At 52.6% G+C, this 60,948-nt stretch overlaps 2 protein-coding genes across 2 annotated transcripts; one reads left to right on the forward strand and one right to left on the reverse strand.

The window, feature by feature from the left end:
* The first annotated feature begins 32,656 nt into the window (after positions 1 to 32,656).
* GALNT5 (polypeptide N-acetylgalactosaminyltransferase 5) lies at positions 32,657 to 55,186 on the forward strand. Its single transcript, XM_076343231.1, has 10 exons — positions 32,657 to 33,912; positions 39,258 to 39,424; positions 41,578 to 41,697; positions 42,168 to 42,303; positions 42,682 to 42,801; positions 43,297 to 43,414; positions 43,617 to 43,940; positions 47,240 to 47,320; positions 48,113 to 48,274; positions 50,121 to 55,186. Exons 1-10 carry the CDS (start codon positions 32,657 to 32,659, stop codon positions 50,259 to 50,261), a joined length of 2,625 nt encoding a protein of 874 aa, XP_076199346.1. The 3' UTR covers positions 50,262 to 55,186.
* A 21-nt stretch (positions 55,187 to 55,207) lies between these two features.
* On the reverse strand, positions 55,208 to 60,548 carry ERMN (ermin). The gene is made up of 3 exons (XM_076343232.1): positions 60,100 to 60,548; positions 59,687 to 59,773; positions 55,208 to 57,333 (listed from the first exon to the last, which is right to left on the reverse strand). The coding sequence occupies exons 1-3, from the start codon at positions 60,344 to 60,346 to the stop codon at positions 56,900 to 56,902; spliced, it is 768 nt and encodes a 255-aa protein (XP_076199347.1). The 5' UTR covers positions 60,347 to 60,548; the 3' UTR covers positions 55,208 to 56,899.
* Between the last annotated feature and the right edge of the window lie 400 nt (positions 60,549 to 60,948).

The following is a 60,948-nucleotide window of genomic DNA, read 5'->3' on the forward strand; positions in this document are numbered from 1 at the left end:
GATGAAGAATTTTGCCCTGTAGTATTTCAGGCAATAGTGTGTAATCTCAAAACCTTTTCAAATGCTATTTATAATCCTGAAGCATATTGTTTTATGCTTGTTGAGTTTTATAAACAACTATTCTTCCTGCAAGGATAAAAATAAAGTCAACCAATGGCTTCTGCATTTAAGTCAGGTCACCACAAAGTGCAATAGGCAGGATTTTAAAAGGTCTGGTTTTACAATTTATTGAAGACGAAAGAAAGAAGACTCTTGAAAGCTTCCCGGTTTTGTCCATGCTACAGTATGTTATGTTTAAAATAAACTCATATATGCATTATCTTTATGCTAGACATTAGGCATGAAATGAAACAAAGCTGACAAGCAGTTTACTGCATGTTTTTTGTTAATATCACAAACTTAATTCAGCCACAAGAAGACTCTTTGCATAGAGCATGTCATTGACAAAAAGGTACTAGACAATCGTAAAGAGAATAAGGTAAGTGATCTTCATCATTATTATTATTATTTATTCCATCTCTTCCCTTTTACCCCATTAAGCATTTCATTTGGAAATTCACTGGGGAAAAAGAATGGGAGGAAATGCGTTCTGCTTTCCCATCTGAATATCCTTAAGTCACATATGTTATAATATATTTGCATTTTTAAATAAATACCCCTCACAAAAACAAATTAGAAATGGTTATTTATGTCTTACGAAGCTCTGTTACCCTGCAGTGCTGTCAAAAGGTCAACCATTGCCTCTAACTTTGCTGTGCACACAATGACCTGGAAGTACCATCGATAATGACCCTATGGCTGCGAGTCTTGAAGACTTAATCATCTGACATACAAGGAGCCCTACGGCATTCGTACTTGGCATTTGCCTTATTGAAATGTACACAGACAATATGCATTTTAAACAATTCCAAACTGCATGCCTAAAATAGTCATTGGGCCACAGATCCCTTTCTGAAACAGGCTTCTCGCTATTTCAGCTCTCTCGCCTTGATGAGCAAGTCAGCTAACGAAACAATCTGATGCATCTGGAGCTAGAAACTAGCTGCATTTATTATTGGCATTTGCTCCATATTGCAAGGGAAAGTTATCATCTGCGTCATCTGGAACTTAATTACTATCTGCCACCAGCCAAATTTGATTTTAAGCCTCTCTTAGAGAGAGTTCATAAAACACAACAACAAAAAGGGGGGGAAATTCTGCATTAAAAAAGAAACCCAAGCAAAACTGAGTGCCGCTGCAAAAGCAGCTGCACCTGGAAGCCCTGCGTAGCTTTGGTGCTTGGTCAGCAGGGTCTGCCTGCCAAGCCAATGCCCTGCTCCAGGTCTTAAAATGGTCCAAAAAAGCCAATTACTGCAAGTCTTCCTTCAGTCTGATAGAGTAAACCCAAACCTACAAAGAGGGAGATGAGAACTCCCTTGAGTACGAAAGCCAAAGTCAACATTAACTATTGCGATCACGAAGTACGTTATTTAATGATCCCCTGCTTAGGAACACTTTTGCAAGACCACCATATGTTGCAGACTGAAACGGGCCTAGCAGGAACAATTTCTGATGTATAGCCATCGGCAGGCTTTGCTGGAGCATACGCTCTCACCTTGAGCATCTGCGGACATACAGACGGAGAAGTGCCTGCTCATCTGTTGCTGTGGCTGCCACGCTCCTTCCAGTCAATTGAAAGCTTCTCTTGCAGAAGTCAAACTCCCAGAGACCCGTGACCGTCTCTGGGTAATGGTGAGCCTCTGGGTCCGTGATAAGGTGGCAGCCCTCTAGTAACATCCATACGATCTTCCTGAAACAGTGTCCTGTGCCCACAGCCCTGGCGCGGGAGGCCTGGTGTGGTGGGCAGGGATGGATGTCCCCTCTTGGGTCCGGCCGAGGGGCTGGGAATGGCCACGCACCGGCTCTGCCCGCTCTGCCGGAGAGCGGGTCTGCTCCCAGGGGGAATTTTTGAGGATTTTGAAGATCCTGGAGCACTCGCTGCCGACCGTGCAGAAGAGGCAGATGGTTTTGAGATGGCGTCCACCTGGTGATGGGTAGGTCAAACAAGGTGGGATGTCACCACATCACCCGGAGTGACCCCCGTTGATGGGAGAAGCCCATGCGAGGGCTGCGGGTGCCTGTGGACCGCCCCAATCTGCTTCAGCAGTTCTGTAGGGGTTTGCTGTGTGTTCCCGGCCAGCAGTGCACACCTACGAGTTCATATGGGCAATAAAGACCATACCAAGGGGAGAAGCTGGAGGCACCTGGGCCCCACGGTGATGCCGGGGCATTGCAGTGCCGGCAGCCAAGCCCACCCCGGGCAGCTCCTGGCCTGGACCCTCGGTCCCTCATGCTGTCGCAGGAGAGCGTGGAGACGTGGTGGCTGCTTGGGAGAAGAGGCGACATATGTTAGTGGAGTCGTAGCTGTTTTCTCTTGCGTGTTTACCCTCCTACGTATCTTCTCAGAGGCTCGAAGGAATTATGCTTGATACAGAAAAAAGAAAAAAACTCAGGAAAAAATCTTCCCTTTTCTACCCACCCTTGAAAAATATGCCCAAGTGATGTCTCTTTCTGGTATTTCACATTGCTGGGAGTGAGGAAAACTAGCCTGTGCACTTTCCATGTCTTCTGTTTTAATAAACTGCACATTAGTTTCATTCAGCAGCTCCAGCCTCTGGCTATCCGTTGTGCTGTATATTAGTTTTAAATACACATTGCTTGCAATAACACTGGAGCAGGAAGCTGTGCCTCAAGTTAAGAAATGGTTAGGATTGCTTTACATTTGCAGTCTCATTGAAAACATTTATTCAATCAAAGGGAAAAATAAATGTGGTCCCTCCGCTCTGTCAAGTATAAACTGTTATTGATCCCCTAAATGAAATTTGTCCATGCTGATCGATCAAACACATTATCTTTTTTCCCCAGTCTATTACCAGCAATTGGAAACTCTCAAGCATCAATAGCAGCTTGACCACACACAACTGTAAATTTAGCCTATCAGCTCCCAAAATCCGAATTATTCCGGTCCCCCTCCTTTCTCTCTGCAAACAGAGGGACCTCAGCATTATGACTATATTTTTCCTGAGCTGAAGGTTAGAAAAAGTTAAATTTCATAAAATGCTGGGAATCATTTGTGTCGTGTTAAACTCCATCTGCGCGGTAATGGCCGTGTGACAGCACGGGGACGTCACCGGCGCCTGCCCGGGCTCTCCGGCGGGGTCCCGGGGATGCGCCTGCACGCCAGCCCATGGCTTCCCGGCTGGCCAGGTCTACCGGAGCAAAACGGCGGATTTTAGTATTTCCTAGTACTTCATTTTTGACAAACCTGATATTTATCATGAATACTCCTGGCATATAAGCTGCCTTGCGTATTCCCCACTCTGGAGCTGGCCCGATGATGCCAAGCCGTGAGCCCGAGCGAGGCATCCCCCTGCGCGGGCACCCTCCGCTCGCCAGCACTGCTGGCACCGCACCCCACTGCTCTCCTCACTCCCGGCGTGGGGTTATCGTGCCTTCCCGTGGGCTGCCCCACTTTGGCACAACCCTGGCCCCCGCTCAGGCCCAGGCAGGATCTGGCCATTCCTCCCCATCCCTGCCCTTGCACCACTCTCTTAGAGAGACATGTCTGCAGAAAGTGCCAGGGGCAAACCCAGCGTGTCCTGGCTGAAAACACAGACAGCACAGAGTATACAGGGGGCTTTGATGGGTCGTCATGTTACCGGTCCTGTTTGTGGTGTTCCTCATCTTCACAAACTAGGGAGAGCTAGGGAAGAGGGGAAGGTTTACACATCCTTTTCCGACTATCGGGCTTTTTAGGTAAGGATGTGGAAATGCCGTGTCACAGGAACCTGGCTAATGAGAAAGCTCAGTAGATCGCTAATCACAAAATCTTCACCATCCCCAGGGCAGGCTACGCTCACGGTGCTCTCAGCAAGGGAAGATGAGGGATTCTTCACTATGAGGGTGGTGAGGCACTGGAAGAGGTTGCCCAGAGGAGCTGTGGATGCCCCATCCCTGGAAGTGTTCAAGGCCAGGTTGGGTGGGGCTTTGAGCAACCTGGTCTGGTGGAAGGTGTCCCTGCCCATGGCAGGGGGGTTGGAACTAGATGGTCTTTAAGGTCCCTTCCAACCCAAACCATTCTGTGATTCTATGAAGATGCGCCAGGGAGAGGACGGCGTACGCAGGTGCTGCGGGCAACCCAGCCCTTCCCATGGGTGTGGGAGCAGGACCGGGGTCCGGTGGGGTTTACACCTGCCCAGGGACGCAGCCTAATCACACCCTCGCAAACCCGCCTGCCTTTACGGACGCGCTGAGGTTGTCTGACGTGAACTCCCAGGGGTCAGCAGAGCACCGATCTTCAAAAAGAACTTAATTTCAGGTAGGCTGTGGGAAAAAAGGTAACGCTTGTCTCTTAATAGCTATCATGAGGGGCTTACTCTTCACTGCTGTCAATAGCTCATATGTTTGCCTTCTGTCTTGCTGATAGGTAATAATTTTCCAAGCAAGCTTAGGGAGCAGTGACTCTTTATTAAAACTAATAAGGGAGGGAGTCACGGGTTTTTAAAAATCACTCCGGAAATTATTACTGACAACTCTTTCTTGCCTCACTCCACAGAAGGAAAGCAATGAGAAGTTAAGATGCCTTGCATGATGTCAGCTCGTGGTTTTGCTGCCACATACGCTCAGGACTTACAGGCTTTATAATGCAATGTCTTGCAACAGTGGCTTACGTTGCAAATAAAAGAGTCCTGAAACTTCACCTGGAGTAATAGAAGCTTCAAGTGTAAGTTGTTACAAATGTCTAGTTTTGGCTAAATATGGCAGAAATTACATTTTAAGGAAATACCTAACTGTGAAACATTTTGGGTGCTTTTTAGCACCTGCTTAGGTACTGAAAATTCAAATCCCGAGAAAAAGTAGTGAAAGACAGCACTATGAAGAAGGAAGAGCCAAGCGCTGGCCTCGCTCACAGGCACGTCACCCGGAGGCTCCGCAGGGTCCGTCTTCTTCCCAGGTGTAAGACAAGGGCAAAGCACAGCAAAGTAAAGCCGACCCCTCTGCCCAGCTCACCTGGGGCAAACCCCTCCCAGTCCGTCCCTCTGCCTGGGGAGCGGGGAGCTGCACCGCACAGGAGAGCTACCGACGTCTGCAACCCCGAGCCGTCAGCAGGCTCATGGGTTTTAAGGGACCATGATATAACATAGCCAGAGCTTTTTTGCAACCAGCCCAAAAACTTCACCCATCTGTATCAAGATGGTATCTCCTGATCTCACATATCTTTCTTAAAAAAAACCCTTATCTTGGCATAGTGCAGAACTAACCCTTTCCCTAGACGGGTTGTTCTGGTGGTTCGTTGCCTGCACAAATCTGGGCCGTATTTCAGTCTGAACTAATCCAGCTTCCACTTCCCGCTGCTGCTCTTCATGCCGCCTTCTCTTCCCGCAGCTGGAGCCGTGGGCCTCCTCTGCCAGGCAGCCCGCGGAGCATGGTGGGTTTGCCTGGATAAATGAGACCGACTTTCTAAGCATCGTGCCTCAAGGCAGATTTGCTGCATCTCTGGTTACTCTCACAGCTGTTTTCTGGACGCTTTCTGACTTCTAAATCTCCTTCCCGAGTAGCAGACACCAGACCTGGATGCAGCATTCCCGTGACGCTCCCGCTGGTCCTGCCGGGCTCGCTTCACCTTTCCCGGCTGTTTCTCCTTCCCTCCTAGACACCCAGTAGTTTTTCCCCACCTCAGCTTTGGCACGGCGGCAGGGACCCGGGCTCAGCCGTCTGCCAGGCAGCCCCTTCGGTGCCATGCCACACGGCTGGACACGCTCTGGCCGCATAGGCACAGGCGCACTCGGAGCCTGCCAGCGTATGGCCGCCCACGAACTTGTTCCCGTCATTATTTAATATTTTCCATCATTTTACCCACAGCATTTATGGGATGTGTGTGACATCTTTCCCCTCCCAAGCCCTAGGGTGGTATTTCCCCCTGCCCCATCCCACTGGGCTGGCCAGGTCCTCGCCCCCCTCACTAAGCCGCAGCTCCCCAGGTGAGAACTGCCACACTGGGCACTCATTTTGGGCGATATTTAGCCCAAAGTTTGCTGCTTCTGTTTCAGACCTCAAGAACAGCCTGTGCGCCCAAAGCCTTGTCCGTTTTGCAACCACACAAGCGGGTCTAATAACAGCGGTGACCTCTGCCTGTGCTTCAGCTGAGAATATGATCTCAATGAAGTTACTTTTATCAATCACGTTTTTAACCTAATAAAAAAGATGACGGGGGAAATGACATAAAGACCAGTTTCTTGCCAATATTGTTGCATTTCATACTATTATAACAATCTTCTGTGAAAAAAAGAACATGACCATGTGTGGCCACATCCATTTCCGTCTTGAGAAATGTCGGCAGAAACACTGCCTTATTACCCTCCGGGATTTGTCCCTCCGCGGGGAGCAATCCTTCTCCCTTACTGGCGGGGGGTTTGCCTCGGTCGTCTGCAGAGCTCCTCCTGATTTTCCCCCTGGTGGGATTTTCCTCCTGTGCTGTTTCACAGCTGGACTATCACAAAGATAGCGATGTGATTTCTACTTCATCACCCACGAAAAGGGAAAGATAGAGCCATTTTTTCCGGAAAATTTTGAAATATTGACGGTGGTGTCAGAACAGCAGAAGAGGAGGTCAGAAACTGGCCTGGGCTAAGGCACGGTGCGGGCGTCACCAAGAAGCGGTGCCACCAGCCACGGCCCCTGCGAGGCTCCCTCCCAGCAATGCCATCACACCAGCAGAGACTCCCGCGCCCCGAGACACCCCTGCACGCCAGACACAGTGTGGGTGGCACTAAGCCTTCTTTAAAGACAAACACCAAGCGCCTTTGTGGGAAGCTCTCCCAGGCTGCCGAGGCCAGAGGGGCAGGCAGACACCTGACGGCCGACTCTTCACCCCAGCCAGGGATCTCCTGGTTCAGCTCGGTCACGCGCAGCCGTGTCTGAAGACTAGGCAGGGCCGCTGGCACCCCGCGTGAAAAGCACTTTGTCTGCACCGCGTAGTGCCAGGCACGTCGGTTACAAAACTGCACGGGCTTTCCCTGATTTTCTATTTTTTGCATAGAAAAAATAGGAAATTTTTTCTATTTGGAAAGGCAGGAGAGCACCCCTGCCATCGCATGGCCACGGCAGCCCTTCCAGAGGGCCCTGCCCCACGCCAGCTCGTTTGTGCTGGGACTGGCTGGGATATTCTCCAGCGGCGTATTTACAGGAGGGAGGAGGAAAATGGAGACGAGGAATGGGATGCCCTCCCTGCATTGCACTGGGATGTGCCTGAATGCATAAGCGACCTGCCAGTTCAATCGCAGTGTGTTAGTAGTATCAGCCCCACGAAACTATCATAGTTTTGCATTAGTATTTCACTTTTTCATTCTCTTTGTGTTTAACTTCCAGGCTACAGGAATGTAAGTCCCTGGGCCGGAGCGAGTGACAATACCAGACCCGAAGGGGAGAGGTGGAGAGCGGGGGCGAGTGCGGGGGTTTCCAGGCTGGGACCCACGCCCGGGTGCCTGCCCTGCAGGCAGGGTGAGGGGAGAGCCAGGGTGCCGCGGGGCAGAGGAGGGGGCAGCAGGAGGGCTCCCGCCGCCTGCACTGGCTGCTCAGACGGCAGTAACCCAGGCAATCCCTCTGCACTCATTTGGTACCAAAAGAAGTTACCTTTTTTGCAAAGCAATCTGAATTTTGAGGTTCAAAATTAATAGTGACTGAAAAATTTAAGTTTTTAAGTGCGAAATGATACAGGATTGGCAGGGGGTGGTTTCTGCTGCTTTTCCACGGGTCTCCAGAGGGCAAAGGAAAGCACTCTGTGGTCTGGGATGGGCATGGATGTTTGGGACAGGACCCCACGGACGGGTTTGGTTCCAGCTAGGTTTGGGGGGCACCTTGTAACAAAGTCCTCCAAGTCCTAAGGGTGGCCTGAGCTTCTGCAAACAAAATTAAAAGGAGAACAAAACTCAAAGAATAAAGTGTCACAAAGAGCCCTTGGTGTGAGACCTGCCTTTGCCCTTTGGGCTGTGCTGGAAGGAGGAAGGCTCCCCCAGCGATGGTGACCTCGGTTACACGAGGGTCCCAAGCCCCGACCTGCCTCCGGGCGCGCGGTGTCACACTGCAGTGACACGAGTTGCAGCAGGTCTCAGCCTGCCTTGGGTCCTGCCCTCCCAGCAGGGTGGCAATTGGCTGTGTTCTTAATTACCAAAGCCAAAGTGGCATCAACTAATAGAATAGAATAAGAATAAGAATAAGAATAGAGAATAAAAACTAATAATCAGAATAAAAACTAAGAAATAGAATAATAACTAAGAAATAGAATACAACTAAGGACTCTCAGTCCTGAACTTCGACTTAAAACCAAAAAGTTAACTTTTAATATGCCTCTTTTTTCTTCGAGTTTGTCCATCTAAATAAAATCAACTAATTTAATTATGCTCCGGTGCCTGTTCTCCCATGACCCCTTTGGCTCTTCAACAAATTGTATCAAAATGTGGATGTTCTTCCCCAAAACATCCCTTTTCTCCTTTACTTGCATTTTTTTGGCCACGTGCCTATTCCGTGTTCCGTGTGAGTGATAAATTCTCTTACTCCAGAAAAAGAAATCCACTTTACGCGAGGCTTTCTGGAAGGGCCGCGCAGCTTCAGCAGCCACAGATGCTTCCGCAGCCTCCTGCCTGCGCTCGGCCCCAGCAGGCCGGGGGGGCGAGGGGCCGGCGGCGCTGCTGGCACCGGCAGGCAGACGGCAAAGCACTCGCAGGGCCCTTCAGGCCCTGAAATTTTAGCAACCTGGTGGTCTTAGTTGGCAGAGGAAATAAGTTTAAACGTTTGTTTTGGGTTTTTTTTTTAATTCTAAGCGTGGAGAAATATGGAGTGCACCGTGAGCTCCCATAATGCTGCCAGTTTTATCCTCCGGAGCGTGTACCACGCGCTAACGGCGTGAAACACGCCAACTTTCCGCACGCTCCTGCCTGCCCTTCCTCTGACACCCTGGACTCAGCGAAAGCCTCAGAGTATTGAAAAATAAAACTCACCCAAAAGAGACATGGCTTTATTAGGTTCCCAGCATCTCCTAGTTCAATAAGTTGTAATTATACAAGCCGATTTTCCTCTTTAATCATGGGGTGAGCTTTTAGAAGGAAAACAGCCAAGTCAGTCAGGTTCTATATATGATATTTGCTGGTGGATAATTCAATTATTGTAGAAAATTATTTTAAACATTAAGATGCACAAAGTTCAGTTTTTCCCCGTTTCTGCTACTATCACACAAGCTATTGATAAGATGTCTAAATTTATTGCAGAATAATTCTGCAGGAAAAGAGATAAAAGGTTCCTGAATAAAATATGAGGCGAGAGCTGTAAATTGTAGCAATGCATATCATTTCATTCAAATGTAGGAAGCAATTACCATCTGCTATACTCATCAGTTCCCTCCTTTATGACTTAATTATATGTTTAATGCTATCAGATCAAGGAAAGGGCACAATAGATGAATGAGTGAAAGAAATAGAAAAGATTCAGCAACAAGACAAAAGGCAGATGAAAAGTAACCCAAGAACAGAATTGATTTCATTTGTTGGGAGAGAAGTTAATTTAAATAGTATATTCTATCATCTCCTGTGCTGTGCTGAGATAATATAAATCATGTGTTTGTGAATTTGCTTCATACAATTTTAACAAAAGCATTCAAGTTTCTGAAAACCTAGGGTCTGCAGGTTTTGATTTATTTATGAAATGAGTAACATTTACAAAGAAAGAGCAGTGACTGACAACCAAAGCATTTAAATTATTATTAACAGTACTTTGCTGTACAAGTATGAGATGACAGAAGGAAAGATGACGAGCTCTTCTCGTTCCCCTCCTATCTGGGTTTCAATATCTGCCGAGCTCACCTCCCGGCCGCCGCGGCCTCGCCAGGGCCAAAAGCGCGGGGTGGCAAAGGGACACAGTCACTGCAACCCCCTCTACCGTGCCGCCTCCGCACCGGCTGGGCCGGAGGGACAGAGAGGACACGCTGGACTGGCAGCTCCGGGACCACTTGGCATCCCTCCGCGGGATGTGAGCAGCTGCCCTCCTGCCAGCTGCCCCCGGGTTTGCCGGCTCCGGCCGCAGCCTGGCGGGGCTGCCTGTACCCTGCACTCTATAGCCTGTACCCTGCACCCTGCATCCTGCACCCTGCATCCTGCACCCCTGCATCCTGCACCCTGCATCCTGCATCCTACACCCTGCATCCTGCACCCTGCATCCTGCACCCTTGCATCCTGCACCCTGCATCCTGCACCCTGCACCCTGCACTCTGCATCCTGCACCCCTGCATCCTGCACCCTGCATCCTGCATCCTACACCCTGCATCCTACACCCTGCATCCTGCATCCTACACCCCTGCATCCTGCACCCTGCACCCTGCATCCTACACCCCTGCACCCTGCACCCTGCATCCTGCATCCTGCACCCTTGCATCCTGCACCCTGCATCCTGCACCCTGCATCCTGCACCCCTGCATCCTGCACCCCTGCATCCTGCACCCTGCATCCTGCATCCTACACCCTGCATCCTGCACCCTGTATCCTGCACCCTTGCATCCTGCATCCTGCACCCTGCATCCTGCACCCCTGCATCCTGCACCCCTGCATCCTGCACCCTGCATCCTGCATCCTACACCCTGCATCCTGCACCCTGTATCCTGCACCCTTGCATCCTGCATCCTGCACCCTGCATCCTGCACCCTGCACCCTGCACTCTGCATCCTGCACCCCTGCATCCTGCACCCTGCACTCTGCATCCTGCACCCCTGCATCCTGCACCCTGCATCCTGCATCCTACACCCTGCATCCTGCACTCTGCATCCTGCACCCTGCATCCTGCACCCTGCATCCTGCACCCTTGCATCCTGCATCCTACACCCTGCACCCCGCAGCCTGCACCCCAGCCCCAGAGCTGGCTGTGCCTGCAGAAAGTTGGGAAAGTGTCTGTCTGATATTACAGTCTGCGTCCTGCTTGTCCTTTCCTTCAAGCAGCTTCCCTGCACCCTTGTGCTGTGTCACAGTCCTGCTTTCCGCAGTCTGAGACAGACCACATCTCTTACCATTAGCAGTAAAATAACAATTCACATGTTGCTGAAACCCTTGGCACCAAATATTTTCCTACATTTGAAAGTCCTGCTGCTTTAAAATATTTATCAGTTAAGTTTGACAACACGCCTGCCTGCTAAATATTGGTTTTGTATTCAGGGGGCTGCATACTCCTGTGCAGCCTGGCTCCAAACAGAATGGTCCCTCCTTGGCCTCAGGGGTGCTGGCAGGAGCTGTAAGGCAAGCAGAGGTGAGTGGGGACCCCACCAACACAGCCCAGGTCATGCGTTGCCTCAGAAAGCCAAAACTGCCTTTTCTTGACATTTAGAAAGGATAAGCGCTCGATTTAAACTAATCCACTTTAGCTAGCCCTCGTTTGTTGGGGATTGTTTTGACAAAACAGTGTGACACCCACCAAAACTCTGGGAAACTGGTAGAACAGAGAGTACCTGCTTCTGAAACTTCCCCTCCTGCCTTCGCTGGAGCATCCCAGGTCCTGCCGCCCCCCCAGACAAGAACCAGGATTTGCGCCCGGGCTGCACAGGGAGGCAGCAGCCGGTGGTGAGCAGAGCCAGCCTGTGGAGGTGGCAGCCCGGGGGAGCAGCCAGCAACCCAGGCCTGCCTGTCCGGAGCCTGGCCGAGCTGGGCGGCAGCCGGTGGAGCTGCCCAGGGCATCAGGAGAAGGGAACCGAGCGGCTGCAGGTGGAGGTGCTCGGGAGGGAGCCTGATCTGCGCCAATGAACTCGAGACACCTCTGCTGCTTTCAGCTGTCTCAGGAGCCCTTTTGCTGAAGTCCATATAAAGTACGAGTCGAGGGACTCAGGCTCAGCGGCTTTCCAGAGCAGCCCCGTTGGAGGGGCCATATCCACCCCTTGCGAGAGCGGTTTGGGACCGCTGAACCCAACCAGGGACCCGCGTGACATTGCAGGTGAGACAGACGCTGCCTGGCCGGGTCCTGCAAGCCTGGGACAGAGAGGAGAAACAGCTCCACGGCCCCAGCGGGGCTCCCACAGGCAATGCCGGCCACGTGCCGTACTCCACGTTAGCCTCGAGGACAGCAGCGCAGCTACGTGTCTGAAATGCATTGCCTCTGCAGAGTGCTCCGGTGGAATAACGCGCTGCTCCAGCGTGCGAGCAGGCATCCAGCCTGCGGGAGCGAGGATGGTCCTCCTGCTCCTCACCGTCGGCCAGGCTGGGGTGACCGGATTGGGCCACGGCATTTCGGAAAAGACATAGGCAGGCAGAAAGGGGAGCGCAGTGGTGGGAAGAGTCGTGGCGCAGGACGCCTGCCCGCAGAGGGGAATCACTCCGGCGGCCACACCGCAAGGGGCAACGGTGGGGCCGGGGGGAGACCGCAGCCTGCGCGGCGGCCACAGCCATGGTGCGCATTGCAGAGGAGGCCAGCAATGGGGGCCGTCACCGTGGCAAGGGGGTTGGGATGGGCGTGGAAAACACTGTTGGACAGTGGAGAAGTCCAGCAGTGGAAGAGGCACGGAGGGGAGGAGGAGGGAGCTGCCTTACGTGGGACCTTAAAGAGCAGGTTAAACACACACCTGGTGAGAAGGAGACAGGGCCATCAGGGAGCAGGTGGCCTCTGGAGGTCTTCAAGCCTGTCCTTTAGGGGCTGCGTGATGTCTGGACTCCCTCCCCAGGTCAGGTACTGCCGGTCCTCAACGAGATCAGGCTTGTAACCTGGAAACTAGACTCAGCAAATAATCACGAAGTCCTGCTCTCATTCCTAACGTCCAGAAAACTGACCTTCACTTTCAGATACCCAGTTGCTGGAGGCTTCCCACAGCTGACAGAGCAACAGCCACAAAGACAAAGGCATTGCTTGCTGTGGATAACCAACTAGGAAATAAGAAACCCCAGAATAATCCTGGCAGCAAACATCCATAGTTCATCCAAGGGCTCAGACTTTCTTAACTTGCTTAGCTATTTATTTTTTCCTTTCCCTTTTCTTCCCTCCCTGTCCCCTGGGGCTCCCAGCCGGGAGGGAGCTCGGGATGTCCGTACAGCACCGAGGACAAACCAGGATTGTGCCGAGCTGTGGACAGCGGGGCTGGGACCTCCGGGCTGGAGAGGAGCCACGTCTGAGTCGCCGTGAAGAGTTTCCACGTGATGTTTGAGATAAATCATGAACCAAACCTGCTGTGGAGCGGGGGGCTGGGCTGGGGGACCAGCGCCCGGAGGGGTGGTCGGGGGGGTCCTGCGGCTGTGCTGGCTGGTGGCACGGGGGTGCTTTGTGCTTTCGGGGCAGTGAAGGCGAGCTCCATCTGCCTCTTCCTGAGCGAGCTGGGTTGCAAAGGGAAGAGGGGAATGCTGCAGTCATAACCACTAACTGTACCTCCTCGCCACCGCCCCTGCCCTTGCACAGCACACCGGCCAGGCTCTGGGGTGCCCTGGACGAGCTGTGGCGGGTCGAGCACTTGCCACCCACACACGCCCCCATCGCCCGCAGTGGCCACCACGTCCATAACAGCGCACCGGCACAAAGGGCGCTTCACACGTGCTTTGCAGCCTGGCACATTAACATCAGCAGAAGCTGATTTCTTCACAAATCAGACCTGTTGCCTTGCCCCAGCATGAAGGCAGAGCCAGGGACCGTGTGAGATACTAGGAGAGGGATGGGAATGTGGGAAACTCATGGGAAACCAAAGCCATCCCCACTGTCCAGGTGAAGGCTGCAGCACGGATCCTGCCGGGGAACCCACCTGCAGACACCAGAGATCAGCACACAGGTCTGATGTTCTCCCTGCGTGGTGCTGCTCCTAGTAGAAAAGCAGCTGCTCCCTGCACTAACTTCATTTCCCGAATGGTTTTAAGGTATAACCCCATGTTGAGTCTATTGCATTAATCTGTCCTTAATGGCATTGCATACGCAGGCATTTCATTAAGTGCTTTCCCTTTATCCGTGTGCTCTCACCGATGTTGATGGGTCTGAGAAACTTGCCATTGATTTCAGTGGGAACTGTCTGGTCCTCTCCGTGTGAAAGGGAGTCTATTTTCCAGCAGCTACTGGAAGTGAAAATTAAGGCACAGGCTCTCTCTTTCCACATTTCTCAGCGTTTCCAGAGCTGGGCTGTGCTGGGTTCAGCAGCGAGCTCGGCGCTGGAGGGGATGTGAGGGCACAGGGGGATTTTCAAGGGGGCAGGGGGGATGAGCAGAGGACGGTGCAGGGTTAAGGGCTGTGATGTGGCCTGGGCTATTGTGGGGGGACAGGGAAGCCATGTGCTGCCCAGCTGCAGCCTCTGCCTGCCCATCCTCTCCCCTGGGTTCGCTCTGCAGCCACAGCCACAGCCACAGCCACAGCTCTCCATCGCGTCCGTCCCCACAGCTGAGACCCCTGGGGCTCTCGCAGCCGAGCTCTGCACTGGAGCAAGTGAGGGGCTTATGCAGCGCTGCAACCTTCCTGAGCACACGTGTCCATAGAGGAAGATAATAATGGAATAATGCAATTTGCTTAAATATCACACGGTGAGGTTAGAACGCAAAAAAGTGTGTCATCTTTCAACATACCTTCTGATGCTTTTAATTTCCCCTACTGATTTCAGTAATGTGCGCAAGGCAATTATATTGCAGTCAGAAATTATGGGGTTGTAGGAAATAAAACTATGCCTTTTCAGAAGACCCAACCAAAACTGGAGTTAGAGACTAGCTAGGCAGTTACAGATGCAGTAACATCCCCACAGGGGGTATCTAGAAGTACTCATCCCAAGAGTTAAACATGATGGGCACCGAGTGTTCCTCTAAAAGAGTAAAACAAATAACGTTTTAATATTTCTTACTTGAAGTCTGAATCCAGGTTACATTCAGATGGCAGCATCACACTGTTTCTTGCAGGCTCAAACAGTATAGCTTGTTCGTCTACAAATGAATTTCTCGCTTGCATGCATGAAGCGTAATTTCTTCTAGTGGCTGATGGCACCAAGAGGGCTTCAGTCAGCCACTGGACCCCTTCCTAAATTAAAATAAGTATCTGGTTTGAGTCCCCAAGCAGCACTGAATGTGCTGAGGAGCAATTGTGGCAGGTCAGTGGGGCGCTGCCGAGTCCCACTGCAGAGTGCCAGGGGAAATGCCCAGACCTGCTCTGATGTGAGAGCACTCGGGGTGCGGGCAGTCAGTAGGGCCCAGGGCACACAGAGCAGGCAGGGAGGAGAAAGCAAACAGTCGTTACCTGAGGCTGCCCGCGGGGTGCGGGGAGCAGGCAGGAGCCTGGCAGCACAGCAGACTTTACACGGCGTGCCAACCCGGCACAAGGGGTCAAAATGAAACCTGGGCGGCCAGCCACCGCGAGCACCTGACGGGCGCGTTGCAGCATGCCGAGCATAGGGTTTGCAGGCAGGCCCTATGCTCCGCACCCGGCAGCAATCCTGCTGGCACCCGGTGAGAGCGTTAGGGCTGCTTTCTCGGCACCAAGCCGGCTGCATGGCAGTGCGCGAAATCCCAGCGGGGATGCTTTGGCTCCAGAGTCAGGTCAGAACCTGCGGAGCCGGAGGGAGGAGGTGGCATGTAGTGACGGGGTCTCAGTTTTGGACCATCCCCCTGCGATGGCTGCTTTACACTGCTGCATTCCCACAGCACAGCAGGGTTGTGGGAAAAACCGACAGGTTTTGTCCCTGCTAAGGATGTGCACAGATACCGAGAACATCTGAGGAGACATCGTCCTGCATCGCGCTTTCAGCGGCGGAGCTGCCCTAGGGCTGTATCTTCATTCCTTTGTGGACACACAGACACCGTTGCCTTTACACAGGCTACCTTACCTATGCACGCAGATATGTGCTGGGAAGTCTATGAAGAAAGAACGCAGTTTTATACTAATTCCCTTAATTTATTCACATCAAATGTCAGTGCAGTGTCATATAAAAATCTTTAATGATTTTAAAACAAATGGTCCCTGAGGCAGGAAAATAGTTATAGTGCCATTTCTAAAATTAATTTAATTCCTGTGGAATAGAAATAAAAAAAAGTGCCTGCTCAGTTGCATATGCATTACAAATAGCATTAGAAAATACCTGAAGAGTCTTTTCAGCTGAAATCACACAGGGTTTCCCAGCCTTTCTGCCAACTCTCTCGGCACACCAGTGCTGGGAGCACCTCGCTTTGCTCCCTTGCACCTCGGCAGTGTGCTGAGGGCAGTCCTCTGCCCGCCGCACCCCTCCTCGCTGCTCCCCTGTGCCATAGAGAGCACCCAGATTAATTAGTACCTGTTATTTTCTTTACACAGTAGCAGAACCTATTTTTATTACATTTCTCAGTGACTCATAATAGTATATTTTCTCTGCCATATGCGCACAAGCTCAGGACAGCATTGCACTGATATTCTGGGCCTGGAATCCTTCCTCTCGTAAGCTCATGGGATGATCATATATGGTCCCGCTTCACTGCCCACCACCCCGCTCAGATGCTGTCATACCTACTCACCATATGGTACGTTGGTTTCACACTGGGACGCTGTTGGCAGCGGCTCCGATGGGCAGCCAGCACCGTCTTCATGCCACCGGCTCCCCCCGTCCTTCTGGCAGGGGGGGCACGCTGCCGTCGCGCCCTGCTCGGCTTTGCCCAGCGAGCCTGTCTGTCTCCCGACGGAGGCAGCACGGAGCTGGCGGAGGGCAGCCAAAAAGCCACTCGGCTCCCACGGTTCTGGGTGCGATGTGCCAAACCCAGGGAGATGGAGAAGCGGCATGAGCACCGCAGTGCTTGGTGCTGGGCTGCTGCGGGGTCTGCCTGCACGTCCTCCAGACCGGGGAGCTGGGGGCCCGCAGAGAGCCCAGCCGGCGGCGGCGGGCAGGGAAGGTCTTCTCAGCCCATTTGTGTGAGAGACCATGCGCTTTCCAGACCAAACCAGGTCAACGGAGTAAAGATGAGCTTAAGCAAATGTTAAAGTTAAGCTCAACCCAAGGAATCAGTAGCAAAAGCCAGTCCCTCAGCTAAAGCTGCCACAGAACGGAGGTTTGGCTGGCTTTTGCGTGACAACTCCACCTGACCAGCTGCCACCTCCGGGGACACAAGCAATAAATTCAGTGTAAGCATCGTTCAGGTCAGTCACCACCCCCAACCCATGAGTTTATCTCAGAAATCAAGCACTTTTATTTTAAAGATGATACTATGATATTGATTTTTCATCTGCATTTTTAGATCATTTGCATATCTCACCAAGACTGAACTTGTCGCCAGACCCCCTAAGTGCCCTGAATGAGATGAATTTGGAGCTAATAATCCTCCATGCTGCCTATTTGTCCTAGTCTCTCCCCAGACTTCCAGATCCTAACTAACGATTTTTCCCCTTACCCCAGCCCTGAAATGAGTTACATATGCCTTGGTGGTCCCCCACCAAGAAGCAAAGTAACTCTGATATTTCCGAAGTTTAAAGTGTTTGACTTTGCAACCTAAAAGAACTAATCTTCTGGCTTTTTTAATGATTTTTTTTAACAAAAGCATCATTTATCCTCTGCAGCTCAGCCCCTCTAAAGTCAGAAGTTGCCACTGTGGAAGCTGTTGGTTTCCCCCACAGCTCCCACTGGTTCTCTCCCCTCAGCGAAAGGGTTAACAGGAAAGCTAGGCAAAGGAAAAGTACATCTTGCCAGATTTCTCAATAGAAGCTGAGAAGGGACAGCGTCAGATGGTGCTGCAGAAATTGGCAGCCCCTTCTCCGCTGGAGTTGCAGGGCAGCTCTGCGTACAGGGCAGGGATTGCCCCCGCCGGCCCTCCCGGGGGAGACGGGTCCCTGCCGGAGCGGAGGGACATGGGTCCCTGCCGGAGCAGCGCGGATGGTCCTGCCACAGTTGGGACATTGGTCTGCACCTTTTGTGCTGAAGTTGAAAAGGGATTTCCAGAATTTACGGACTAAGTTTTGGCTCATGAACTGGCAGAGAATGTACAGAAAAGAAGCATCCAGCAAGGAGCCCCACAATGAGAGGGGCTGTCGGGAGGCTGCTGGTGCACCCACTTCCCACTTCCCTGACTGATGAGACAGTCGGGATATCGGGACTTGGATCTCATCCCGAGATCCAGTCCTTGCACGACTAAGGAGAGGCTGGTGCGTTAGGGAAAGCAAAGGGAAGGGTTGGCCATAATAATTTTCAGCACCTTGAATGAAGAAATGTGTTTGCCATTTGTTGAGCACTTTTGCTGAAAAGGTTTCTCAGTAATTCTGTGGTACCTGTAACCAAAGACATCGCTGGGATGTTGCTGTCTGTAGCTGGGATGACACAAACATGCGGCGCTTTCTCCCAGGAAGAGAACAGCACCCTTATCCATCCTTTTCCCTCTTGGAGACTGATGTCTTCATTGCATGTCCTGCATGCACAGTTGCAACGTAAGACCACCTGTAAAGGCAGACTAATATTAAACACAGCAGCCTCTTTACGAAAAGGTGCCTGTGATTAATAAATCAGCCTTTCGTTCCGTAATTTCACCTTCTAAGTAAATCTCTGGGATGGCAGAGGGCCATCTTCACTACTTGAAGGACAGGTCTCTTCCCCAGCCTTGCCGTCATGGCTGTGCTCAGCCCGTGCCTCGGGCCAGGCGAGGAGGCGGGTTGCTGGCTATGTGCTGTCAAAGCAGGCTGGCAAAAGCAGTGATGCTAACCCATGCCTCCCATTGACGCTGGCGTCAGCGCTGGCGCCCAGAGGGGAGCGCTGGGAGGAGCACAAAGGTGGGAGATTTCCTGAAAACTGCCGGTGTGGATAATTAAAATAAAACCCAAACACATGAAATTATGTTCAGTGACTCAGTCCACACACTCCCACTCTCCTCCCACATGCCTTCTGATGCTCGGGGAGAAATTAAGCACTTAGGGTTTTTTCATGCTTTGTACTTACGGCTTCGCATTTTCTCTCTCCTTCTGCCCATCTGAGGCCACCTCCAGCGTGATGATGGGTTTGCAAACCTACCGGAGGTGCCCTCAGCCATCCTGGCTAACCTGGAACCCTTCTGGAGAGAAAACTCACGGCAGCGCAGCTGCATTTTTAAGATAATTATTTTACATTACTTATGGTATTATTCAAAGTACCCAATGGATGTAGGCTCCTTTAAAAAATTGAGAGATCATTTAATTACTGGGTTCAGGGTTCAGAGCAGAGCTGGAATTTATTGTGAATTATGCTCATTATGATTTTGATGGACTTCCGTGGAATAATCGTGCATTCATTTTTCAGCCCTTCTCCCATCTGCGTGGTGGAAGTCGTTCACAAATCCCTCGGGTTTGTGCTGTCTGGTGCTGAATTGTTGGTTGGTGGAACTATTCGCCAGGAGCCTTCTCTTGGTTCTCCTGGAAAACCCGAGAAAATCACATGCAGCAACGAGATGCGTGGATCCTCCGGCCGGCACGCAGAGCGGCCGTTCCCTCAGCTTTTAGTGACTCCTCTGGGAGAGCGGGTGTGCTAAAAGTCAGGAACCCGGAGGAAGAGAAAAAGAGAGAAATGCTCTTAAATACTTCAGTTTCATTTCAATTCTACTAAATCAATTAGCATATAGGCAGTCTCTATTATGGAGCTAACACTATGTTTAAAGGAAAACATCTCCAAAGGCATAAAAGGGAGCTAGGTACCTAAATCACATTCGCTTTAAGTAAGGAAGAGGTAAACAAATCTGTTTAAATGTATATAAAAGATCTGCTGTAAACAATTCAGTGCCCTTATTTCCAGCACTGCTGTGAAGTAAGCTAAACACCATGACTTTGAATTAGTGGCTGCGCCTAAGCTGAGGTGCCAGGTTCTAATTATTAACAGATTCGATAGCATCCACATGACAGTAGATTACATTTCAAATGAAGATTTGACATGTTAATTTCAGCTGTGCCTTTAAATTTATTCAGGTGGAAAATAGAGCAAATGACCATCTCCAAATACATCGTTAAGCCGTATGTTCTTAGCCTGACTCCCCTTTCCTTTTAATTTAGAAACTGAGCTAAAATGCATGTGTACTCCAAAAAAGCTCCAGTCTCAGCCAGCTGAAATGCTTGATTTCACCCAAAGCGGCCACTCTGCCCAGCTCCTTACCAACGGACACGAATTTCTGAACTTTCCGGAAGCCTGGGGAGAGGACAGAGGCGTTTGAATGTGGCAGCACACTTCGTATGGAGGGTATGTCTGATACGGGCAGCTGCAGCGCCAGCAGCCGTGCATCTCCCACGCACCCGGCACCTCGCGCGTCTCCTGCCCGCCCTCACCGTGCTTGCCGGCCCTGAGCACCAAGGACTGCGACAGCACTAGTAATGCCTGCACAAATGAATTTTCAAGTCACTTACGGATCAAATCACTGTCAGGTCTTTGAGAAACCTGTCCGTGTAGGATGGGGCTTGCCAAGGGCCGTACGGCTTAGAGCCACAAACTCTTCTGACTCCTGAAATTCCATTGTGGTACCTGCTTATACTCCTTGCAATATGCCTTGCAACAGGTCTTGTGCTCCAAGATCTTTTCAAGCATTTTAAAAAATCTGTACTCAGGGTCATCAGCTTCTTCCACGCTGGCCGACCTCTGGAGGATGGGAATCATTCTTTGGACGTGAACATCAGGAAGATTTGAACAAACAGCAGAAATCCTCAGCATCCTGGACAGATGATTGAACATCATTTCCAAAGCCACCAGTTCCATCTGCAGGATGTGCAATTCAGGAAAATAATGGGGGGCTAAGGAGTCAGGGCATTAAGTGCTGGCGGTATATTAGCTGGAGACACATAGAGGGCCAATGACAGATTTTAACATTGTTTGTGCATGGAGATAAGCTATTGCAGCTCCACACACAGAGTCGCACCCAGCTTCAGCGCTCAGATCTCTCTTGAAAGTAACTTTTGCAAAAATGGTCTGATCCACTTTAACCCAACCACTGGAAAGTGGCACCAGCCATCACCTGGGGCAGCCCACAAATCTGCCTCCTGGCAGAGCCATAGCCTTCGTAAAATGCAAATGAAATTATATTAAACCCTTAGAAAAACTTAAAGATCGCTGAACTTGGGACAAGTGAGAAGAGGAAAGCAGTATCATTTCCACTCTGTTTAACATCTTTGGACAGAGCAAGCCAAAATGTGGAAGCCTGCCCAGCCCATGGCTGGGTACCGCAGTCTCTGCTCTAGCATCACCCTTACTGAACCCCAGTGGGGCGGGCGTGGGGTCAGCTCGGTGCTCGGGGTGGGAGCGGGGAGGGGATGCACCTGCAGAGATTTTGGAGGGGCCAACCTCTTGCGGGGCGTGTGACAGGTCCTCGCATCCCCAGGCTGGGTGAGTCCTTGTGTCCTCTGCCTGACCAAGGCTGGAGAGGGACAACAGCAGCTCCTGCTCCAGCACAGCACCGCATGCCTCTGCAAAGGGACGAGGCACGGGACTGCTGCGCTTACGCCTTGGTGGGTAAAACATGCCCGAAACAGCTCACGTAGAGTGGAATAGGGAACGATGGCACTTATGTAGATATTTGACAGTGTCCTGCAGAAAGCAGATAGGCAATTACACCTCTGCTACAAAACTTTCTGACGCAGCTAATAAAACATACGGAAATGTGTTTCATCTCTGTATTTGTAGAGCGCGGCTCACCTTGGCTTAGTCACCACGAAACCCCGACAGGCCTTCCCACAGGGAAGAGGCTGCAAGGATGCGAAGTTGCTGTATTTGTTCTTTATACAGTCGCCTTCCCGGGTTGCGGCTGGCGTCCTGCGTGCAGGCAGGCCGCCTGCTGCTGGGCTGACGGCTGGGCTCGATCGCCTCGGAGGTCTTTTCCAACCTCAACGATCCTACGGTTCTATGATTCGGTGCTCACCCCCGCCAGGAGCCCCGCCGGCAGCGCAGCCTTGCCCCACACCCTGCGCTTCGCAGCAGCCCCGGGCAGCGCGTCCCGCGCCCGCGGGATGAATCCACGCGGGGCGCTGCTCGCGGGAGCGGACAACACCGGAGTCCCGGGGGGGGGGGAGCATTTCACTCTCACCCCTGCGCCCACCGCGGGGCGCGGCGGGGAGCGGGCCCGGCGGCGGCGCGGAGGGAGCGGCCGCAGCCCCCCGGATCGAGCGGCCGCGGCCCCCCCGGATCGAGCGGCCGCAGCCCCCCCTGGATCCAGCGGCCGCAGCCCCCCGGATCGAGCGGCCGCAGCCCCCCCCGGATCCAGCGGCCGCAGCCCCCCCCGGATCCAGCGGCCGCAGCCCCCCCCGGATCCAGCGGCCGCCGCCCCCCCGGAGGGAGCGGCTGCAGCCCCCCCCGGATCGAGCGGCCGCAGCCCCCCCGATCCAGCGGCCGCCGCCCCCCGATCGCTCCGCGGCTGCGGACCCCGCCCCGCAGCCCCGCCCCGCCCGCGGCCCCGCGCGCCATCCGGCGGGCAAAAGCGCCACCCTGCGGCGGCGGGGGAACGCAGCGCTGGGCGGTGCTCCCCCCCCCCCCTTCCCCCCCCCCGCCCAAAGGCGCCTCGGCTCCCCCGCCAAACGCGGGGCGCAGCGTCACCGCCCCGGGGCCGTGCGGAGTGACCCCTGAGCCCTCCGAACCCTGAAATCCGCCCCCCCCCCCCCCCCCGAAACCCCCTCCAGACCCAGCGAGGGAAACCAGGTAAACGCGTCGCGTTGCCGCGAGAGGAACGGGACTGGCAGCCCCGGCCCTCGCCTTAGGGCTGCGCTGCCCGTCCGCCCCAGGCGGTGCCCGGGGAGAGCCCCGGGCCGCAGGGCGGGTGCGAAGCTCGCGGGCTCCCGAGGGCGGGCCGCGCGCCAGGCGGCCCCTCGCAGCCGGGCACCGGCAGAGAGAGGCGGCTGTTGGGCCGGGGGCCTTTTCCCGGCTGTGGAGGGAAACTGGTGGTGGTGGTTTTGCTTCAGTTTCCCCAAGTCTGCTATTGTTTTTTCCTCCGTGAAAGGGAGGGGGGCGGCTTGCCCTCGTGCCCCGCTGCCTCCCCGCACCATCCAAAAACATCCTCCTGTGTTATGTCCATAGCCTACGATGCCAGATCTAGTCCTGACCAACCTCGGTGGGAGGGGTCAGTTTCTCAGTTTATTATCACTGCTATGATGAAGAACAACTTTAAAATATCAATTCCTGGGGGGCTTTTTTTTTCATAGAATAGTTTGGGTTGGAAGGGACCTCTAAAGGTCATCTAGTCCAACCCCCCTGCCGCGGGCAGGGACATCTTCAGCTAGACCAGGTTGCTCAGAGCCCCGTCCAACCTGACCTGGAATGTTTCCAGGGATGGGGCATCCACCATCTCTCTGGGCAACCTGTGCCAGTGCTTCACCACCCTCAGCGTAAACAATTTCTTCCTTAGATCTAGTCTAAATCTACCCTCTTTTAGTTTAAAACCATTCCCCCTTGTCCTGCTGCCAAGTTCCCTCAGGACCCGCGGCTGGATCTCATCAGGTCCCATGGACTTGTGCACCTTCAGGTGCCTTAGATGGTCTTGAACCTGATGTTCTCCCACAGTGGGCAGCTCTTCATTCTCTCAGTCCCCGCCTTTGCCTTCTGCGGCTTGGGCAGTGAGGCTCAAGCACTTGCCAGTGAAGACTGAGGCATAAAAGTCATTGAGTACCTCCACCTTCTCCATGTCCCGGGTAACCAGGTCTCCCGTTTTGTTCTGGAGAGGGCCCACATTTTCCCTTGTCTTCCTTTTATCCCCAATGTACCTATAGAAGCTTTTCTTGTTGCCTTTGATGTCCCTGGTCAGATTTAATTCTGTCGGGGCTTTAGCATTTGCTTCTTCCTTTCCAAGCATCAGCGTTGGCAGCGGCAGCCTGATGTGCCTGTTTGTTCCTACGGGCACCGGTGTGTGGTGGGGACACTTGGGACTTGATTTTGGACGCACCCCGAACAAGACCAGGAATTCATTTTTAAATAACCTATGGGCTTTTGAAATCGCTTAGGAAACCATTTAGATTGGCAAGTCCAAGGAGAGTACATTACATATTACTGATTACTTTGCTGGGCTTGCAATAGATTACTGATTATTTTTACTTTCTTATGTATCATGCATGTGAATTGCTGAGCAAGACAATGACAGACTGCCTTATGGCAATCGCGCTGACTATCTTTACATGACATATCATTTCATGGCCATCAAACTACCAAAACATCGTCACTCATTCTCAGGACAGGACTGTCACGCACAATGACCGCCTGGTTACCCCAGATTTCATTTAATCCATTTCTGTGATCACTCATGTTAAAATATTGTATAAGGAATATACATCCGCTGCTATCAGTTGCTTTACCAATTACAGTGCTTTTTAAATATTAACGTATTGCATGAGGAATTGAGGATACAAAGCACGCACTGCCTAGTGTCCTCCAGGAGAGGTGAAACAGATAACTCAAAGGGAAGAGCTAATTCAATGTCGGAGGAGCCGGGGTCACGTTCAGGCAGAGCAGCACTTTCTGTACCTGTGCAGAGGTGTCCTGTCCTGCCCTGCCCTGCCCGCAGCGCTCAGGACAGCATCTGCTCCGGGGGGGAGGATGCTCACAGTGCGGGTACCTGCCCGGGGCTCTAGGATATCATAGAGGGGCTTCAAACCTTTGCTCACCACCAGAGAGAGGGAAGCACTGAGGAAAAAACATCCAAACCAAATCATTTTGGTTTTGTTAACTAACCCTTTTGAACTCCCTGCTAGTTTAATTTCTGCCGATGTCCTATTTGAAGGGATTAGCAAGGTCAATGACCAAAACCTTTCAAGAGCACTTCCCAGAAATATGTATGGTAAAAAAAATCGCAAATTTCTAAACATTCACTTTGCACTAGAAAAGTGATGCTGTGCGGAGAGCAGGAGAAACCAGACCTACACACCTACCTGCTTCAGACACGAATGGGGAGCTGCTCCCACCACACCGTGACACAGGAGTTGGGACCAAACACGCACCCACATACTGAAGAAAATGTCCCTCTTTTCTTAAAAGATTGTATATGGAAACTAATACAAGAAGTGATTCATATTAATATATTTACCCAGCAGCTTTAGTCCCCAAACAGTAAAACATTATCGTGCAAAAAGAGATGAAGGAGTAAGCTTATACTCGGAAGGGAGACTCTTATCTTTGATTTTACATTGGTAAAGACCAGCAACGCTACAAGCTTATTTTACCAGACTTCTGGCGATGGGCTGCACGTACTCGGGGAACAACCAGGCCTTTCTTCCCCACCTGCAGGAACTGCCCCCGGACTTCACGTCCTGCCTTACTCACGTGCTTTTGCAAGTTTCATCCAACACCATTCGGATGTCAGGGAAAAAATCAAAGGTTGGGAGAAGAGTCTCTGCACACCAAAACTCCAGGTCCCCGGCTCGCTGGGAGGGGGGAGCGGGCAGGAGAGCCCCCGCCGAGGCTCTCCGCATCCCTTCAGGTGCTGCACGGGGAAGGAGCTGCAGGAGTGCCTCGACAGGGTGGACTGTGCCTGCAGCCAGACAGACGTCCCCAAAACAGTGTTTGGAGACATTTGTCTCAATTCCCACTGGCGATATAGGTCAGCCATGTCCCGGTCCCCTTGTATTTGCTGTTCACTAACATATGTGTGCCCGGTCCTGCTCATGCAAATATTAGAGGAGAGGTGCTAATGTCCACTGTCACCGGCAAACAAAGGTGTACATGATTGCACACCTATAACTCGTTCTATAGAACCAGCACGTGTGATATCTTTATTAACGGTTTTAGCCTTTCAGGCAGGAGACAGAGAAAATAATGTATAGCTGAGGTGAGCTGTCAAGTACCTCGAATATTAAATAATTATTTTGAGCAGGCTTCGAACCCCCTGCCCTGTGAGCTGAGCACATGCAGAAGTATATATTTACAAAAATCTGGATCCGTCCATGCATTAATCAGGCTGAGAATGAAAGGTTGAACTCTCCTGCTAATGCATTCATGGTGGAGCCGCCATCCTCAGCATGCAGAAAGAGCAGCCGCCTCGAGCAAACGGCCGGGGTCCGCCCCGTGTGCCCCGCCGGCAGGGCTATGGGCCCCCCGCGCCGCAGCCGCCCCGCCGGCAGGGCTGCAGACGCTGTTTTGGGGTACACCCTGCGGATGGAGTGTCGGGAAGGAGAGTCGGAGAGCGGGGTGTGCAGAGGGCAGAAGGGCAGAGGGCAGCTGGTGACCGCGGGGGCATGCAGGGGGGTTCCTGGGCAAAGGGGGAAGGTTCCCCCCCCTGGGGAGTCTAACAGACGGCTGCTGGAAGGGTTGGGGCAAGACTGGCTTTCCCCAGCTGGTGGGCTGTGGTGGGAACAGCCCAGGAAAGTGTTGCAGTGGGTGGGGAGCAGGGTCCACCCCGTCCTCCGGCAGCTGTGCACATCCGCTAAAATTTAGTGTAGAGAAAAAAGACAAAACGGTCCTATCAAAATTCACATGCTCGTGTCCTTGTTGTCGCAACGTTGTTTCTTTTGTTTTGTAAATTTCCTCCTTCAATAATTCTGAAAGTAATTTCTCTTATATTCTGTTGTATGAAATACCCTATTTTGAAGTGATTCTAAGTGATTTTTTTCCTGGAATTTTCTTGCAAATTTGGACGCTTTTGATAACAATTTGAGCTCAAAGTTGCTGAAGTGTCAAAATCCTCTGCAGAAAGTAACTTTCCCCCTCTAGGAAGCTCTGCTGGTCAGGACAAGGAAAGGCTGCCCTTACGCAGTAGAAACACGGACAGTTAGACCCCGGATAACGCTTTAGCTGGGGAAAGAGGGAGGATACCCTCCTAGGGGTGTTACGCCAAGAAAGATAGCTGGACTGCAAGGACACAGGGAAGTTACGTGCTTCATATTTCTTTGGATTTAGTCAGGTATAAAAGGAAAGAATTCAGGAAGCTTAACCAAAACGCTGCTGTAAATCTGTTTGCACCAGCAGAAAGGTACCGTGTAAGTGTATTTGGTGTCTGGGACCTACAGGAACAAAGTATATTTGCTGCGTTAATGCCACAGTTGGGAATCCTCACTTCTCCTTACTCTCGCAGCGGTACATATAACCTATTTATACAAATTTCTGCGTGACGGGCGGTCAGTGAAGCTTTCTAGCTCACAGCAAACACTAATGCAGGTACCTGTCCTGTCTGAGTTCATGGCTCAAGGCTTTCACTTCAAGTGCCCCAACAGACCTAGGCACTGTTTGTCTAGCACTTGGCTTTGTTTTTATCTTCCATGGCTCCTGGTCCAAAAAAAAAGGAAATCTCAGGGTTGCGTCAAGAAAAAGAAGAAACCCAGCACTGTGCTATGGGCTGGACAAAGACGCCACAAACCCATTTTGCATTGGTACCACCAGGTGTTGCAAAAGCCGCTTCCACTTCACTGCAGTGTTTCTGCTTCCCTCCGAACGGGCCTCCTCCTCGCCACAGAGAAGCCCGTTGGAAAGTTGGAGTCGTTCCTTCTGAAACTCAGAATCAGCAAGTCACCCCTCCAGGGCTGCTGCTGTCAAAGCAGCTTATACTTGCAGAGTGCTGTCAGTCAAGGCTGGTTTTCTTCGGAGAGAGGCACAAAGAACACAAAGGACCTTTGCCATCACTGCCCATCACGGGCAGCACCACTTCTCTAGCAGGCGTATCCGTCTCTTCCCGCACAGCTGAGCTGGGTATCCCCGTACCCATCCCTTGCTGCTCACAGCCTTTTCACCATCCCTGACCCGGTGAACCAAACCCCACGAGAGCTGCCGACCTCAGACCCGTCCCTGCACAGTCCCGGGGACACGTGCCCGGGCATGGCGAGGCTGCCCAGGAAAGGCGCGGGAAACGATGCTCTTCGGGGCCACGAGGAGGAGGAGGAGGAGGAGGCCGACCTGGGATGCGGGCGAGGTTGGTGAGGTCCGAGGTCTGCCGGGAGGTCCGGGGAGGGTGCAGGGGCATTGGAGCCAGTGGAGGACATACGGAGGGTCCCTGCGCCCCGCAGGGAGTTGGGGCCCGGGGACAATTGCCGCACCGTGGCCGCGGCTCCAAACATCCCAGCGCTTTGCCGACAACTTGACAAATTTAGTTTAACTATTTTGATGTAATAATGTAATTAGGTAAAAGGGTTCAGCAACCGATTGCGTTTAACTAATTTCAACCATCTGCTTCAACATTTGTTCTTATGTGTACCAGATTTCAGAGTGTCTTTGCTCTAATAGTAATTAATGAAACTGTTAATAAGCTACATATATCATATTATGCTGTAATAATTTATCAAAGGATAATGTTATGAGACAAATTATATATAACAATTATAGAAAATGGCTTACATTACTACATGTTGCACACTGCTAACTAGTTTCTTTACTCTTCTCTTCTTAATGAATTCCCTAATTAATTTAATGCATACTTTATGCATAATTTGAAATTTAAAAACATTGCTGGGTCAGGTTTTAACCATCCTCTTTTACATGCTGTCTGCTTCTACAAGACACGTATTAGCAAAACATGACCTCTATGCAAATTACCGAGCCCCGCTGCTATTTCCATTCCCAATCCCGGTGAATGCTGTCCGGCGCGCTCCCCCTCACGCGCGCGTACCCCAGCCGCCCTCACCGGCATCCTCGCGCCCCTCGTGTCGCAGTGCACGTAATGGTGGCGTATGTCACCTAACAGTGGCGTATTTCACGAGAGCCACAGCGAATCTAGGTCACTATTTATAACAAAAAATAAACATAAATGGCTATTCTAATCTTTTATTACGTAACCAGCTCCATTTTGGGGAAAGCTGCTCTCAATCATACTTTGTGCAAACAGCCATCTAAAAATAGAGCTTTGCCACCATCGTACACCGAAAATTACCCCACCCCCAGAATAATGAGGTCAGCCTAAAAATCCGGAAACCTTTAAAAATAGAAATGTGAACTTTAGTTTCTTCAATCTTCAGATTTTTAAGCATCCAACACACAATTGCCCCATATTTCCCAGTTTTCTACATCTACAGCTTTGCAGTTTTCCTGCGGAACACGACCATAAACTTTTCTTTCAAAGCCCAAGTTTCCATTCTCATCTGACTGTATAATTGCTGTTTGTGGAGACTTCCAAGAAAATCACCAAATGCCCCGACAGTACAGATGAACTACCAGGGTACTCTAAGTTCAGTGTTTTCTAATTTTTTACTGACTGAGTTTCCACAGTAAGAGAAATAAGATATCCCACCGCAGAGGTTACAGTTAGTAACTTGCGGGCCGGACTGTCAACGAAATGCACGGTGAAGGTGAAACTCCTCTCTCTGACAGTTACATGAGAACCGAGTCTTAAATTCAAGTTTTGAGGCTTACCTGTGATTTGCCAACACACTGCGGGACACATCTGTGTTTATACAGTGCACATACCTACTACTTCATTACCCTAACAACTTCTACCTGGAAAGTGATTTAATGGAAGATTGTGCATTGTATTGAGGAGCAGGCTCTCAGCTGTGTGGATGGCAGATGTTTGTTTCTGCAGCACAAACATTTGCTGCTGTCCCCTTCTATGCACAGAGCAGGTTTCTTTAAACAAATGTCTTTTTCAACTTGATGCAGTGCCTGTGTCCATATCCTTGTCGGTTGCCCGTAAAGAGTACACTGTGGTGCTCTATGATGGACAAGTAATTAAGTAATCAAGTAATTAAGATATAGCAGATCCTGCCTTGTGGCAAGAGGAGGAGCTTGACGGTTTTTTGCACTACCCGTTTGCACTATTTTCTGCTGTTTTCAGTCAAAAGGGCCTTTGTATTCTGCATGGTAGGATCAACCACACATGCCTAATCTTGCCCTTTGTGGACCACTGTGTTGTCTTCGACTCTGCATGGTCTCTTATGCTCCAGAGAAGAAATACAATTTATCAAGCCAGCCAGGCTTTAGCAAGAGATCATTCCTTCCCGACTTCTCTTTGGACAATTTTTTTTTTACATTAATAAAATATTTTACAGAGACCCAGAGTGACTTATTATAATGTTACCTCATCTTCTGGGACACTTTTGGCTGGAAAAAATGTTGAGTTTTCATCTTCAAGTTAGCTTCCTTCTGTGCTTTTCCATCTGACACTTCAGATTATTTTAATGATGGAGTAGCCTTGATTAAATTAATTCCTCCCTACAAAAGCAGCTTTCTTGTGTCAAGGAATCTGTTCAACTATCTGGAACATTTATACTTGCCAAGGAGGAGAGCCAAAGCGCAGAGTTAGCAGAGGGAATGCCTGACCATACCAAAACAGCAACAACTTTGTCGTAACTCGTAAGCATGAAGCCGAAGCTTAGAGGAATGTCTCGGGTCTCTCTCCCTGCCCCGCGCAGGGCTGGAGCTTGCTGGTGATGTGCCCGGCTATTAGGAAGAAAGTTGGCTGGCCTTTCCCGTCTGCAGAGGAACACTCTTCCCCGCAGCTCCTGGGGACCGAGGTGCTGGGGGGGCTCAGCGCTCACTGGCACACACCGCCGGGTCCCCCCGCACAGCTGCAGCTGAGCCGCACTGCGCCCCTGGGCTGGCTCCTGGGGGGGGGGTTGCACGGCCCAAGTGCCCAAAACACAGCCCTCGGACATGGTGGCCAAATCCCAACAGTGGGGACGCCAGCCACGCCGGGACATCACGCTGGAGTGGCCTCCTGAGCGCTCCCGCTGCTGGGCGAGACAGTCAGGAGCAGCAAGGGAAGAAACCAAAATAAAAATGAAAAACTGGTGCCAGCATGGTGAATGAACCCACAGTCCGTGGTTTATCTTAAATTTTTATTTCTAAACCGAAGGTAGTATTTCATTTAAGTTTAATCTTGACTCCAAACTTCCTTACTCTCAAACTACTCAGGTTTTTTCCCCTTTTAACAGTCCTTTTGTAATCTTATCGTTCACTCCCTCTTACTGCAAGTCCTTAAGCATGCACCATCCACACACGCAAACCCTGCTGAAATCAGAACTGCCTGCCACGTCTGAGGGGAGTTTGCTTTACAAAGAAAAGCCTTGGAAAAACAACAGAATTGCTATTTCTTTTAAGAAAAGGCATGTTTTCAATCTCACGAAATAACCATAGGCTGGACTTTGAAATTACTATTTTTTTAAAGTATGAATATGAATGTAATCTTTTCCCCTCATTTCTTTTCCTTTCAATACTCACATGCACTGCAGTAGGTTGGAGCCTTTATTTAAAAAAATCTCTTGCTTTGTGATTTGGGATACCGTGCGTTGCTTTTAAATTTATTAATACCAGAGTTTGAGAGAGCTGCAAAATCCTGACCAGCTCAGGCTTTTTCCTCTTTCACTTCAGTGCCCCTAACCTGAGTTTTCGCAACTGATGCCCACACATCACAACCGATCTTACAGCTCTTCAACTTGGCCGTGCCTGCAGGTTGCAACAGATGCCACATTGACTGTGCAACGTCGTCCCCACTCGTGGGCTGCACAGCGTTCATTAACGGAGGGAAGCTGCTTGACGGGGACCTTGGCACGGGGAAACGAGTGTCCTGGACGGGGCAGTGGGCCAGTGCCCGGTGGTGACGGGGTCTCTGCTGCAAGGCTCCTGGCAGCGGTGGGATGGCAAAGACTCCCCAAGCCATGGTTTTGCTCAGTTGGTGAAATCCAGTCATGGGGGTCATGCGTGACTGCCCCAGCATGTGGAGCTCACCGCGACTGACACACATGCACCCAGCGTAGAACATCTCCTGAATATCCTAACCCCGCACAGGCCGCCCTACGTGACCACATCTGCAGGAACAGCTTCTATGGACAATTCACCGGGTTTACCCTTGCACAGCCGGCCGCCCCGGTGACACCAGGGGACAGCGGGGAACACTGTGGGATGCCGTGGGGCACGGCGCTCAGGTGTTAACCCACAGCCACAGTCACGCAGACCTGACCAGGCGCAGTGGGGCTGCCCTGGGGGTGTTTCTAGGGCTCCCCGCAAAGCCCACCTGAGCACTCCCCGGGCTGGAGCAGCAGCCCCAGCCCCCGCCTGCCAGCACAGCCAGCACAGCCCGCCACGTCTCAGCCTGCGATCCAGGGCAGGAGTGGGAGGGGTGCTTCCCCGGCTCTTTTTTTAACCCAGCTTTGGCTCAGCTTACCGGGAGGCAGCGCCGCTTCGCCTCCCGCTCCCTCGGCCAGCGCCGTTCAGCCGTGGCTCGTGTGCCCTGTAATTGAAGCGGGTATGTGAAAAACAGCCACGTACTCAGCAGAGGCTTCACCTACAGGCGTCCGCGACAACTGCCACGTAAAACACACACACACACACACACACACACCCGCGCTGCTCTCATTCCGTGCAGCGTCCCCGTTAACCACAGCCCTGTTTGCATCCGCATTCCCACCCGGGCTGCCCTGCCACCCGCCCTGGGACCTGCCGCACCACCGAAAACAAGACACTTTGCACCCCATTCATCCCGGAATAAGCCATTCGAGCCCTTCTGTGCTGGCCGCGGGCCAGCCCAGCGTGGGGCCGCGCACACGACACCGCCGGAGCCGCAGGGGACCGCCGGGACAGCCGGGACGCCTTGCCGCGGGCGGGGAGCGCAGCGCCGCGGGAAGGGTTAAGGCCCGGGCGGCGGCGGAGGTGAGAGCCGGCCGGAGCCCGCCGGGCCGGGCCGGGCCGGGCGGGTTTCCTCCGGTGTTGGGTTACAGCGCGGGCTCCCGGCGCTGGGTGGGGCGAGAGGAGCCCCGGCCCGGGCCGGCCCGGCCCCGGCCCGCCTCTCCGCTCCCTCCGGGCACGGCGTGCGGCGGCTCGGCTGCTCTCTCCGCCCGCCCGGGGCGGCCTCCGGGGATGAGCGGGCTGCGGCGGCTCTTCCGCGGCAGCGGGCGAGCGCTGGCGTTCGTCTTCGCCGCCTCCGTCGTCTGGCTGCTCCTCGACATGGCCGCGCTCCGCCTCTCCCTCGGCGACGCCGGCGGGCGGCTGCTGAAGGAGGCGGCGGAGCGCGGGCAGGAGCGCGGGCAGGAGCGGGCGCGGCTGTGGCGCGGCCCCGAGGCGCCGGCGGGCAGCCCCCGGCCCGACCCCGCCGGGCTCCGCCGCGGGCGGCGCAGGGGCGGAGGGACCCCGGCCGCCCGGGCAGCCCGGCGGGAGCCCCCCCGGCCGCCGAGACCCCCGCCTTCCGCCCCCGGGGGCCGGGGGCAGCGGGGAAGGCGCGCCGAGGAGCACCCCGCGGCTCCCCCGGGGGCTCGGCTGACCCCGCCGAGGTCGGTTGTCAGCCTGAGGGGCGGTGCAGGGACTGCAGCGGCACCGGCAGCGAGCAAACCCCTGTCGAAGGCAGCAGAGGAGTTTGTAACAGACCCCGCTGGAAACGGAGCCGGGCTGCGGGAGGCATCGCCATCCCGGGCAGACGCCCCGCGGCCTCCCAACAAGCCCCCTTCCCCAGCCCCCGGACAGCGAGCCGGGGTTGGGGTGACGGTGGTGGAGGGACCCGGACACGCCGCCAACGGGAGTCGGCAGCGACCTGCCGGCACGGCGGGGAAAGCCAGCCAGCTTCCCCGGGCAGCAGGGCTGGGAGCCCTGCCCGGGCAGGAGGAAACAAAAGTGGGAAAGAAGGAAACTTCCTCCGAGAACCACTTCATCCTTATTAGCAAAGAGGGGATAAAACCCAGCAGCCCAGCAGTCCCGCATCTTGGATCCGACTCTGCGGGGAACTTCACAAAGAGCCAAGAAAAGCACAAAGAGCAGCAGCTCGCTAACGAAAAAGGCAATGGTGCCCATACTGCGAACGCCATCACTGGGACTGCGGCGCCGGATGGCCAGAGCTGGACGCTGGGTACGACACAAGGAGCAACTCCCAGGGCACCTGTCGCCGGGAAGGACGGGCAGGAGGAGGCAGGCGGGAGCAGGCTGGGAATGCACAGGGTCTTGTCTGTGGATGCAACGCTTGCCCCGAGAGACCCCCAAGCTCCTGGCCAGTTTGGGCACCCTGTTGCAGTCCCTGACGATAAACAAGAAGAAGCAAAAAGTAGATGGAAAGAAGGAAACTTTAACGTCTACCTCAGCGATTTGATCCCCGTAGACCGAGCCATAGTGGACACCAGGCCTGCCGGGTAAGATCTGCTTCCCCTGCACAAATACCTGCGCCGCGCCCCTCAGAACCTGCTTGGTGGCTCCTGGGGAGAGCTGCTGAGCACACCGAGGCCTTTGCTTCGTGCATGCTAGCCGTGAGATGGCTTTTGCCTTTCCAGGTAAGAGTTATTAAACGTAAAACTGAGTAAATTTGCAGATTGTCTTATCCCGCTAAGCTCTGCTGTCCAAAGAGGCTGGGGCACACGAGGCAGGCAATGGGGCTCATTTTACCTGGTTTATCAGGTGTAGCACCGAGCACTGTTTGGTTTTGATATTCATGCATTTGGTTCCTGGACCACTCCTGCACCCTGTCGATTTGTTTTGGCAGCAGAAGCCCTCCCTGCCCCAGAGGTGCTCTCACACCTGCAAGCTGCCGCTGCCCTTCCCTCGAGGCAGAGGCACCCCAACAGCTTCCCCTGCCCGGAGGGCCCGCTGGGGCTCCGAAAGGCTCCGCAGGAGACAAAGCCATGTCCTGAGCGCTGACGTGATTAAACAGCACGTGCCAGCCTGCAGTCGAGGCGGTCCAGGGGATACCCCTGGGAGCGCTTCTTTCTACAGACCAGTGGCACCGCTCCCCTTGTGCTGCGGAGCACTGTGGTCGGTACCCACTTGGAGGACTCGGATCTATGGGCATACATGGGGAGGGACGCAGAGTTCCGATCTGGAAAACCGTGGTTCAGTTACAGCTGTCCTCACGAAATGTGCAGCCGATTCTGCAAATCTCAGTATTGCACTTCAAAAAAGACACACACACCCCCCGGGGTACCCATAGAAAGGTAAAGGGTAAGGTGTGGGCAGCGCCTTGCGAACGGAAGGGGTAAGGGGCTGGAGGGTCTCCCTCTCCTGAGCTGCTGTGCCTGGACAGCTGCGGGGAGGGTTGAGGGAAGGTGCCAATTCAGGTGAATGACAGGTTCGTCTTACACTTGGCTTTTCCTGCTGCAAACGTCTCTCAGCCCCTTGGCAGATGAGAGACCTGCCTCATGCAGAGACCCTCCCACGTCCCTCTTCCCACACTCGCAGACCATGGGTGCGGTGGAATGGGAGTTGTGCTGTGAGTTGTCTCCTGTCCCACAGGACAATACACAGACGTTCCCCGCAGCACTGTTGGTGCTTGCCTGTGAGCTGAGGTGAGGTCCCGCACGGGAAGGAATGGGGCAGGGAAGGAGGGAGACGACTAGGACTGCTTTCTGGCAGGCAGAAGATGCCAGCTACAGAAGCCACCTGTGCACAGAAAAAGCAGCATGGCAGCTCAAAGCCAGCACTGTGTTTTGGTCTTTGACAGCAAAGCCCTGGAGCTGTGGAACAGAAATCCACCTCCCCGGAGCACCCATAAGTGCAGCCCGCCCGCCTCTGGTGAATCACGCACCTGCCCGGGAGGAGACGGCATTGCTGTTTGGGCGTCATGGGGAACGCCTTGGCCAAACAGGGGTGCATCCCTGATGGTGCTGCCTGGGCACGTGTGCTGCCATGCCGGGGCACAGAGCCACAGGGAGCTCCCCTGGGCATTCCGGCACTGGCAGGAGCCTGCACAGGCTCTGCCCTCAGCCTGCTGGCACGGCAGAAATCAAGTCATAAGGGCCAGCTCACGGCAACAGCTGTTGGCAGCTCTTGGTGATCAAACGGCACGTTACTTTTTTCCTGGATCCTTCTGGTCTCTCCCAGCTTAGACCACGGTTCCTCTCTTGATCCTTGCTGGAGTGCTGGACTAGACCACTGAAATTGGGCCAACAGGAAACTTGTCCTGTGGCAGCCTTCAGTCCGTCTGTCCGAGTGCAACGCTTCCTGCTTTCTGAGCTTTACTTACCATGCTGGTGCTTGCCGAGCACCGCGCCTCTGCAGAAATGCGTGCAGGAAGAGTTCCACCAAGGGGGAGCGAGATGCACAAGCCACACAGCTGAAGGCCAGGGGTGGCCAGGAGGCTTGCAGGGAGTGTTCCCTGCAGAGCCCGGTTCAGGAGCCCTGGACCCCGTTTCAGCCCAACACTGCAGCACCGGCAACGAAGGTCCCTGCATGCCTCTGACCTCTCCCCAGGCTACCATCGTAGCTTCTCTGGGACAATCAAGCTATCCAGGTTTAGACAGGGATCCAGATTTCCTGGTCTGGCAAAAAAAAAGTCGCATGCTGCATGGCACGGTAGGGTCTGGGTAAGTTAGCAACCGTGCCGGCAGGCGTGGGGAGGGACCACCGCTGCGCCTGCCAGCTGGGAGAGGACGGGGCTGGGCACCCCTGTGGCTCAGGTCTTCAGTGCCAGGCTGCTTCCAAACTCGGGGGCAGCAGATCTAAGGTGATGTTTTCCCAAAGCAATTTTAGCAACTTAAGAGCCTACATTTTGCTGACTTTCAGGGTGATGTCAGCAGAACATAAAGGCTGTGGGCTATTTTTGTTTAAAATCCTGTTTAGGGGTGGAATTTCAAAATTATTTGACTTCTACTTAACATTGATTATATATATTAAGTATTGTATATGTATATATGTATAAAATATATATGTATGTACATATATGTATATAGTTAGCTGTCATGGTTTAACCCCAGCCAGCAACTAAGCCCCACACAGCCACTCGTTCACTCCCCTCCAGTGGGATGGGGGAAAGAATCAGAAGAGTAAAAGTGAGAAAAACTCGTGGGTTGAGATAAAGACAGTTTAACAGGTAAAGCAAAAGCCACACACACAAGCAAAGCAGAACAAGGAATTCATTCACTGCTTCCCACCGGCAGGCAGGTGTTCAGCCATCCCCAGGACAGCAGGGCTCCATCACGCATAATGATTAATTGGGGAGACAAACGCCATCACTCTGAACGTCCCTCCCTTCCTTCTTCTTCCCCCAGCTTTATATGCTGAGCATGACGCCATATGGTATGGAATGTCCCTTTGGTCAGTTTGGGACAGCTGTCCTGGCTGTGACCCCTCCCAGCTTCTTGTGCCCCCCCAGCCTGCTCGCTGGTGGGGTGGGGTGAGGAGCAGAAAAGGCCTTGACTCTGTGTCGGCACTGCTCAGCAGTAACGAAAACATCTCTATTATCAACACTGTTTTCAGCACAAACCCAAAACACAGCCCCCATAGTAGCTACTATGAAGAGAGTTAACTCTATCCCGGCCAAAACCAGCACATTAGCAAAGAAATGGAGCCCAAACTCACACAGGACATTGTGAAATATCTTTAGCTGGGGGTCAACAATAACAGACCCATTGCTCTCTGCCTAGAAATCTTACTTCTTTAGGTAAGAAGTGAGAAAAAGATGTTCCTCAGTTTGAGGTTTCCCATCGCCCTCGCGCGGACGCTTTCTAGCTGCCCGGAGTACATGCAGGCTTTGGCCAAGAGCCCCTCTGCTGCTAATGAAAAGTCCTCTTCGCAGGTACTGCCTGGCTGCACGCATGGCTTGGGTCTCGGCTGCATTTTCTCAGCTGCTCTCACATCCCTCCCTCCATGCAATGAAAGCTGTTGTGCTCAGCAGCTGCCTCCTGCTTTTTCCATGGCCTCTGTCCCTCCTCCCTCCATGAGCTGCCTCCTTGGGTTCGCTGTAGGAGCAACTGCAAATTAACCTTTTTTCTCCTAGTTTTGCTGTCCCTTGTTCTGTCTCCTTCTCGCAAGTGACCCCCCCAGCAGTTCAGTCCCTGACTTCTCTCCATCGACCCTGGGAGTCCTGCCGGCGTGCCCAAACCACCCCCCTGCGCTGCAGAGAGGTCCCATCTCCACGGGCCAACACTGTTATGGTTTCCAACCAAACCATATCAAGCAGCACATCATCTCCTGGCTGAGCCAGCCCTGGCTGCTGCCCGAGGTGAACCAGGCTACAGAAGGAGAAGGAAAGACACGTCCCAAGGACTGTGACAGAGAGTAATTCTGGGGTTATTTTCACTTACTCAGAGCACTTCTCATTAGCTGTGAAGCTGTGAAGTACCTCTGAATTTTCTTCTCTGAGCTGCGCAGTGCCCTGGCGTCAGCATTTGAGCTGGCACCAGCCGAACCTGAGGGCCCATTCATTAACACAGAAGAACAAGAAGTCAGTTTTCCATACGCTCCCATATACCTGTCCCTGTTTTCTGTCTGTTGTTGACAGCAGAGTGAACAGTGTTTTCATCACCGAGAAATTCATTTTCTGCACCCGCAGATAGGCTGGTGCCTGTCCTGCCTGCAGGAGGTCTGCTCTGGAAGGACAAGAGAGAAAAACCTGCTATCAGACTTCAGCTTATTGACAAGAGAGAGAAAGCACATCCCAGCAATCCATGGGTATTCTGGGATAAACCGGCCAGTCTGGGGGAGAGGAGCACTCTGCCAGGCGTTATGCAGGCCTGGAGATCCACTCGGAGATAGGAGAGCTGAGGGAGCCCCGCTCCCCAAGGCACGCAGCAAAGCAGTGCTTGAATTGCAAATGGAAGATGAGAAAAGCTGCTCATCGACCTTTTGTTCAAATGCTGAAGACAGGCCTGACCCAGCCACTGCATTTTTGGCTGTCACAGAATAAAATGACAAACTCATAGACAGGGGAGAAATTTTATCACTCCCTCGGGTCTGCCGATGCATATCGCTGGCTGTTTGCGAGGGAAGCAGGCGCCGCTCGGAGCCCCTGCACGTGGGCTCGGGGCACAGCTGGCCGTGCCGGGGCATCCCTTCGGAGGTGTGGGCACTCAGGGTGTGAGATACGGGGTGCTCAGGGAGCGGACCCGCCAGTACTGTCGTACATGAAATTTGGATGCTTGAATGTTTTCCCCTCCTCCACGATCCCCTGAGTTAGGTGCAGAAGTTGGACTAGGTGACTATTCCTCGCTGTCTGCATGTTTGACAAGTTGCTGTGCCTAGTAACCCTTCATGGAAATGGCCGTTTCCCTGCATTTTGAACATAATACCAATTCTTTTTTTCCAGCGAGGCTATCTCGCGCAGCCTGGGATCCCAAGCCCTGCGGGTGCTCGGAGCATTGCGGGAGGGCACCCAGCGCACGGGGATCCTTTCCCCACAGGATTCCCCGAGGCCAGTAGTGTAGAGCTGGGATTGGCCTCACGCCCCAGGGCCTTTGCATTGTTTGCTCACAGAAAGGAGATATTATCACCTGGGGGTAGGAAGGGAAAAAGAGGTCCCTGTTAGAAAGGAGTGAGTGCATCCTATCCCACGGGACTGCCCACAAGAGGGGCCCTGGGGCTGTGTGGGGAGTTCCCCCCGCTCACCCCTCTGCTCCCTCTCCCAACAAAATCCCATTGCAGGGGTTTGCCTCCATATTTCACATTTGGCAATTCCCCTCTCCCTGCGCATTTTCCCAATAAACCCTAAGCCTGGAGATTTCTAGGAATGTGACCGGCTGTCGCCTGTGAGCCCGTGTTGCCGTTGCAGGTGCTCCGAGCAGCGGGTTCACGATGACCTCCCGACCACCACCATCATCATGTGCTTTGTGGATGAAGTGTGGTCCACCCTCCTCCGCTCCGTTCACAGCGTCCTCAGCAGATCTCCTCCGCACCTGATTGAAGAAGTCATTTTGGTGGATGACTTCAGCACTAAAGGTAGGTGAAGCTGCTTCTACCTTTATGAAACTAATATAACTTGAGGCGAAAATACAATTTGTTCTCTGTAATTCAATTCTGAATAGTAGAAAGAAATCGCATTTTCTCCTTTCGATGTATTGAAGTGCAGCAAGCCTGTGCTGCTATCTTTCCAGATGAGGGGGATCAGAGGCCACATGGGCACTGGGGGGTGGCTGTGGTGGATCGAGCTGCGGCTCTTGCCCAACACCCTGCTAGACTTTATCATTCACATCTCTCCCATCCCAGTTCACTCACTTAAACAGCTGCTACGTTTACAGCTGTGCATCACTAAGATTACACTCGTGCACTGCTTTGCACATGTGCTGGAGGCTGGAGGAGGCACTGTGGTCCAGGGGCACCAGGGAGCTTGGTCCCACCCGACCCACGCATCTTCAGGGTGCCCTGGCTTGAGGGCTTGTGCATTTATAAAATAGACACTGTCACCTTTCTCTGTGCAGTTTCCAGACGAGTGCCCCCCATGTTTTCAGTGCTGGTGGCAGGGGAGGAATAGCACGCACTTCCCAGGTTTCTCAGAGAATGGGGCAGTTGTAGTAAGAGCAGTGGTGAGCCCGGGCATCTGCACGTGCACAGTGGCGTTGCATGCATGCTCACAGGCATTCCAGATGATATCGAGCCTCTGCTTTGTAATGCTTTGGCTCTCTGCTGACTTCAGCCCTTAAAAAATTAGGAATGATGTAATTTTCCAGCTGCTGGTTCTTCAGGGAAAGTGCTGTCTCAGGCAAACTTCAGAGCTCATGCCACGCATACAAAGAGCCTACAGTGCAACAAGACAATAGGTGCAAAAAAGAGGAAAAATACTCAGTTTGCTCATTTTTAAAATAATCATTAAAACACGTTCATACCATTTCCCCTCAAAAGCATCTTTTCAAGTTTCCTCTTCATTTTCTCCCTGTGACTTCCCTTTGTATCTGCTCATTAGCCAGTGAACATCTGCAACTGAAACCTCGCAAGTGTGGGTGAATTACGGAGAGCTGTGCTCTGCGTTGCTGTAATCCAAGTAGCAGCAGCAATAACCTACAGCAAACGTGTCCGCAAATGTCTCACCTTTGGAGCCTTTCAAAGCTTTTAACTGGCTTTTGAAATGCCAATGTTCTCCTGAGGAAAACCAAAGAGCACCAGTGAAGCCCATCGGTGAGGGAGGTTGGGGGTCCTCCCTGCAGACCGAGCAATGTAAGTGGGTGGCTGGCTCCAAACGAAGCACTTGGACCAGCAGCAGCCGCAGCACCGCAGCAGAGGCTCCTGGGCTTCTCTGCCGGGGGGAAACCGCCTGTGCACAGGGCTGCCCGGCGCTCGAGTCCCCCAAACCACTTTTCTCACACCCTCTTTTTCATGAGAGTTTACACCAGCTGCCTCCACAGCCATGGGAAACCATGACAAAAGCAACCTGAAAAGTAGAGATGTGCCACAGCAAACCCTCGTGCATTTTAAACCCGGGCTGAGTCTTTACATGTGGTGCTTAATATCGAGAAATTTGTACAGCACAAAAAAATATTTTTTTAGGCAAAGGAAAAAAAATTTACAACCAGATTTTAATTGCAATTATAGTGCAATGAAGAAAAAAATCCCTCATTTTTGAGTCTTTGAACAACCGTTCGATACCTGGTTTGGATCATGAACTACCCAAGTGAGGCCACTGGGATTTTGCTCATGGCCTGTCACCTAAAGCCCTGCACTTGCTGCTCTCCACTTCCCATGTCTCCTGAGTGCAGCGAGTCACTGCGCTCGCCCAGCACCGGGTACGGGTCCACCTTTGCTGCATCCGCCGGGTTTGTGCCGATGCAGAGCCGGGCAGCCTGTGGCGAGCCCCCAGGACCAAGCAGCAACACCCGTCACAGAGTACCAGGAGACACGTCTCCAACAAAGATTTTTAAACTTACCAACTTCAGCCTAAACCTGCTGGCACTGACACAGCTGGGAGTTTCACCGGAGAGCAGGCTCAGACTGTGATGCCGTGCACCAGAAGCCCTGCAGCTGTGCCCAGATGTTCGTGCCCCAGACCTGAGGACCCTGGTGTGTCTGGAGATGCTTCCAAGGAAAATCTGCCCACTGCTTTTCACCCTGGAGGTGGGTGCGAAATGGGTAAGTCAACCTCACCCTCTCCTTCTCTGCAGAGTACCTCAAGGAGAAGCTGGACAAATACATGTCGTGGTTCCCAAAAGTGAAGATCCTCCATCTCAAGGAGAGGCACGGTCTAATACGGGCCAGACTGGCGGGAGCGGAGATCGCCAAAGGTAGGACGAAAGCCATTTTACAGCCCTGTCTGGACCCCCCGAGAGGTGCCGATAAGCCGTCTCCAGCACTGAGTTTTAGTCCCCTCCTAATGAACTAAGGGCATCTTCTATATGCAAAGCAGAAGGGTCTGACGAGGGGACGAGCTGCTGCTTGTCCGGCACCTCAGCACGGCCCTAGCAAGTGGCAGTTGGGATCTCCAGCCACGCCGCCCCAGCTCCACGGCCTGCACGGGCCGGGCTGTGTCGGCACCGAAATGGCCGTTTCTGCCAGTGAGCCGCTCCGCTTCGCTCTGCAGGCCGCGATGGCGGAGCGGTGAAAACATGCTCTGGGCTATGGCTGGGAGGGTTTTGGGAGCCATGGAGGGTCGTGGCACCGTCAGCAGCACCCTGAGCCCACAGGGCACCCAGGGAGGCCGGCCGGCGTGGGATGGGGTGCCTGAGGCCTGATGCTGCCCTGGCCTCTGCCGCAGGCAGTGTCCTGACGTTCCTGGACTCACACGTGGAGTGCAATGTGGGGTGGCTGGAGCCGCTGCTGGAGAGGGTCCGCCTGAGCCGGGCCAAGGTTGCCTGCCCCGTCATCGAGGTCATCAGCGACAAGGACATGAGGTAAGGCAGCTCACGCCCCTGGGAAACCCAAAATCCACGCCAGCTGCTTGAGCAAAGCCTCCTGCTGGAACCACCAACACATTAATTACAGGAAGACACAGGTCCAGACCTTCTAACTGGCCTTCAGCAGCGTTTCACAAGGGATACGTAACGTTGCTGTACACCAGAAATTAACATTAGCAGTGGATGTGGCCCCTTCGTTTATCGCACACACCTTTTCCCTTTTTCATGACTTTTAGTACATGAAGAAGATTCCTGATGAAATTTGTTAAAATCCTGTTTTAATTATGTACAGATATTCATCTTCACTCATTAAGGGTGACATTTCAATCAGGAATGTGACTCAGAATTAGTCATCCCAATCTTTTCGCCATTTAGTTACATGACCGTGGACAACTTTCAGCGCGGGATTTTTACTTGGCCAATGAATTTTGGATGGAGGCAGATTCCACAAGAGGTCATCGAGAAAAATAAAATCAAGGAAACTGATATAATAAGGTAAAAAAAAAGCAAATGTGAGAGCTTTGTGAACTAACCTGTTCCTTTGTTAATAATTTAGCAGCAAAGGCTCCTTCGAGGCCAAATGTTCCTTTGCTTGTAAGGACAATAGAGGCAATGGTACACCGTGGGCAATCACATCGTCAGACATGGGCAAAGCCCAGCAAGCCTTTCTCACCTCTTGCGGCACTGCTGGTGTATTGCTGGTGCTGCCAGGGCCGGGGGAATGTACCATTGCATTTTTCCCTTCCATGCCCCATTACGGCTTTCAGACTGGGTAAAGCCACCCAAATATCTATTTTAATGTTCCATCTGTCAGCCTGCAGTGAAGTGACAAATAGGGTGGTCCTTGCTGTCTCTGTAAGTGCGGGCTCAGGCACTGTCCCCGAGCATTTAGTAGCCCGCAGCTTGTCAATGATTCCCTCGTCAAAGCAAGGGGAAAGGGACGGGCGCTTCCCGACCAGCTGACGCACTGTGTGGTTCCTCTGTTCCCAGGTGCCCGGTCATGGCAGGTGGCCTGTTTTCCATCGATAAGAAGTATTTTTTTGAGCTGGGAATGTATGACCCAGGACTGGATGTTTGGGGAGGTGAAAATATGGAGATTTCATTCAAGGTATGCTGCTCTCACACGCCTGCATCCCCGCCAGCCTGGCTCAGGTGCTTGGGGCTCAGCCAGGGTCTCCCCAGGGCAGCCCCATGCTGGAGACCCCGTCCCTCCCAGCAGTTTACTTACTTCTCTGCTTCTCTTCTGGCTTGCACAAAGCCAGCACCCAACATTTGCCCGTGTTTCTATCAAAGGAACCTCTGTTTCTCAGGTCTGGATGTGCGGGGGAGAGATTGAGATTGTTCCGTGCTCCAGAGTTGGGCACATTTTCAGGAACGACAATCCTTACTCCTTCCCGAAAGATCGGGTGAGAACGGTGGAGAGGAACTTGGCCCGTGTTGCAGAGGTCTGGCTGGATGAGTACAAGGAGTTATTCTACGGCCACGCTTACCACTTAGTCTTGAAAAATCTGGATGTCGGCGACCTGACTCAACAAATCCAACTGCGAAAGAAGCTTCAGTGCAAAAGCTTCAGGTGGTACCTGGAGAACGTCTACCCAGACCTAGAAGCTCCCCTGGTTAAAGCCAGCGGGCTGGTACGTACCCAAATGGCTTGCTATCCTTCATTTAAACGTGTTTTCAGTGGCTGGCTAGGGACTTGGTAGCACCCCAGTACACTTGTCTCTGAGTTGCTTCCCTGGCATTTGGTAACATTTTTGAATATTTAATATGTCACGGTGGTCTGGATTCCCCAGTATTTTTATAAAGAAATAGGTCACAATTCCAAGAGACTATTTCCCATTGAAGAGCCAGTTCAGTGTTTAAACACCAGATGAGCTGCCCATGCAACAGTCATGGTCAGGGGATGTGCCTCCAGGGCGGGAGGTCCAGCGTCCTCCCTACCTGCACAGCTTTTTGGCCACGGCAGGAGAGAGAAATTCCTTTTCGGTGTGGATTAGCGGTGCCTGGGCAGCGCAGGCAGGCAAGGGCAGGAGGCCGGGGCCCCAGGCGCAGGCAGGGTTTGTACCGGTGCTCTGTCGCCAGCAGAGCGCAGCAGAAATCTGCTTTTCCTCTGCGCTGCCTGCAGACGGGCAGGGCAGCAGCCTGGAAGAGTCCTGGCGTTTCTCCAGTGCAGGTGAAGCCTGCACCTCGGGAGTGGTCAGTGGGCAGAAAACACCTTAAAGTGCATTTTGGATTAAGTCCTCCGTCCTGCCTCCCCACAAGCCCCTTGCTGGCTGGGTGGCTGAGGAGTGTAACCGGGTCAGGCTCCGTTTCTCCTCCACCATCCCTCCATCTCTGCGCCGGGGAACTTGTGGTGATCTCTGGCACAGGGTCCTACTTGTGCAGCTACTCCACGGGTGTTCAGTGTCACTTCACCAACATTAAAAGGCGAATTAAAGAAGAATAAAATGGGTGTTCTGAATTTGGCCCAGCCCTGAGCCTGAGCAGAATATCGGCTGCTGCTTTGAACGTTCAGAAACCTCAAATATTCCTCCCAGAAAAGATACAACGTTAATTGCAATCTAGTTATAACTGCAATAACAAAAGTAAAATACCTGGTTTGTCAGAAAAATTACAGCAATGCCAGGAATGAAAACTAAAGTGTTTGCTGCCTTCCCCACCCATCCCCGTCTCCCAGTGCCGCGGCAGGAGCAGCACTTGCCAAGAGGAGGTGGCCAGGAGCCGGTGACCGCAGGGCTGGCACAGCCTGAGGAGCGAGAACAAGAACTGCCTGTCCCCTCCATCCCTGCGAAGGCGCACGGCCTCCAGTTACTGCACCGGCCCTTCTGGGAGCCAGGAAAAAGCACAGCAACCATTTGGCTGCGTTTCAGGCTTGTCTGTGGGCCAAGGGCGTAACGTGACGGTTCCCCGTCACAGGGATCCCTAGGGATCAAGTCAGGCTCTTTGCCAGCCGCAGCCGGTGCGTTACTTTTATGATCGAGCCATGAAGGTGTGGGAGGGTAGCTTTCCAGAGAGCAGAGGGAGGGACGCCGTGCTTCCTCTGGGTGACCTCTCAGCACTCGTGGAAAAGCTATAGGAAGCTGCTGGGTTCGGGCACTTCAGTGGATTAAGAGCTGTGCATCCATTTGGATGCGTTTGTCAGTCTCAGCGTGGCAGCAGCGGCCGTTCGCTGCTCAGAGCAGCTGTAAGCACAGGAACTGAGGGCTGTCTGCTGGGGCAGCCGCTCCGAAACTGTTGTACGGCTGAAAGCCTGTGTCCCTGCATTGCCTTCCAGAAAGCACCATTTGGATTAGAACGAAGGCTTCAGTGAAACATCAGCTTAAGTGACTTTTTTAAAAAAGAATTAGCAGTGATAGTCTTGAGAACATAAAAAAATGGAGTTTGCCTGAGAAATATTCACTTTTTCAGCTCTTTTGTTTCAAGCAGAGCAATAAAACTTAATGTCAAATTCAGTGCAAAACAGTTAGACCATATAGAGAGACCTCTGTTTCAACTGAACCAGAACCTCAGCTTTTCAGAGTGAAAATTTTCAGTTTGTGAAAATTTTCAAGATGTTGCCTTGCTTTGTCCTGATTCAGGCCACCTGAATCGCTCTTTTATCTTCATTCTCAAAATTTAATAGGGCAGAAAATCTGTTTTTCAGCTAGCTCTGCAAATTCCAGCTGTGCTGAACACTATCCAAAGTTACTTGAAAACTGTTTTCTGAATAGCCTATTTGTTCACTGGGATTAATTCATAAGTTCTTCAGAAATTTTGAAAGAAGGAGAAGGAATGGCATTTGCAAGGAATCGGAGATGTGAGCAGCCCGGGCTGAAGCACTGCTGGGGTTGTCTGAGGAGCCGGTGCCGGTGCCTGCAGACTGTGGCCGACCAAGCCCTCTGCAGCCGTGAGTCCCTGCAGCGCGGTGGGCTTCAGCCCAGGAACCGGAGGGGGCTGGCAGAGCTCAGTCCAGTGTTTTCAGCTTTCCCATATAACCTCCCGTACTCCTGAGCGACCTCTGAACACGCCATACGAACAGCATTCAGAAAATGCCTCTTGCGGAGCATGCTCTGTGCGGACGCTGGCGCTGGCCGGTGGGAGACAGCTGCAGGGAGAAAGAGCAAAGAGAAGCCGAGCGAAGGAGCAGAGCCTGATGCTCCCTCGCAGCAAGCTGGGGGCCGAATGCACACGCTCAGAGAAACATCTGGTCTGCACTACCCAGGGTGCGGTGCTCACTCATCCTCTCTTTCTCCCCACCAGTGCGAGGTAATGGCAGTTCAGTTAAAAATAGCTTAATGATGATGTTTCTGCCAGGGTTCCCCGCTTTGGGGGACCACGTCTGCGTTTTCCCATTGATGACAGGTAACAAGACAACCAACCTGGATGGAAAACACGAAGAGTTACCTCGGGGTGAGGCACCGAGCGCATCACATACAGTGATGGAGTCGTTCCCTGGGGCTGGCCGCGGGGTCCATGGCGGGCTGCCGGAGCCCAGGGCCCTGTGCCCCAGCTGGGAGGGGACTGGCTGGAGCCGGGATGGGACCACCAGCTGCTTGCGTCAGCTGTGCGCAGAGGCTGCTCGCCTCCTTCACGGTGTAGCAACGGGAAGGGATTCTGCAGTTGTTATTGTTGGGAGCTGTTGTTTTGGGGATTTGCAGAGCAGGAACATTAGCTATGCCCAAAAAAACCCGAAAAAGAATGTGTCTCATCCAGCCTTGAACATTTCTGGAAAGGGCTGGTTTCAAGCCTCCCTCAGTAGAAAAACATATGTAGTGGACCACATGTGCATTTACACACCCCTCCAAGGACTATGACACATCATCTCTGCTTCACTCAGTTAAGTGGACAGTATTAATCAGTGTCCTGTGAATCCAGCAGCTTAACTGCAGTGTAACAGCCTCTCCTCTTTCTTGGGAATTTATGTCTAAATTTGCATTTTGGTGCTATTTTCTAGCTTGTTAACATAGCCATGGCAAGATGCATCACTGTGGAAAACACTACTCTAGCTTTTGAGGCGTGTGATGTTAACAACAAGGTAAGGATACCCTGCATACTGAGTATGTAATACTATTTTTGGTGCATGGCATAGAGCTCCTGTACCTCCCCATGGTGACCTGCTCTTTCCCTGGGAGCTAAAGCAGTCCTTCCCACTGGGGGACACAGCCAAACGATGCCTGGGAGCAGCAAGGGGCAGGAATTGCCTTGGTTTGCAAAGCCTGTAGCCAAGCAACAACCCCAGAACCGGCAAATTCAGCTGGAATAGGAAAGTTCGATAAAGCCATGAGCCTGCACGTGAAAATGGGGAGAAACATTTAAATACAAGCCTGTGTTTTGTGCTGTGCTGCTGCAGAACATCCAGCCACATTCTGTCACTAGATGGGAAGCAGCTGCTGTGGACAGCCTCTCCCTTCCTTTACAGGCAGCATTTCTTAGGCAGTTCCCCGCTAATTGCTCACCACTGGCACAGGCCAGCATGCAGGTCGGTGCCCTGTTGTGTACGGGGGTTTGTCCATTTGCACCCCACCACCAGGGTACAGCCTGGAGAGGTGGCAGGGCAGAGGAGCGCGCAGCAATCCCCTTTGGAGTCTGGGCTGCTGCGGCGGGAGTCGCTCCCAGAGCCTGCACCGGGGCTGTCCTGAGCTTTTTAGCTCTGCAAATCCATAGGAAAGGTGTTCCCATGGATCACATCTTTCCTCATCCCCCAGTCCCGGGTGAGGGCAGGAGGAACGTGAGGAGAGCCTCTGCCAGCTGCTTGCCAGCCCCGAGCAGCCTGCCCCACCAGGAGAAGGCGAGCAGGGTCACAGCTCTCCCCGGTCTCTCCCCACAGAACCAAAAGTTCAACTACACCTGGCTGAGGCTGATCCAGCATGGAGAGCTCTGCATCGCCCATGCCGATGCTGCGGGAGCGCTGGGCCTGCGCCGCTGCGAGGGCCAGAGCCGCAGCCTGACGTGGCTGCACAGGTCGCTGGTCGCCTTCCAGCCGGAGCTGGTAAGTGAAGCTCTGGCAAGGGCAGCCCCCACCGTGGCCTGTGATCCCTGGTTTGGATTAGCGTGCCGGCATGCAAACTGACGGGCAGCTGCAGCCCGGCGCAAGGCGCGGGGTGTACCCTGGCCCTCTGGTCTCAGCTTTGCCAAAGCCGTCTTTTCACCTGAAGTTAAGTGTTGGTCCCCCAGTGCCACTGCCTTTCCTCCTGGGGGTAGCGATGCACGCCCTGCCGTTGGGTCGCATTGGTCCAAGTGACATGCAGCCCGACGCCCCAACGCCACGTGCCGGGGGGCTGGTGAGACGCTGGTCATGCCGAGGCATTCGCTCTGGCAGCGCTCTGCCGCTGCCTGCACGGCAGTAACAAAACGTCCCCATTTTACATAGAAACCGTCAATAGCACTTACATGGAGATTACTTGATACTGATTGGCATTCAGCCCATAGTGGTTTTTTAACAGAAAGCATTTATGAAAAGGAAAAGAACAGATACTTACATTTATTACCTGCACTGCAAAAAGCAAGACAGTCCCGACTGTATCTCTGTCAGCCTGGTGTAAGCAGTTGTCCAAAATGCTATGAAATTGCATACTTTATATTTAAGAAAGAAATAATCTTAATTTAAGAAAGAAAAAATGTAGCTAAGTTATACACTCATCATATCGACAAGCTCCCATTCCTCTTTAGTCTGAAAAAATAAAACTTGCAAAGCCAGAATGCTGCAGTGCCAAGGCTCACAAAGGCCAGGGTATTTTGTGAAAAATACATGAAAATTGTCATCCACTTAGGAGTCCAGACAGCATTATCAGCACACAGGCAATTTTTGTTACTTGTTCCAGCCTGAGCTCACCTCAAGCCATGAGTTAGATGTATTTGGTGGTCCCCGCCGGAACAGGGGGCTGGGTACGGTCAGCCGCTCCCGGCCGCAGCAGGGGACGGGGTCTGGCCGCCCGAAGGCATGGGCACCAACACGCTCCATGGGGACAGGCGGCCTCGGCCAATATGGTTGCATCAGCCTTTACTGGTGCCAGCAATAAGAAGTCTGAAGAGCAGCTCAATGGCTGGTGAATGCTGACTGAAGGAATTACAATCCTTTACCTTCTTCTGATGTCACAGTCATTGTGTCATATTAATGATGTGAAGTGCATTTACTATATGCACAAAGATCCAACTTTTGCCCAGACAGCACTCTACCTGTCATTTCAGGAGTATTTCATCTAGGTATTAACCAAATGGTCATAAGAAACACTGCAACACTAGGCGGTGACACGGAAATGTCCCTTACCTTTGGCAGCACTTGCAGCATCGCCTTGCTGGCTGCATGGGTTAAGTAGATAAAGCCGAGTAGATGTGAAAAGCAAAAGGATGGAGATCAGACTCTTCATTCTTTCCTAATCCAATTTACTGCCCCAGCATTTGAACTTCAGTGCTGAATTACCTAACACCCTTTTCAGCGCAGTAAATGTGGTTTGAGTTCATCAGCCGAGAAGCTCAAAAATACGAAAATCAGTCTCCTGCCGTACGTTCCCCTATTTTGCAAATACCGTCTGGAGTGATTTCCTTTGCATGGTAATTACCACTCGGACAGCAAGAGAACTAATCTTTCCATTTCCAGTGAACGAAAAGCCACGAAGCACAGAAGGTATGGTCTGATCCTGGCTCAGCAACATGTGCAGGCTTTGGATCCCACCCAAAAGTCCCTCTAAGTCAGCAAAGAGATCTCACGTATTAGGGAAATGCAAAAAAAAGGGCACACCATAAAGAATCACACTTTCTCAGTGGAAAAATAGAGCACCTTACAGCAGCTGCTGCCTGAGTCCCGCTACCTAAAGCCCTCTCTCTCTCCCCTGCAGACGGACCACATCGTCTCAGAGCACCTCCAGCAGCTGGCGTGCTTGGAAGTGGATCCCTCTCACAAAGCCCTGAGGGTAAATGCCTGTGACTCCGCAAATCCTTATCAAAAGTGGCAGTTTGGCAATTACTATGCAGACTGAAGGGAACACAGTTGATGCAGAAATGCTGTGTTTTCATCTTGTGAATTCAGCAAGGACATCTGTGTGACTTATGGCAGCAATTACAAAACTGGAAGTTCATTTCCAAATGATAATTGAAATCCGTAATTTAAACCAGCATATTGAGAGATCAGAATACCAAGAGCAGCACATCTGGTTTAACGATGTCTGAAACAGATAGGCATGTTTTTCCCTCACTGTGGGAGACTTCGGCAAAAACTCAAATAATTTTCTGTATTATTAAATGGAAATATTTTCTGAAGTCCCCCATCCTACCGTAAGCAAACCTTCATCAGTTCCCCCTAGACAACAGCATAAGCTACAGAAATACTTCAGAGGCTCTGTAGTCTGCTTATTCTCAGGCTGCTTATTCTTCCACAGCCTGAGAAAATGGAAGTTTATTGACCAATGCATTAAAAAAATCCATCCGACATGCCCGTGCTGGGTCTGGCCACAGGATCCTGCCCTGTGGGACCCATTGCCTCTGACAGATGAGTATCAGGGTTCCATTAGGAATCGATTGCTTATCGAAAAAGCCTTCTTTTAATAATGGCAGGCAAATGTGGGTCAATAAGCCACCCAGCAGACGAGGTAAACCGGGAGCTGCAGAAGAAGCAACGAGCACGCCTTGCCCGCGCCCTGTGGACAGCGAGGATGTGTGTGCCTTGCTTTGCTTGGAGGTGAGAGGAGCCACCAGGGAGGTGAACCGGCGGCTTATCCTGCTTCTTGCCAGCGGCACGCACCAGAGTCCAGCCGGGGAGCACCTCATCCCAGGGCAGCCGGGCTGTCCCCACCATGGGCCTGCCAGGGCCCCAGCCGTGTCCCTGAGCCCCCATGGCCTTTTAGGCGTTTCCCCAGGACCACTGCCGCTTTCCTTGGCCCCCGGCTGGCCAGGGCATTGGGCCGCGCTGGTTCCTGTGCCGGAGCCTGGTGATGCTCGGTGCAGCCCGAAGCAGGGTGGCTCGCCTTGCTCCTGCCAGGGCTTTCCCAAGGGAAGATTCACCTGCTGGCAGTGCGGGCCAGGCAACTCTCCCCATCGCAACGTCCCCCCACCGTGGGTGGAAGGAGGGCACAGACCTCCAGCAAGATGTCTCGCAACCCAAAACTTCTACCCACCGGCGCTCAGGATGGATGAAAACACCCACTGAAGTCAGTGAGGGCTTTTCCTCAAAAAGGGCTGCAGAACACAAGTGTGTGTGCGTGCACACATGTGTGTGTACACCTGTTTCACAGGGACCGTTGCAGAGGTGAATGCAGCACGATGAGACATCTCCCGGCACCAGCCGCCACACAGCCCGGGCTGCACGGGGTGGCCAGGCTCCGCACACCGAAAGTCTCTCTGAACTTACCGTCACAGGCACATTTTTTTCTTACTGTGAAACATTTTATCTCTAAAAGCCGTCACCAGTTTTTGAAGGGACAGATTTGATAGCAGACTAAATTGAGCCGTGATAGGACAGTGAGATCCAAGATATGTATCACCAATGCATCCCAGGCAGGATTTCTTCCCCCGTTTCTGTTATGAAGTCCCCATCGTGGGAGGCTGCTCCCCGTACAGCTGCGGTGTCGCTGGGGGAAGGTAGCGCTTCTCCTCCTGCCCCGCTGCCCTGCGCTGGGGCGAGGGCCTTCTCCAGCACAAGCCGTTGGGGACATGCAGGGCTGAGCATCGCACTCGATTCTCACGCCGTCGTTGACCACAGCTGAGCCTCCACCATCCCACGTTCACAAAATGCCTCGCACCTCTCCTTTGATTTTTCAGGAGGCCTCAGCATAACCTTACCTCTCACGTGGTGGATCAATGCTGACAGCGTCTGACAGGCTGAGTCTGCCAAAACATTGACTGGCCCAACAGATTTTCCCAGTTGGCTCCTACTCCAACCGTCTTCCGATTTTCTCTCTCCTTTAGTGCAGCTAGCCTGCAGTCACTATCAGAAAAATGACACAGATGTTGTTTGTGCAGTCATCTTTTGTCAGGAGCATGAATTTCATCAGATTCTGTTTGCTGACATTCAGTCACTTGTCACTGAGTAGGCACCAAATGGTCATATGTCACGGTCACATCCCATTGCCACGCTTGTCACTTGCACTCTGATTCCCCATCTGTGTAAATGCTCGATTCCGTGTTGGTATCTTTGCCTTAAAGACTGGAGCGTGCCTTCAGGGCTGCTGGCAGTGAGCTGTGGCCCTGCTGTTACACAATATTGAGAAGCATTCAGATCGTACCAGCCAGCCCAGGCTGCCAGGAATGAGAGCGGTTTTTTCCGACATGCTCGGCAGACGTGGCAATAGGCGCCTCGCTCCTCCCCGGCGAGCTGCCCACTCCTTTTGCCATCTCCACTGATGCCGCCTGGCTGCGCATCGCACCTGAGGGCAGCAGGCGGTTTTGGGACCGTGCAGGCTTTGTGAGCGTTGAGGAAAGGCAGGAAGGCAGCGTGGCGGGGAAGGACCGCCACTTGGGCTGGGGACGGGAGCTGCCGTCATCCCCCGTGTCGGCAATGGGAAACGGGCGCAGCTTTTCCGAACGAGAACAAATGCCTCCTGCACTGTGGTAGGGAGGGACAGGGCACGTCGTGCTGCGCTTCCATCAGTAAGTACCCTGAATCAAAGTGGCCACAGTTGGAGGCCCCATTTAGTTTGTTTAAAAAAAAAAAGTTTAGAAGAAGGGAATAAATGATAATAGATGAAGCTTCTTCCTCTGAGCTCTGTGTGTTAACTCTGTTCCTGGCCGACTTGGACCCTTTCTAGGGTGCTCTCCTGCCCGAGTTACTGCCAGGCTGAACCGCAAAACATCACCCCAGAAAGAACCTTTAAACCACCAATTTCCCCTGATTTATGGCTGTGCTTTGGATTCTCATGTAGCGCGCTATTAGTGCAGGCAGTGGCAATAGCCAGAGCTGGCTGCTGTGCCCTGCAGCTGCTGCAGATGTTGTGGCAACTGGCAAGTTTCCACCAAAGTGGTTTAATTCGCATTCAAGTTCAGCGTACAGCGCTGCTAGAAACAGCTCCCAAAGGTGAGCCAGCACCACACGGCACTGTCCAGAGAGGGTGGAAAGGCATCACGACCCTCCAAAAGGGTCCACCTCTTACTTACCTGCCATCAGCCCTCATCTGGCACTGTGGAAACGGGAGAGAAATTACTTTCAGGCTAAGGCCGGGCCTGTAGCTACTGCGTCCTAGAGCGGCGCGTCCGAATCAGCATCCCCACCAGCTTTTGTGCCTGAAAATGCCTCTGCTCCAAGGGGCAAATTTTCAGGTCTTTGGGTGTCTTTTCCCCTCGCACGCCAAGCAGACAGCTCTCTGCCTGGCCCCTCCATGCACCTCATCCGACCCACTGACCATGGTTTTGGCCAGATGCAGACCCTGCCCTGTCCTCCTGCCACGTCTGACCATGGATCCCCAGCCCAGGCAGTGCCCCGGAGCAGGCCAGCGATGCTGCCTGCGAGCTGCCTGCAGCACAGAGGATGAGCATACCGTGGGAGAGCGCAAGCTGCGGCTTCTGCCTGTTTCTTGCCTGTACACCCCCTGATTTCCATACTGCACCCACCCACCCTGAGGGTTAAGCAAGAGGTGGCGTGTTTGTAGGAAAGGCCCTCAGGCCACTAAAGCATCCTAGGACTTTTAATTTTATTTTTCCATCTACCAAGGAAAGCAAGAGAGGGAGTTGCAGTTTTCAGCTGATCAAACACTGCTTTCCAAGGTAAAAAAACCCACTCCAAGCTTCTTGAAAGTCTCGGCAAGACTCCACACTTAGCTGGAACCCGAGCCCACAGTCAGTACACCAAGCATCTCATCCCTGCACTCACCCAAAAAGTCTGGAAACTGTATTTTAACTGTCACCTAGGGTATAAGCAAAATATTAAAAACTGTTAGACAGACGTATGATAAAAAGAGAAAAAAATCTGCCTTTTGCTAAAGCTAGCACGGAGCCTGGCCAGCCCGTGCAGCCATATGAGAGAGCAGGAGGGTGCCCGGCTGGCCAGCAAAAGGGTTGATCCTCGTGCCTGGGCACTGAGGACTTGGCCAGACGATTCCCCAGAGGAGATGGGAATCGTGACGACAAATAGCTGGGCCATGAAATACTGCTGCCTCTCCTGCTACCACTCTGCTCACCCCGGGAGAGCATGGGGAAGTATTTGAACTCTGGCTTTCCGTCCCATCAAGTGTCTGCGCTGTTCTGGGACTTCCCCTCACTCAGCCCCACTGCTGATCCCTCCACCCTCTTCAAAGACTACCTGCTACGGCAGCCTGTGCCTTTCGCTGCGGTATGGATGGCTTTTCCTGGCGTCTCACGCTGCTGAAAGCCAGGTGCATCGCCAGCATGAGCCGGGCGCTCGCACCCCACCTGTCCAGCCTCAGCGGCTTTTCTGAAGCCGGGCACGAGCACCTGTGCGTCCTGTTGACCCCGATGGGCACAGGCAGATACTGCCCATCAGCCCCTGGCCTTACCTCAATATAATGCCTTAAAAACTCCAGCTTCTCAGCAACGCACGAAGTTGCTCACTTTAGCTCTGATTCTCATTTCGCTTTGGGGTTTTGTTGTTTTCTTCCCTATTGCATTTGTTAATTGCAGTAAAGCAAATTTGTTACTGACATTCTGAAGTGCAAATCGGGCCGGACGGCGTGGCGGGAAGGCGATGGTCACCTGCCCCACCTCGGCGGACGTGCAGATACTTGAAGCTGAGGCTGGTCAGCTTGGAGCAGCGCTTTGCCACCCACAACCTCAGCAAGTCACCGAAAGCCCAGGCAATGGTCACATCTTCAAGAGAAATGTGCTGCTCTTACAGGAACCGCTGCAAGAGGAGCAATGGGGGGGGCAGCTGCCAGCAGGCAAACAAACCCACAGTATAAATTCATACAAGCAAACCTCTGAACTTCCACAAACCAAAGAGCGAATAAACAAGTCTGAATAGCACAATGAGGGCTGTGTCTGGTTTGTACAATACAGAATTGCCATTTATTATTTTCACATTGCCAATAAGTAATTGCCTTTATATAGAACAAGAAAAGTCAAAACAATATTCAGTGCTGCTGGAGATGTAAAACTAATCCTTAAAAAAGTGCTTATGGCTGAAGGAGGCCACTGCAACTGAAGTCGGAGTCTAACTTCATTCTTGCCTCCTCTCCCTTTGTCAGCTGCTCAACTTTCCCAGATGCTTTCTGGGATGACATTTGCAAAGCTTAGTCCCAACTCAAGACAAATGTCTGTAAAATAGTTAAAAAAAGACTGCATCAGCAATACTGTAGTTACACAAAGGTTTTTAAAAATGGAGAACGGTTGTGTTCAGATGACACAACCAAATTATGCATAAAACTTGCCTGGCTTTGACAAAAAAAAATCTGTAAAATTTTGCATCTAAACTTAGCGTGAAAATTGAGAAGACATGTAAGAGAGGCTAAACTGGTGGCATTCGGAAAATACAGGTTTCTGGTAGTGGCCGGTTTTGCCAGGTGAACACCAAAGCACACACAGGCACGTGCCGTGCACCGTACGCACAATGTGTAAGCCGCTGCCCTCCAGGCTGGCCCAGACCCCAGCTGTGCCGCTGTGGATGGCACCAGTCACCGGTACCACCTCCCCAAAGGTGCCTCTGCCCCGGGCTGGTGGGGTCGGGCACCGTGGCCGGCCACCACTGACAGCACTGCCCACGGCCACACGGGACGACTGCCCCTGCTCCGGGAGGGGGTCTCCAGCGGTGGGGCTGGGGGAGGGAAGGCAGTGGGGAAGAGGAGCTGCTTCATCGCCGGCAGCGGTTTGGGCTGGCTGTACCTGTGGTTTCACGCCCAGAACAGGCGGGCTGGAAGGCAGCGCTGCGTGAGCCCAGCAGTACCCGCGCTGCAGACTGCGGCAGGCAGGCGATGTCGTGTCTAAAGACATCCACGCTGACACCTCTCACCCCAACGGGCAGGGGCCAGCGGACGGTACCAGTCCTATCTGGTGCTGACTACAGTGCTGCGTAAGGAATCCAGCTACCCATGGGAGGTGGTAGGGATGGCAGTGAGGGAACTGGGGCCTTGATGCCTTCCCATCTTTTTTAATTCCTGCACATCAGCATCTACCCACGAATGCAAATATCCTTCCATCCCACCAGCACAAGGTGGAAATGGATGGTCGCTAACAGGAGGCGGCTGTCAGTGCACCGTGAGACGCCAGCACGGATGGACAGCAAAACAGAGCGCGCTGCGGTTGCAAACAGTTGTCTCTTTTATTATTCACACTGCCCTGGCCAGTGTTACTGGAGCTGCTGCGCTGCCAACTCATTACCAGCACGGCTGACGGCATGGACCACGTGTGTGTCGGCAGCTAGAGAAGCCCCAGCCAGTTCAAGACATCCTATTGTTTGAATACGGTTACAAAAGGTGGATAGAAAATAAGAGGATAAACTTTAAATCAAATGGTATTATATTTAGCAAACTGATCATTTATTTTCCTGCGCTACGGATGTCTCTGCCCGCTGTCAAAGCGAAGATGTTAAATTTTCACAGTGAATTATGAAATCATATACAAAAAGGAAAAAAGCAGTGACCTCATGTTGTGTGGAGAGACATGTCTTGGGGGAAACAAAAAAGAAAAACAAAACCAGAGTGAACGCTCGGCTCGTTAAGCAATTCTCCACCTCAGTTTATAAGTGCATCATGGATTCAAATTCATCGATTCGCTGTTTGGTGTTTCCTTTTCTAATCCTCCGGTAGGAGATTGTGTTGTATCTGGAATAGCTGTGTCTGGAGATATCATTTTTTTTCCCCAGGCTGGGCTGCTCCCCTGGTTTCTCCACCTGGGAGTTGCAGCCAGGGCTGGCCGGGGGAGATGCCTCCTTGCCGCTGTCTTGCTGCTTTAGACAGGACGCCTCGCTGTTCTCCCTCTTGATTTCGATCACCTGAACTTCATCCTCTTCAGTGTCCTCCTCCTCCTCCTCCTCCTCCTCCTCCTCCTCGGCTGCATTCCCTCTCCCATCAGCGCTGGCTGCGAGGGTCTCCGCCTCCTCCCCGCCGGGGCTGGCCGCCGTCCCCAGCTCTCGCTCCCCACTGCCCGCAAGCGTCCCCTCGCTGCCCGGCCCTGCAGCAACACAGAGGGAGTGCGGGTGAGTACGGTCTCAGCACCGCCTTCACGCCCCCGTCGTACGTGCTCTTGAGGTAACATCACTTTTGGAGACTTACCAGCTCCTGCCACCAAAGCACCCATCCTCCAGAGACTGCCTGGTGAGGAGTGCCCCATGTCTCCAGGCTGAACCGCCATCACCACGGATGCTTGCATGTGCTTTAGAAAGGCTTCGTACATTGCCAAACTCACTGCTTAAGGCCACCTGCCCTTACATTTTTTAATGCCCGTCTCCTTTATACCACCTTTCCCACGGAGCCGTCCCCACTACCCTCCTTTAAAAGGAGAGGCGACGCAGATGCCAGTGGTCAAGCCTCGAGGAGGGAAGAGCAGCACAGCATCCCCGCTGCGCCCCAGGACCAGAGGCACTGCCCCCCTGCATGCACCAGATCTGCTCCTGCCCTCTCAGTTCCACGGCTGGCAAACATCCTACTGCAGGGCCCTGCTGTGGTGCCTTTCCAAACGGCTTTCCCAAAGCTCTCTGCCTTGGGCAGGTGCTGGACCCAATTAGCCAAACTCCCCATTCTGGAGTTGTTGCCCCCTCCCCGCGGGACAGACCCCACCACGGCACCAGAGGGTCCTGCCTCCCCGGGAGAGCACGGGAAGGGAAGGGAAGGGAAGGGAAGGGAAGGGAAGGGAAGGGAAGGGAAGGGAAGGGAAGGGAAGGGAAGGGAAGGGAAGGGAAGGGAAGGGAAGGGAAGGGAAGGGAAGGGAAGGGCAGGAGCCGTTCTGCACGCAGTGCCCAGCTGTGCCGGCCATGCAGCGGGACCCCGGCACAGCCCTCCTGGGACACGTCCCTTCTTCAGGGGTGGCCGACCAGGCTGAGATGGCTATCATCTCCTGTTTGGCACGTCTCTGCATTAAATGATGCTTTAGTGTCGCAACAAATGGTCTATTCAACATTTTGTCTGTGGGGTCCTGAGTATTAATTAGACTAAATTGGTTAGGTACTAAAAAGCTGCCTGCAATTTAGAGATAAAGTGCTTGTGGCTGGGGGGGAGGGACTGTGGGGGGGCTGTGCAAGATGGTTTAATAGGTTTTATTGTGCACTCATAAAGCAACACAGCTGGAATATGGATGACAGCTCTAAGTGGGAAAGCCTCCATCATGGTTCACCTCCTCAAAACCTTTGCAGCTGCTATGAAATATTATTTTGCCTATGACAAATGTTCATATATTTTTTTCCTTTTCGTAATCAAAGTAAAGTTTCTGTTTACAAGGCATGGCCCATACGTCTTTTAGAGGTACATTCAATAACCCTAGCTTTGCCAGCACCGCAACAACTACTCTGGGTTGTTAATCTGCTCTTCCCTGAGGATGGGTTTCATATTTATGTGGCAGCTGACATATAGAAAATACCAACTTATTGTGGCCAGGTGGATGTGTACGTGACAAGGAGGATCCAGCACGGCCGGGTGCCAGGGAGCTGGGGCAGAGCCGCCAGCCCTGCACCCCGACCACCGCCAGGGTCAGTGCGGGGGGGATGTCGTTAGCAGCCCACGGCCCAACCGTCCCTCATCCCGTGGTTGCCAAAAAGGACAAGCCGGGCAAGAGCCCGTGGGTGGGAAACATGGAAGGGCAGCAATGCCAAAAGCCCACCCACAGAGAGACATAGCTTTCCTCCTTTAATAATACTCAATAAAATACTCCTCCTTTTTGGAGGAGGGGCTGCATTTTTGCATAGTATAATTAAATATGTTCGACTATGTGTATATATATTCAATACATTTTAACTTGCTGCCGGGGACAGGCAGCAAGTGCCCCCCTACAGCCCTTCTCAATGCAGGAGGCAGGTACGAGGTTCAGCCTTGCTCCAGCTGAATTTTACCTAGGAACAAGTAGAGAGACCCAGGAGCAGATGTTTAGGACAGCAGACAATTTTCTGCTAGATACTTGGGCACCAGGGGGATTTAGACACTTGGTAAATCAGGTAGGAAAAGAGTTTGGGTTTTGAGGCCCCATATTTTTGACTGACAGCCTCCCGAGGTTATGCTCTGAGCTCCCCTGCATGGAGCAGAAGATAAAGCATCTCCCAGCCTCACAGGGCTGTTGGAGATCTCCTGGTCGAAGACCCCAAGGTGCTTTGATAGCCCATGGTAATGGAGATACATGCAAACCTCAGGAAGAGAGATACCAGCTGTGTTTTCTAAGGTGCAGCAACTCTACTGATGAGAAATGAGTCACTGCTCTCCAGAATATAAGGGTCTGACCAAATTTGGAAAAATAATAACCACCTGTATGTCATTGTCTTTGAAGGCTACTCATGGCTCTGCTTCGGGAAAACCTCATGTCACACAGCATTTTCCATTACCTTCCTCCGACTCCTGGCCGTCAGTCCCTGTATCCTGGATATCAGCTGATCCCTGCTGTAGCATCCCATCGCTTTCCTCTCGCTTTTCTTTAGGAAATACAAAGCACAAGAAATGGACTGATGGAACAGTTAGTGACAATAATTAGGTTTTAATGGTTGCAGATTTGCAGCAGATTTTTCAGAGCAGATCGAAAAATTGCTTGTTTCTTTAGTCACATACTTTTCACAGCATCCTGTGTAACTGCTAGCTCAAATTTGTCCCTAAACTCTGAATTACTCTGAGTCATTGTTACAACTACCATAGGTTAGGAATTTTGACTAATACACATAGTACATTCCATTATTCATAAGGCTATACATAAAATAGAGCTTTTCTTTCCAAACACTTAAAGAAAGGCAGTCTTGTACTTTACCTTCGCATTGCTTCTCTCCATCAAAATCCCCACGTACTATGTCCTCTGCCAATGAATTTCTATTTTCCTCCTGATTTTCTTTTGCAGGTGGAGCATCAGAGCTCATTTCTGCATTCACATAAGGAACTGTCCCGACAGATTTTGATATTTCATCGATGACACCAATGACCTGGAGTGGGCCCTTCTCCGGGGGTACGCTCCCGTTGCACTCGGGCATGCCAGATGCCGCTGGGACTTCTTCTGTCATGCTTAGGGCCGTGCCGTGCCCGCTGACCGGGGCCGTGCACCTCCAGGGGCCCCGCTCCTGCACCCCAGGGTTGGGAGCGCTACACCTCACCCCTTTTCCCCAGGGGATTTTGTTCCCCTGCTCAGATGGTCAACACGCGTCTCCTCTCCGGCGGCCGCTGCAGCAGAGCAGGGTCCGCGATTGCACCATCAGATGTGCCGAGGGCTTGCCAGCGGGCTCTGGCCACGGGGCGATCCAATCAGCACCTTGCTTGTTGCTGAGGCTGGTCCCGTTGCATAATTAAATGCACCATTTTAATTTACATAAACAAACAATGTGAAGCAAGGAATCTTTTGTGCTGGCATGGAGAGCGGGTCTTTCAGCATGTCAGCCCCGTGGTAATAAACAGAGATTTTGTACTCTCGGCACAATGGCTCTTTGTGTCTCCGCCTGGTCACAGGGACGATGGTTGTTCTGACCTCTAATCCCTGGAGGGTGACCACCTTCCATAGCGCTGCTGCCACCTAACCCGCTTAACATTCCCCATCGGGTTTGTGTGCTGATAAACCTCGCCGTGCAGCTGGCCGGACAATGAACACATTTTGTACTTGTCAAGGAACAAA

This window comes from Aptenodytes patagonicus, chromosome 6, assembly GCF_965638725.1.
Source record: "Aptenodytes patagonicus chromosome 6, bAptPat1.pri.cur, whole genome shotgun sequence".
NCBI lineage: Eukaryota > Metazoa > Chordata > Aves > Sphenisciformes > Spheniscidae > Aptenodytes > Aptenodytes patagonicus.

Coding starts and splice junctions, on each gene's coding strand:
- GALNT5 (XM_076343231.1), top strand. CDS start 32,657: ATGAGCGGGCTGCGGCGGCTCTTCCGCGGCAGCGGGCGAGCGCTGGCG. Junction 42,304..42,681: donor ATCAGCGACAAGGACATGAG/GTAAGGCAGCTC, acceptor TTCGCCATTTAG/TTACATGACCGTGGACAACT. Junction 43,415..43,616: donor ATATGGAGATTTCATTCAAG/GTATGCTGCTCT, acceptor TCTGTTTCTCAG/GTCTGGATGTGCGGGGGAGA.
- ERMN (XM_076343232.1), bottom strand. CDS start 60,346: ATGACAGAAGAAGTCCCAGCGGCATCTGGCATGCCCGAGTGCAACGGG. Junction 59,774..60,099: donor TGGAGAGAAGCAATGCGAAG/GTAAAGTACAAG, acceptor TATTTCCTAAAG/AAAAGCGAGAGGAAAGCGAT. Junction 57,334..59,686: donor CGGCCAGGAGTCGGAGGAAG/GTAATGGAAAAT, acceptor GTGTTGCTGCAG/GGCCGGGCAGCGAGGGGACG.